Below are 71,604 nucleotides of genomic sequence, written 5' to 3'. Positions count from 1 at the left end.
CACTTAGCAGCAACGTTATGCATATAATAAATACTTAAAAAGAAAAACCATATATTTGAAAAGCATAATACTAATTGTATAGAATCGGGATTTCTTCCTAATTTGAGTTTCTATTGGTGATACATTATCATCAATGGACATGTGACACAAGATCTTTATAAGTTCATGAAAACTCATCATATTTCAAGTATACAATGATTTTTCATAAAAGGCAATGAATGAAAGAATTAACCTGCTATTTTTTTTTTCAAATAAAGAAAAAAAGGTACAGAGAAATTCGGATAAGATATTCTCGTTTTTAAAAAAGGAAATCTAGGAAATGTTAAGAAAATTGTTTAATAGGGGTTCTAAAAAAGATAAGTACAAAATCTGAGTAATCTGGAACTCGAAATTAATATACCATAAATTTTAAGATTCATAGTTATTTTTGAGATTAAGAACAAAACAAATTCGCTCACTTGAAATTTTGTATGGAATAGGTATTTTAATTTTAAAACTTGTGAGTATAAAATATTGTGACTTGAATCGTTGTTCATATCAAAGTTTTATATTTATAATGTTCACCAAAAAAAAAAAAATCATTTACGTATAAATAAAAAATGAAAATATTTGTACTTAACGTTAAAAACTTAAAATTCTGCAGTGAGTTGTATATAAATTCACTTGCTTTTACTCATCATATGTAGCCAAAAATGATTATCAATTTTCTGAAAACATTTTCAACATTTCTAATTTAAACTTAATATATTAAAAAAAAAAAAAAAAGAAAGTCTCACCTGCAGCTGTCGAAGCGATCAGCTAATAAAGTGAGAGTTATCTCAAAAGAAAATTTTATACTAATTTTTATAGTTATTTTCAGATTGAGAGCAAAACAAATTCGATTTCACACACTTGAAATATTATGTGGAATAGGTATTAATTTTAGAAACTCAGAAATGAGGATGGTATAAAAGATTGTGGTTTGAATCGTTGTTCATATCAAGTTTCAAAATGGTAATGTTCCCAAAAAAGAGTTCTTTTTTTTTTTTTTTTAATTTATGTATAAAAAAATGAAGATTTTTCGGCGTAACATCAAATTTCTGCCGTGAGTTGTGGATACAGATTCACTTGCTTTTACTCATCATATGTAGCAAAAAAGATTTTTCTGAAAACACTTTCAACATTTTTTAGTATGCCTTAATATATTGAAAAATACGATAAATAGAAAGTCTCACCTGGGGCTGTAGAATGATCAATGTCAAAGCAATCAGCCATTCTGGGGCTTCCCATATTGATGGCTTCTTCACCAACCTCATTGCATTGATTCCATGACTCAATTGCAACTCTAAGACCATCTCTTCTCATCCCTGGATCACCAACGGCTGATAAATAATTATCAGCATCAACAGCATTCACATGATCAAATCCTTCTATAATAGTAAAAGCAAGTAAAAATAATAAGCTACAAATTCTCCAAAACTCCATGGCTATGATGATAATATTTTGTTGATATAATAGATAAAGCATTTGTTGGATACTGAATATATTTATACTAGATACGAAAATTGTTAAATGACTTCACTCATATTCTCTTTGGATTAAAATTTTATTAACCTGTTCTACTTGTAGGGGATATTGGTTTATCCATTCTTTGAAAAATTAAAAAAATAAAATAATAAATTTGCATCTTCAAACAAATATTAAAGATATTTCCATCTTAAACAAATATTTTTCTCATAATCCGTTTAGAATAAAAAGTATATGGTTTTTAATCCACAACAAATTAGAAAAGAAATAGACAATTAATTAGTTGGGAATTTTATATACTAGGAAGAAAAGAATAGTTGTAATTTTGTAAAATCTTTTAGTTAAAATTGGTCACCACCACTACTACTCTTTCAATGATCTTCTTATCCAATTCATTTGAATAAAATTTCTGATATGCGCATGTCGATTTATAAAAAGTATTAGCCATCTCAAATGATAATTATATAATTAATTGACCAAGATAAATATTGATAATTAAAACTTAGAAGTTCAGTAAATTTGTTAACTTTTTTTTTTCTTTTTTCCCTTTCATATCTGGTCAAGCAATTAATTTTAAAAGAAAATGATCAAAATCACTTGTTTCAATAAACAAAAGTAATTTCTCTCCCTCATGCGAAAACTTCTCAAAAACTCCTCACCGTTTATTAACTTATAATTCTTTTATTGTGTATTTTAATATCTTGCCCTGACGTGGTAAAACCATTGATGATCAATAAAAAAATTTCTAGGGTTAAAATAGTTGAAGACACAACATAAAATGTTAAAAGTTAACTATCGTTGTAACAACAGCAAGTTTTGATGAGTTTTGAGACAATAAGGGGGAAATGATAGATTTATTTAAACACTAGGGTGGTTTTGATAATTTCCTCTAATAACTTAATTTGAATCAAAATTTGTGATGACTGCGAAACAATTAATCTGTTTGAGTTGTCATTTGCCAAGAAGCTTTGCATATCTATAATGGTTTCCTCTGATAAATTCAATTATATTCATCCCATAAATGACATTGAATATGATGGCACGCAAAATTAAAATGATTGAGATTTTCTTTTGATTTATTAGTATGTTTATAGCAGGAAATTTAAGTTATGTCCAAGTATATATAAATGGATTATTCAGTAATAACTTAATAAGGGAACCTCATCGGTCATGAATGCCAAGTTCATGCATAAGCTGATTAATGCTTCGACTGTTTTTTTTTTTTGGTTCCTTTGTTGACATCCGGATTGGATCGATTCATTAGATTACCATTTATTATTATTTTTTTCCTTCTGCGGATAAGTTCAAATTAGATTCCATCATTTTTCACGTATGATGAAAATTGTCAATGGCATTAAAAGAGTTACTTCCTGATCATTCTACATGGACATCTGATCTTCATTTATTTTGCTCTATTCCCCGTATTTAAAAAAGAAGAAGAAGAAGAAGATATTATTGCATAAAAAGCATTTAATATTTTTGTGATTGCTAATTGCCATTTAGTTGAATTGGTAAAATTTAATTTTTTGTCTTGAAAACAAGAGGTCTAGATTCGAATCTTACTCACCACTCACGGGAGTGGGGAGAGAATTAAGTTGCTGTTAAGCTAAATGATAAAAATTAATTATATAATGACCTTTTAAATCATTCTTGATTGAGGGCTTTAAATACAAATGATTTAATCTCTTTATTATTATTTTTTACTTAAGCATAACATACGGGTAATTAAAATCACTCAATTAAACGAGCGAGTTCATACCCCATATATCTTATTGATTTTACCGTTTAAAATTAGCACCCACAATTATATAATCTCTCCAATTTAATGATACATATTTTTATTATTTTTAACACAATTATTATTTAAAAATCTTATTTATTATATAGTATTAACTTTTTATTTTATAATTATAATATTTTTTATCACAACAACTGTAATTTAAAAGTTGTCACACCTTAATATCAAATAAAACCTAAACTTTATTATAGAATCTAATTTTTTTTCTTGTTAGTAATGTGTGATATATATTATAGTTTTGGTGGGCTTTAAACATACTGGGAAGATAGTTAATTCTGCCAAGTAGAGAGAGATTTTAGTCATTTTCAATTATTTTCTAGAGGGAGAAGAATTTACTATGAAAAGTGGATGTAGCCTGTAGAATGGGAATAATTTTGGCTTTTTTTTTAATCTTTTTCTTATTTTATTTTCTTAGTATTAATTTTGTATTTTACTTTAATTAAGGCTTGATTTTTTTACTCATTATTATTATTCTATAATAAAATTGAAAAAAGATTCTTAATACATTTTTCGTCAGTTTCTCTTAATAATAAAATACTCACTTTATATTTCCTATAATAAGTCATTTGGATTAGAGCTTCATTCAGTAACAAAAAAAAATCTTTTAATGTTAGACCAAATTACTTTATTTTGTACTTAGGGGCTTTCTCCAAGTGCTCTTTAAGCAGTTTTACTTGACTAACCACCCAATTTCAAAACTTGGAGAGGTAGAAGATTAAAAAATTAATACAAAAAAAAAATTACTTTTATTCCGTTTCTGCTAATTTGCTGCTTTGATAGTTAACTAAAAGTTAAAATTCATTGTCTTTAAATTGATTTATTCTCTTCACAAATTAAAAGCCTAACATATCCTACTGCTACTAAACTAGCAGTAACAACATTTCAACAATAATTGTTTATTAATTTTGGCATATTTTTTAACAAATTTTAAAACAAGAGAATAGTATAAAAACATAGCAAGTGTCTTGTAGTCTGATCATTATTATTGTCATCCAAAACAACAAAGCCTTTGTAGAAGCCAATGATCCTACTATGGCATTAGTACTCTTCAAAGTTTTGTACATTCTTCCTCTCCTGTTCATTTCTGGGCAAGCACTGTTCTTCCAAAATCCTTTCTTTCGATTTCCGGACCCTTTTTCCAAATTTCGAAATGGGCCAAAAGACAATGACAATGAGAGGTCTTCAGGATTTTTCCGAAAAAATGCTAGCACAAGAAAATATAATAGAGAATGGGAGCTTGTGTTAGAAAAAATAATCACAGTGAGTTAAATAAATAAAACCAGTAGGTAAATTAACTGCAGCAAAACAGCAACTGATTAAACAACAGCAAAAGAAAAACAACAACTGGAAACGAAATGAAATGAAGAAAATAAAACCTGAGGCCTGTAATACAGTGTCCTTAAAACAGATTTACCACCTATTGAAGTGCTTTAGGTTTGCTGGTAACTGTTTCTCAGGATACAATGGGCACGAATTTTCCGTCAGGCATAGACAGAAAATTTCGGCGAACCACAATAGCAGCAAACTCAATCACAAAACAAGACAAAAGAAAGAGGAAAGAAAAAATTGTAAGTGCTCTGTGTGCTAGTTTCAGTGTGTGTAAAAATAGAAGAGGAATGTGCCTTTTTATACTCATGTGGGTACGTAACAGCAGCGTAGAAAATTAAATTTTGGAATTCAATATATGCAAGTTAATTGCTGTAACAGCCATTGAATTTAAACAGTTCAATTCAAAAATTGAATTGCATAACAGCCCAAAAATAATTGCGAAGCTGTTACAAATCTTTTGAATTGAAAAGGTGTGAAACTGTTACAAAAAATTTATAAGGAAATTAAAAACGTGCCATGCAAGCTTGGGTGATTTTGCGCTGACATTCGCGCACGCAGGACGCGCTGGCGCATACGAGTTCAACCAAATCGATCATGGATTCGCACCCACCCTGTGCACGCGCGTGTGGAGAGAGCCTCTATCCTTAAAATTCTTGTTCATGCATGGTTAAGTGTTTATATATAAACACTAATCCCTTGGCTTCTTTTTCCCATGTGGGATAAGTCTCATTTCCTTTCAAATGTCCAACTTCAAGGGTGAACTTTGAGAGACAATTTCTCATTCACCCAAGCACTATTTTAAGAAAATGAAAATACGCTTTTGAAGTATTAACAGAGGAGAATCCGAACCTCACAAGATTTCCCACTTTCGCTAAGTAGGATTGATAACTCTAAGAAATGAGAGTTATTACAGCAATTCTAAACTTAAATCAAGATCACTTAGAGAATAAATGAGGTGTTTTAATTATATTTTGGTTATATTTTGCATAAACATTCATTTTAGTTGAGCCTTAATAAGTTTTGCTTGAATTAAAGTAATTTGTGCTGCATAATTGTAAGTTTTCAGAAGTTTATAATTCATGAAGGGATGCTGAGATATTAGACTAGTAAGAGGAGGAAAGAATATGGCCACAAAAGAAGTGAAGCACAACCGGGAACAGTGTAATGTTATAGCCGTTGTTAGAGCAATCATTGCTGTAACAATCCTAGAGCACTGAGGGAGAAAACTTAGCGCTGGTCAGCTACAGAATTGCAATCTGCAGTTTCCTAATTTAACTCATGCACGCTCGAGGCTTTTGTTTACCCTAGTTTTTAGTTATAAAAGGAGGTACGCACCACATAAAATGGCGGCAAGGAATTAATATTGGAAAAATCGAGAGGAAGAAAAGAAAACAATCGGAATTCAAGGAAACCAATTATGCATCAGTGAAGAATTCAGCAGAGTTATTTGGATTCAATCTTCATCGTTCTCTACTTGTTATTTTCCTTACTCGTTGATTGAACCGATGTATTTCATGACCAATATTTTGATGTTTGGTTTTCTCTTTTAGAATATGAACTAAATTTGCTTGTAGTTGAGTGACAAATAATCTAATGGGTTCTTGACTGTTCTTATGAGTTGCTATGTCATTGCTGTAACATTTTACTCTAGTAGCTATTATTATAACTGTTATTTCGGTTGACCACCCATTTAATAGTTCAAGTTAAGATAGAGCTGCAAAAGGGCACGTCTTAGCGGATATTATTAGAGTAATACTTCATCTTAATTTAAATTTCCTGGATTAAGTTTATCTTGAATCCCATAAGGGCTATACTTGAAGTTAAGATTTGTGACAAACTAGACATAGGTACTCACCTTGTAGGGTGGAGAGAATAAAGGTTCATAAGGCCATGCCGTAGGTAGAATAGCAATTGGTCATTGCTAATATACTTAAGGGTGTGAGAATTCCAACACGCGACAGCTGAGGATGCAAAATAATTCTGCCCAGTGCTATAGCAATTGCTGTAACAACTGGTGTTAACTTAAGAAAAAGCAGTCAGCCCATAAAGAGAGTTTGATCATTCAACTACCTTGTTCTCAATTGATTCTTCTACACATTTTATTTCATTACTGCATTGTTTCATTTTATTCTGTCACAATTATCAATTTCAATAGAACCAACTTTTACATTTGTTAGTTTCGGGATTAAGGTAGATTGCACTATTGTGATTGCTGTAACATTTCTAGTAACATCAATCTCTGTGGAGACGATCTTGAATATTCATCACTTTATTACTTGTTGTGTACACTTGCACATTGGCACTAATAGTATTAGTAGTTATACCCAACAAGGACCCACTCAAAATAGCATATTGATATGCTATTTTTTCAACAATCCCCCACATGAATGAAAATTGGCAGTAAAAATAAAAAAAACCACTAAATTTTGACATCAAAACCATTTTTGACCTTAATGATCGAGTTTATTGGATCGATACCTAGCTCATGATAGGTAGGTGTTATCCTTTGAACCTTCCCTTGTGATAGTATATTTACTTTATTGGTTGATCAGTAGACGCGATGTCTTTGAACTGTTCTGCCGTTAGTGTAAACGATTATATACTATACATAGGTATTTCTCCTAACACTGTTGAGTTCTCATGGTTATGTTCGTTTTGGCCTTGAGCATCTACCTGGTTCTGCAAGAGTTTCTAAGAGCTGAACCCCTAACATCTCCCTTTGAAGCGATCCTACTTCTCTCTCACATAGATGATATCTTAATTAAGAGTAACCCGCATTACTCCACTCAAATGTCCAACGCATAAGAATCATTAAGAGCCTAGCTCAACCTTATTCCCCACATGCATCATTGTTTTATTATAGGAATGGTCAATGAGGTAATCCTCTCAAGAGAATGACCCCCACAGTGATCCAACTTTAGTCTTTAACAATTAGGTTGTCCCATTGAACCTAGATCTTGGGATCTCCAGTCAACTAGGTTGGATTTTCCTTTGTTATTGACTAATCATTCTATGGGTTTTAATCTCATTCTCCTCGATGATTTTTCTACTAGCTCTCTATTTAATCCTTTGGTTAGCGGATCCGCAATGTTATCCTTTGACCTCACATAATCAATAGAAATAACTCTAGTAGAAATAAGTTGTCTAATGGTATTATGTTTACAACGTATGTGTCTAGACTTACCATTATACATATTGCTTTGTGCCCTACCAATAGCTGATTGACTATCGCAATGCATACAAATTGTAGGCACATGCTTTGGCCACTTTGGAATACCTTCTAAAAAATTATGTAGCCATTCTGCCTCTTACCACATTTATCTAATGTAATGAATTCAGATTCCATTGTAGATCTGGTAATTACTGTCTGTTTAGAAGATCTCCATGATACAGCTGCACCTGCTAGTGTAAACACATAGCCGTTAGTGAATTTTGAATCTTTTACATCAGATATCCAGTTAGCATCACTAAATCCTTTTAATACTTCTGGATACCTAGTATAGTGCAGTCCATAATTACGAGTGTATCGAAGATACCTAAGTACTCTTACGATAGCTTTCCAATGATCAGTTCCTGAATTACTCCTATATCTACTAAGTTTACTTACTGTATAGGTTAGATCTGGTTTGGTATAATTTGTTAAGTACATCAGACTGCCTATTATTCTAGCATATTCTAATTGAGAAATACCCTCTCCTCTGTTTTTCGATAGATGGATACTCATATCTAATGGAGTTTTAGACACAATATTATCATCTTTATTAAATTTCCCAAGAATTTTATCTACATAATGAGTTTGACTTAGAATAAGTCCATTAGAAGCCCTTGAGATTTTAATTCCCAAAATGACATCTGCAAGACCCATGTCTTTCATGTTAAACTTAGACTTCAACATATTCTTGGTAGATTTAATCATGTCATCATCACTCCCAACAATGAGCATGCCATCAACATATAAACATAAAATGACATAGCCATTTTCTGTTTATTTGACATAAACACATTTGTCACACTCGTTGATCTTAAAGCCACTTGTGATCATCGTATGATCAAATTTTTCATGCCACTGTTTTGGTGCTTATTTCAAGCCATATAATGACTTTACCAATTTACAAACTTTCTTTTCTTGTCCTAGAGCTATAAAACCTTCAGATTGGTCCATGCAGATTTCTTCATCTAAATCTCCATTTAGAAAAGTCGTATTTACATCCATTTGATGTATCTCGAGATTGCGCAAAACTGCAATTGCTATTATCATTCGAATGGAATTTATTCTTGTAACATGAGAATAAGTATCAAAGTAATCAAGGCCTTCTCGTTGCCTATAATCTTTAATTACAATCCTAGCCTTGTACTTATTGATTGATCCATCAGCTTTCATTTTCCTTTTGAAAATCCACTTATACCCCAAAGGTTTACATCCTGAAGGAAGATCTACTAGCTCTCAGATATGATTTTGTAAAATAGATTCAACTTCACTGTTAATGGCTTCTTTCTATAAAGCGCCTTCAGGTAAAGTTACAGCTTCTTTGAAGCTTTGAGGTTCACTTTCTAGCAAATATGTCAATAAGTCTGGACCAAAAGACTTTTCTGTTTTAGCTCTTTTGCTACGTCTGACCTCTACTTCTTGTTCTTCTTGTTCTTCTAAAGTTTCATCATTTTCTTCATTTTCAATTGTTGTTTCATGAAATTGTCGTAGTTCTCTCGATTCCACTCTAGAATTGCAAGAAAACACATGTTCGAAAAATAATACATTTCTTGATTCTATTATCGTATTTTTATGGACATTTGGAACTTTAGACTCATGCACCATAAATCAATAAGCACTACTGTTTTGTGCGTAACCAATGAAAATGTAGTCAACGGTTTTTTGTCCTATTTTCACTTTTTTATTTGAAGGAACCACTACTTTAGCAAGACACCCCCACACTCGTAAGAATTTATAAAAAGGTGCTCTACCTTTCCACAGCTCATACGAGGTTTTATCTTCTTGCTTTCGGGGTATCTTATTTAATAAATAATTAGCTGGCAAAACAACTTCTCCCCACATATTTTGGGGTAACCCAGAACTTATCAACATTGCATTCATCATGTCCTTTAAAGTTCGATTCTTTTGTTCTGCAATCCCATTAGATTGAGGTGAATATGGAGCCGTGACTTGATGTATGATTCCACTTTATTCACATAGTGACTCAAACGAAACAACATACTCACCACCACGGTCACTCCTTAATTCTTTGATTTTTCTATTAAGTTGATTCTCAACTTCATTTTTGTAGAGAATAAACTTTTCTAAAGCTTCATCTTTACTTTTCAACAAACATACATAGCAATATTTTGTGCAATCGTTAATAAAGGTAATAAAATATTTATTACCACCTCTTATTTAAATGGATTTAAAATCACAAATATCACTATGTATTAAATCAAGTGGTTCAATGTTTCTTTTAATTGTTTGGAAAGATGACCTAATTAGTTTTGCCTCAACACAAGTTTCACACTTATGTTTCAAATCAATTTGGAAATTGAGAATATGCTTCATGTTAATTAATTTACGCAATGAATTAAAATTAACATGTCCTAATCTACCATGCCAAAGATTAGAAGACTCAAGCAAATAAGCAGAAGAACTAGCTTCATTATTAATTTTTGGTTTCAGAGTCATTACATTGAGCTTAAATAGCCCATCATTAACATAACCCTTTCCCACATACATCCCATTCTTAGACAAAACTACCGTATTTGACTCAAACATCATTCGGAAACCATGTTTGTTCAACAATGATCCAGACACCAAGTTCTTCCGAATTTCTAGCACATAAAGCACATCGTTCAGAGTCTGCTCTTTTCTAGAAGTCATCTTCAAAATCACATTCCCTTGACCCTCAATCTCAGATGTAGTAGAATTCTCCATGAATAACTTCTCTCTATTGGTAACTGCTTCAAATGAAGCGAACAACCCTTTGTCCGAGCAAACATGTCTAGTTGCCCCTGTATCAATCCATTATTCTCTCGGATTAAAGCTAACCAGATTCACTTCTGAAACCACTGCAGAGAGGTTTATGTCTGAAACATGTTGAGTGATGTTTTCCACCACATTAGCCTCTCGCTTCTTTTTAGGCAATCTGCAATCCGAAGCCTTGTGACCCATCTTGTCACAGTTAAAGCACTTTCATTGAAACTTTATTTGCTTCTTGGAGATTCCCCCTTTTAGACCCAATTTTTTATTTTTCTTATTTTTAGGTCTGTGTTCAATAATATTTGCCTTTGCCACAGAAATAACCCCTCTTCTTTCTGCATTTCTGTTATCTTCCTTAATTCGGAGCTTAACAACCAGCCCTTCAATATTCATTTCCTTGCGTTTATGCTTCAAATAGCTCTTGAAATCTTTCCAAGCAGGAGGCAATTTTTCAATAATTGTAGTCATTTGAAAAGTTTCACTTAGCATCATCCCTTCTGTAAGGATTTTAAATAATATGATTTGAAGCTCTTGTACTTGACTTATTACAGTTTTAGAATCCACCATTTTATAGTATAGGAAGCTGCCAACAACAAACTTTTTGGTACCCGCATCCTCAGTTTTATATTTTTGATCTAAGGATTCTCATAGCTCCTTGGATGTTTTCTTTCCTATGTATACATTATACAAGGAATTACTAAGGCCATTCATTACATAATTTTTACATAAAAAATTAGAATGATGCCATGCATCAATTGCACTTGCAACTTGAACATCCGTTTCACCCTCTTTGGGTTTAGGAGCATCCTTCGTCACAAACATCGCAAGGTTTAACGTGGTAAGGTAAAAGAACATCTTTTGCTGCCAATGTTTAAAATTCTGACCATTGAACTTTTCTGGCCTTTCCGTATGATTCACAAGAATCGGCATAGCGGTTGGTTCTTTCACAATAGATGGTGCAACAGCAGAAGCTGAAACAAGGACAATCGGAACTGCATCATTGGTTTCAGTTGCCATCTCAACGTTAGAATTTGTTTTAAGATTGTTGGAAAAAATAATCACAGTGAGTTAAACAAATAAAACCAGTAGGTAAATTAACTGCAGCAAAACAGCAATTGAGTAAACAACAACAAAAGAAAAACAACAACTGGAAACGAAACGAAACGAAGAAAATAAAACCCGAGGCATGTAACACAGTGTTCTTAAAACAGATTTACCACCTACTGAAGTGATTTAGGTTTGCTGGTAATTGTTTCCCAGGATACAACGGGCACGAATTTTCTGTCAAGCACAGATAGAAAATTTTGGTGAACCACAACAACGGCAAACTCGATTAGAAAACAAGATGAAAAAAGGAGGAAAGAAAAACTTGTAAGTGCTCTGTGTGCTAGTTTCAATGTGTGTAAAAACAGAAGAGGAAGGTGTCTTTTTATACTCATGTGGGTACGTAACAGTAGCATAGAAAATTGAATTTCGGAATTCAATATATGCAATTTAATTGTTGTAACAGCCATTGAATTTAAATAATTGAATTCAAAAATTGAATTGCATAACAGCCCAAAAATAATTGTGAAGCTGTTACAAATCTGTTGAATTCAAAAGGTGTGAAACTGTTACAAAAAAATTAAAAGGAAATTAAAATGTGCCATGCAAGCTTGGGTGATTTTGGGCTGACATTCGCGTTTGCAGGAAGTGCAGGCGCACACGAGTTAAACCAAATCGGTCATGGATTCGCACCCCCCATGCGCACGCGCGTGTGGAGAGAGCCTCTATCCTTAAAATTCTTATTCATGCATGGTTAAGTGTTTATATATAAACACTAATCCCTTGGCTTCTTTTTTCCATGTGGGATAAGCCTCATTTCCTTTCAAATGTCCAACTTCAAGGGTGAACTTTGAGAGACAATTTCTCATTCACCCAAGCACCATTTTGAGAAAATTAAATACATTTTTAAAATATTAATGGAATAAAATCCGAACCTCACAAGATTTCTCACTTTCGCTAAGTGAGACCCACTCAAAATGTGCTCTCAAAATAACATATTAATATGCTATTTTTTCAACAGCTTGTTTCTGAAAATTCTGGTGTCTCAGTTGTGCATGCAATCCTGCTTCCAAGAATTAACAAGGTTTTAATGTATGGTGCCACAGTCTGGAGAATACCAAAGATTCCATTGCCACCGAACAAAATACATTGTCGTGTTGCTGACCGGTCAGTGAACTGGATGGTTGGTGCCATTCAGTTCTATTTGATATTAAAACATCAAACCTGAAGGAACTAAGGGTCCATATTCTATGTTACTTGCAATGAAAAAAAATTCAATTTCAATTTGAAACAGTTTAAGAAAATGAGAATTTATATTGATTTCTTGAAATTGACAGCTTGAAACCGACACAGGGTGCTCAGCCGGTGGCCTAACTGTGGACGGAAACTTGGTTAGCGCCGGAGGAACGGAGGAAATGGAGAAGAGCAAACACTGAGAGATATCTGTCAGCATTTGACACTTGTGACTTGTTAAGGAAGCTCTTTATGCTGAATTCACAAAGGATAAGAAGGAGAAGAAGCTCTAACTTCAGTCAGCTAAAACAAGTCAGCTGTGCCAGCATACCAAATTAGTTAAGAAAGTTGACGGATCAGCATAAGTTGTTAAGTTTATTGTTAGTTATTTAGGGTATGTTTTTTACATTGTTTTTTTTTGCTTTTGCTTTATTATAATAAATAAATATAAATTTTAATTGAATATAATATTATTTAATATTTTTATTTTTTTACATTATAATTATTAATATAAACTAATAAATAATAATTTATTATTCAATAATATTATATTATATTATTATTTTTACATTATAATTTTATAATAAATTTATAATTTATTATAACTATTAATAAATATTTAAATTGAATAAATTTGAATAATATTAATTTAAAATTAATAATAATATAAATAATATAAAATATTAATACAATTTAAATATATTTATATTAATATAAATAAAATACTAATATAAATATAATATTAATATAATATAATATTTAATTTAAATTAATAAAAAAATCAATACAATACAGTGTAGCATCAAACATTGTACAACACTGTTATAATATCGTGCTAATGCAATATAGCATAATATAATACACCAGCATTAAAATAATGCAATACAACATAATATAATATACCAGCATTAAAATAATACAATACAGTGTGCTAAATGCACCCTTAGTGTGTGTGTAGGAATGGCAAAAAAACCAGCCCCTATCCATTCCTACGGGCTTTAGCCCAGACCTTCTGCATGAGTACCTAGACAAAGGCTTAGGAAAAAGGCTCGAGCCAGGCCCAAGCTCTCTATTTTTTTTAAAAAAAATTATAAATTAGAATAATAAAAAAAAGCTTGAATCCCTAATTTATATATCAATAATAAATTACAATACTTAAAATTATGATACTAAACTCTCTTTTAAGTATTAATTAATCAAGAAAATCCGTGAATTAGAGAATACAATATTAAAAAACTAAATCTCTAAACTTTAATTTACTTCATTTTCTTTATTTATTATTTTATTTTAAATTATTTATTTTCTTTAATTTATAGTTGATCATAACAATTTGATTATTATTAACTCATTTGAAGTTTACAACAATTTAAAAAAATTTTGAAAAAATAAGTAAAAGCCCAAGCTTGGCCCAAGTCTAGCCTAGGCTCACAGTGGGCCCAACCTAAGCCCAATCCTTACACTTTACTCTAATGGGCTTGGGCCGGGCTTTGGGCTTAATTTGCCAAGCTCAGACCCAAGCTCAAGCCCTTAATTTGCTAACCCTATGTGTGTAACATAATGTAATTAGCTTAAAATGATTTATAATTGAAGTTAGTTATAATTGTTTTTATAATTTCGTGTATATAAAGATGTGCTAATTCAATTGTTGATTGAATGAGAAAAAAAATCTTGAAGCAATAAAATCATTCTTTCTCTAAAAATTTTCTCTCAAAACAGACAATCTTAATTTTCTTTTATGGTATAAGAGCCATCCATGGCCAGTTCCAATATAACAAATCAAAATCATTTAAAAGTTAATCAAATTCAATATTCACAAACTTCATTTCCTTTTGCTGCAACTATAAAGCTTGATTGATCTAATTTTCTCCTCTGACATAAACAAGTGCTAACTTTAATTAGAGGGAATCGACTTGAAGGATTAGTTTCAGAAGCTTAGAATATTCCAGATCAATATCTCTCTCACTCACGAGATGATGGATCTATGGAGAAGATAGAAAATCCAGCTTATGTTAATTAGAGAGCTCAAGATCAAACTCTGCTTAGCTGGCTTCTTTCAACGATTAGCAAAGGTATTTCAACCTCAGTTCTTAACTATGATACTTCCTTTGATGTACAGAGATCTATTGAAAAGCAATACAGAGTCCAATCTGAAGCAAAGGTAATGCAACTTCGATATGAATTAAATACTTTGAGAAAATAATCAATGTCTATTGAAGAGTATATTGTTAAAAAATGAAAGTACTTGCCAATAAACTTGCTTGTGCTGGTGATAATATAACTAAAACAGATCCGTCGATAAGAACTCTTAATGGATTAAGACTTGGTTATCTGGATTTAGCTTCAATAATCATAACTAATAAAATGAGCTATGATGATGCATATGCAGTATTGTAGACACATGAAGCTAGGTTGGAACAAAATTAAAACCCTTAGGCCATGTTTAATGCAAATTACAACATGATAAATGCAAACTATTCACATAAAAGAGGCACTCCTAGGAAAAACACTAATGTTAATGGATCTTATGGTTAAGTTGGAGGTAGAAGCCAAAATGTTGGTCGAGGCATATTCTTTGCTTCTTATCCTAGGGGTTTTCCAGCTAGTCATTTATGAATGTTGTTGGCAATAGCTAAACATAATTTAGATGGGAGTTTGGCCAAGTATAAAGCTAGGTTAGTAGCTAAGGGATTTCAACAGATTGCAGGGGTTAATTACTTTGAAACATTCAGTCCTGTGGTGAAATCAGCTACTGTCAGAGTAGTCATCAGTTTAGCTGTTATGAATCAATGGCAGATAAGGCAAATAGATGTAAATAATGCTTTTTTTAATGAAGAATTGACAAAAGAAGTCTTCATGGATTAGCCAACATGTTTTGTTGATAATCAGAAACCAAACTTTGTATGTAAACTTCATAAGTCACTCTATAGTCTCAAACAAGCTCCAATAGCCTAATATGAGAAGTTAAAGGTTGCTTATTACATTGGGATTTTATTAACTCAAGAGTATATTCATCCTTGTTTATAAAGAAAACTAGATCATTCATTATAATAGTATTAATATATGTGGATGATATCTTAATTGCAAGGCCAAATAGTGTTGAATTAGAATATTTTATTGTTGAGTTTAGCAAAGTCTTTGCATTGAAAGATTTTGGAAATTCTCTTATTTTCTGGGCATAGAAATTTTATATGGTGCAGGCTGCACTTATTTGTCTCAAAGAAAATATATAAGAGACTTGTTATTTAAAGTTTAGCTGCTTGAATGCAAAGGTATTGACACACCTATGAGCACAAGACTCAAGTTGCAGAAGGAAGCTCAAGGACATCTTGGTCAATATGTTGTTGATCCTACACACTACAGAAGTATTGTAGGAGGGATTTAATATCTAATCCTAACAAGACTAGAGATTGCTTTTTGTTGTGTAAATTTTATTGAACTCGCAAGTGCACGAATCTATTGTAGTATAGATCAATGGTGACGAGTGTCGATCCCACGAGGAGGTGAATTTTAATTGTGTGTAGAATTAATTTTGTAAATGGGTGATTAGATTTGTGGTGGAAATGATTTGGAATATGCTAAAACTTAAATTAAAATGGCGAGAATAAATTCTAAAATTGGAATTGAAATGACGAGAATAAATTGAAGAGAATTCTATTGAAATGACGTACTTGGGTATCTGGATCCGTATCAACATGCATCATGGGCTAAATAATCCTTATTAATGCCAATTAAATCATGAGGGGGGAATCCACACCTCATAAACCACGCTCTAATCAATATAGTGCTAAAGGCTTATCGTGCCAAATAATAATAACCTTGTATTAGGGGGCCGGTGAAACCAAGGCGGTACTAGACAAGATTAGTATTATTTGTCGACAAGAAGTCAAAACATCCACAAAAATTAGAGGGGAAGAGAAAGTAAATTTACCAAATAAATCCCATGACACATGTTGAGACTTCACCTTCAACCCAAGCTTGAAAGAAAATTAGCCACTCATAATTGAACTAGGGGCAAAATGAGAATTTATTAAAATACATAGAAAATACAAGATGGAGAAGGAATTATAGAAAATAAATCCTAAAAATGGATTCAGAGATATCAAATTAGGGGGGGGAGGCCCCCTTTTTATAGATACATTGAGTAAATCATGGCCATCGGATTAAAAATAGTTTGGACGCTCAGGATTGCGCCACGTCTCAGTCAACAGTACGCGGTTTGACCACGCGGATGAACAGTAACACGGTTTGACCTGGCTTTGAACAGTAACACGGTTTGGTTGAAAATAATCCTGTGTAATGCATGTACCGTACGCGCAAGTTTTGGTCCACTAATATGCTGCCACGTCACCATCAACAATTCATAAGAATTTTAGACCAACAGGATCATGACACCTCATCAGTCAATGCCACATCATCGGTCAATGCCACGTCATCGATCCGTCTATGTGAACAGTGTCGTGAACAGTAACGTAGACAATACCGTACATGTGAACAGTGCCATTTTTCTTTTTATGCTCCTCTTAAGGTTTTCGACAGTCCTGAGTTCAAAAGTGATGTCCGTTTTTCCGTTTGATCTCTCGTTTATTGTGAAATGACTATGATGCCCCTAAAATACACAAAATACTTAATTAAAATAAAACATACATAATTAAATTACAAGAACCTTAAATACATAAAAGTAAGGGTTGTTAGTAAGACTTGAAATGTAAAATGATGATTTTCTCCTTTATAAATATACATTTTCTAACACTCAACACTTTTGCTGTAAACAAGTTATATGTTTCCACTCCTATAATGCAACATCTTGTAACATGTAAGAGAGAGCTTATATACTTGAAGTCCACAAGATTATGGACTTAAATTTGTTCAACATGGAGAGATGAAGCTTACAGGGCTCACTGATGTAGATTGGGCCTGTGATTTAGATGATAGAAAATCTGTTGGTGCTTATTACATCTATTTGGGCAACAATCTGATATCATTGTCATCCAAGAAACAATCAGTAATTGTTAGATCAAGTTCAGAAGGTGAATATAGAGCCTTAACTTCAGCTAGTGCAGAGATAAACTGGTTACAATTTTTGTTTTCTGATATTAGAGTATGTTGTGCAGAGACACCTATTATTTGGCATTAAATTGGCTTATAATCCTATTTTTCATTCAAGGACAAACATATTGAGCTTTATATACATTTTATCAGAAACAAAGTGATTGCAGGGGAGCTAAACATTCAGTACATTCCTTGTGGAGAACAAATTGATGATATCATGACCAAACCTCTCGCATTTATTCATTTCAATTACCTACAGTCCAAACTCAATGTTCATCCATGCCTCTTAGGTTTAAGAGGGCTGTTAAGAAAGCTCATTGTGCTAAATTCACAAAGGATAAGAAGGAGAAGAAGCTCCAACCTCAGTCAGCTAAAACAAGTTAGCAGTGCCAGCTCACTAGAATTAGTTAAGAAAGTTGAAAAATTAGCATAAGTTGTTAAGTTTGTAGTTGGTCGTTTAATGTATGTGTAACAGAATGTAATTATCTTAAAATGATTTGTAATTGAAGTTAGTTATAATTATTTTTACAGTCTTGTGTATATAAAGATGTGTTGATTCAATTGTTGATTGAATGAGAAAAAAATCTTGAAGTAATAAAATCATTCTTTCTCTGAAAACTTTCTTTGAAAACTTTCTCTTAAAACAAACAATCTTAATTATCTTTCACTAGAGAGAAAGCCCAATAGCGTTGGCTAATCCCAGATGGTATCATCTTTATATACTCAACAATATCGTTTTCATTTTATAAGTATAGAGCGACTGGTAACTATACCTCCTTATTTCTATGAACTTGATTTGAGCCTCAGATCTTTTGTATCAGCAAAAAAATTTTACAAACTACTCAACAATGATCTTTTTTGTATCAGCACTCCTATTTCGTGAAAACATATTTTTGTAATCTAGAATGTGAAACTTGCATACTTGAAACTTTATACAAATTTCCTTTTTGGTTCAAGAAATTTACAGTGCCTTGTACCTTGACATTGAAGGTACTCAACACAGGTGACCTTATCCTGACGGGGGCCTCATCCTGGTCGGTGGCCGTGGCACTTTTAGCTACGAATATATTCCACCAGAAGGACAATCCAATAAGCAAGTCATCTTCTTACCCTTGCTAAAAAACACCAACGACTAACTTTTCGAAGTTGACGATTAGGCTTTTTTTAAATTGGAGAATAATTTACACCCTTTTGTCCACCTCTCTCCTAACGGAAACCTATTCATTTTCTCAAACAACCGCTCCATCTTGCTTGATCCTGAAATATAAGTGTGCAACCCAAGAGGGGGGGGTGAATTGATATTTTAAAAATTATCCTAACAAAGCCACACAATAATCCAATCTAACGCCTTAATAAATTCGAAAGCAATAAGTTCAATAAAAGCACAATAACAAATGAGTAAGGGAGAAGAGAAACAAACACACAAATTTTTACATGGTTTGACAATCCGCGCCTACGTCCACGCCTCCAAGCGATCCAAGCTTGAAGATTTCATTATCAAAGCATTTCCAAGGCTTCAAATGTTTACAATTGACTTCAAGGTGTCAATGAACCTTTACAATAAAGAAATTATCTCCTAATCTTTTCACTCAAGTGTCTCACACACTCAAACACTTACAATTAAGATGAAGAAATGAAAGTTACAACAAAACTCACTCAAAGAGTAGATATTCAAAATGAAGAACAAGAGATGATTCAATGTTTTATGATTTGCGAATTGAGAGCTCAAGATATCTCGTGTGCTTTTTGTTTATGCTTGCTAGAGAGCTTGAAAATGAATTGGATTTGAGTTTATATAGTTTGAGCCCAAAAACTAGCCATTATGTGTTTTCTGATGATAACCGGCTTGCCGCTTTCAGAATTCGGTTAGCCACTTTTATGTTACCGTTACAATAAAAATTTGAATTTCAGAACATCTGGGATGCTGCTTACAATATCCGAACAGCCGTTTATGCTCCAAAAGCTTATTGTTCAAAATCCAGATTGCCGCTTACCATATCCGATTAGCCGCTTGCTACATAACTGCTACAGTGAAATATTTTTTAAAATTACAGTTTGACCTCAAAACTTTATAAAACTATATTATGGCCCAAAACGTTATGAAAGCTTTCAAATATATCAAATTTCAGAATTTCTAAATAATACCTTGTCAATCCCAAAACTTTTTGAAATTATGATTTCACCCAAACTATGTGAAATTATAGAATGACCTAAAATATTTAAATAATTTCAAATATATCCAAATTCGAAATTTTAAAACAATATCAAAGGTTTTAAAATACTTTCATTTTAGTCCAAAACACTGTAATTCCATAACATCATTTTCTTATTATAAAAGCACAATTCATAAATCTTTGTTTAATCAACACATGTGGCTTGTTATCATCAAAATCAATATTTATAGCCATATAGGCTAACAGATCCTGCCTCTAACAAATTAGTCTGGAGTTTCCTGAACTTCCTGGTTTGTCCCGAAACTACCCGACTTCAGGAATGTCTGCTCTGTTTCTAATAGAAACTATATCCTGGAAACAAAAAAAGTAAAAAATGTTGAGGTATTGATTTGCGGAGGTGCAAAGCAGGATGCATTTTACTATGCCAAGATTCAGAAATGGTTCTTGCTGGCATTGCAAGACAGTAGAAGAATCAAAATCACATAATATAATCCAACCTAGAAGATTGAGAAAATGGCATCCCCTCGTGTAGTGGGGGACATGATGATTCTCTCAACTGGAGATGTTTTGATGCTTATGTTGGAGAAAAATCAATTTTTTAAATTTTAATAAAAACGATTAGGACTGATCTCATACAATATATAGGAATACATAATTTAGAAAATCACACCTTGACAATATAAGAAGATGAACAATTGAAATTAATTCAGGCTTCCCAGATTACGATCTATCACCACTACGCCTGTTAGATCACGATTCGTCACCACTACGCTGGTTAGATCACGATCTGTTGCCAAATAATCTTTCGGGTTATGACTTAGGTTTGTTTTGCACTTGACGTGTGAGCGCTTTTATCACTACTAAAAGCAACTAGCAAGAGAAAATATTTCTCTCAAAATTAGAGAGGAAAAATCTTTTTCTCTTGATCTGTATAATGTGGCTCTCACTCCTTTTTGGAGAAAACAAGCCCTTTTATACCTCTATTTAGTGGAAACCCTAGGTTCCATATTTTTATATTTTTTTAATTCTATTAAATCAAATTTGATTTTAATTAAAAAATAATACAATCAAAAGTAACGCTACTTCTTCTTGTAATAATGGCCCACCTTGTAAAATAACACAAGACTCCTTAGACACAAGCAAATTATATGGAGTCTCCCACTAAATAATATATTTAGGCTTTTAACCAAAATAACTAGTTATCTTGCTTATTAATCTAGTAGCGGCGCAGTCAATTAAATAAGCTAACCCGGGGATTATAAGGGTACATACAATAGTGGCTACAATAATTAACCCTATAACTAAACTATCTCAATTATTTAATTCCAAATCTACTCCACCAAAATATTGGAATTGACTTCCATAATTGCATGCTATCTAGGATAGTGTTCTTGAATAATAATTCGACCCATGCCACATTGATTTCTTTACTGCATAATCCTTTGTACCGCATCGTTAATTAAATCGATATCTCAAATGTCCAATCAATTTAATAGCATCTTGTTCCTTGATACTTACTGATTTTCTTTAATGATTATTTTCAACATACTAAATATGTTGACACACTCTGGTCAGAGAATTCTACGATCAAGTGCCGAAAACCCATCAAGAGATGTGTTGTACAAATTCTATATTGTTAATCTATGACTCGAATACTCATAATTGCTCCCACCAAGATACCGGATAATCTTGACTCCAAGTGTGTGTCGGCCCATTAGTAACTCAAATGGAAAATCATGAAATTATAACTAACTCAAGGTTAAGATTACAGTAAAATCAATGCCTATGAGATTTAATAAGTCTGACAGTCATTTTAAGGTTAATTAAATCTCATATGTGATTCAACTCAATGTAGTCAAACTATATCAGTAAATTCATACATGATTAAGACAAATTATTCAATGAATTTACTAAGGTCTAAACATAAATAGAGCGCTCAATTCTATTTATCAACTGCGAACTTAATTTATTTAATCATAAAATAACTTATATTTATGTCTTCTGTGAATCCATATGATGATCACATAAATACATATAATATGATTAAATGGACCTTATTCAATATATTTATGCAATTGAAGATATCTATGCAATTGAAGATATCTCAAATATTTTATTAATAAAAAAATAAATTATTATGCTTTTAAAAGAGCACATAATCCCAACAGCTTAACGGTGCAAAATCGGAACAGCAGCCTGGAACAATGAAGAGGACCCAAATTTCGTGCCAGTTTTAAACAGGCCTAACGCAGCAGAGCCGGAAAGGTTTGAGGAATTGGCTGCCACGACTATTCCAAAAATGTACCATTCATCATCTGTGCTGTTACCGAATAGAAATCTTGTTGCAGGCAGCAACAATAATGATGGTTACAAATATAATGTGAAGTACCCAATAGAGCCAGGGGTAGAGAAATTTTCGCCTACTTATTTCGATCCATTGTTGGCAGGGCTTAGGCAACAAATAATGGTTGAGTTTTCAGACAAGGTGATCAACTACAGTGAAAGGTTGTCAATGAAGGTTAGATCAAACGAGTTGAGATTAAATAAGGATGATCTTCAGGTCACAATGTACGCGCCAGCTTTTACGACGCATGGTATCTCAATGAATCAGAGGCTGGTTATGTTAAATTTAGTTGATGTAATTAACAACATATTGCCTGGATTTCACAGAATAACAGCTGACGCACCATCATCTGGTACATTTGGTCCTCCTGGATACTATCTTCTTTATGTTGTTTATAAAGAAGTGCGTGGCCATGTAGGTTCAGATAAGGTCCTGCTTTCAGTTCCAATTTGTGCTGCTGCTTCTGCTTGATTACTACTCGTGCTTGTGTGTAATCAGTGGCGGACCCAGAAATTAAAATGAGGGGGCTTAGTTCAAAAAATTTTATTTAACTTAGATTTTTTTAATGTTCACTTGAATATATTTTAAGTCTTATAAACTCAAATTTTATTACTTTTTTTTTTAAATTCTAAATAATAATAGTAATAAATGATGCTTTTTAAATGCGTGAAAATATCATTTTTCGAAGTAGTTTCCACAAAATATTTTTTTTAAAAAATAATGTAGCTAATGAGGTTTGAACCAAGGTTTTGAAATCATTAAATAACACTCTTACCATTGAATTACAAGTCTTTTAATATATGAAAAATATATCCAAATTATTTTATCTAACGTTTTCAGAAGAAACTTAGGGTACATTTAAAAGAAAACTTAATGGTCGCTGAAGCCCTTCCTACACCTTAATTGGGTCCGCGCATGTGTGTAATAATTCTTTCATGTAGAACCAAAGTTATATGATTGTGCTCGTTAAAACTTGAGACATGGTACCTTTATTTCACATAATCTGAGTTACATTAAAACATAATCAACACGATGACCATGGGATTACCAGTCTTCTTACTGTTTTTGTAGAACTTATTTCTTCTTTCTAATACTGACACGATCTTAAGAGCACCTGTCATTTGATGTTTTTTGACTAGATCTTTCACTCTTTCACAACTCAAATAAACTGGCCTTAGACCTGACTGTGTTCTATTCTCATGTAATCCAAAAGAGATTTTTCGTGAAGCTCACGAGAGAAGACGGCCTTGAGGAACTCTTCAGTTGTCACTCTTCTGAACAATGCTGGTGTTTTCTCAGTGATCAAACTGGGTGCTGGACCTACTTCACCATCATATTTCACCAAGTGAAAAGTGGCAATGGAGAGTCTTTCTTGCTCAGAGTTTACTACTGCACGATGCTCAATGCTAGGGTATACTCCATTCGTTATTACCTGCCATGCAAAATTCACAAAAGCCGTGTGACCTAGTTCTGATTTTTGATCTTCTACTCAAACGGAATCAATTCTATAGGAGGTTCAGATAGCATCAAGCCAATTAACATATGCAGCATCACATAATATTTCAAGGGCATTTCATATTTGAGACAGAAAATAATGGACGTGAAGCTTAAACATATTGGAGACAATCAAATCTGAGTCAGTAACTGACTGTCCCACACAAAGTAGTGATACTGTTCTTCTAGATAATGAGATTTAAGTGATTATTGAAGAAAAGTAAGCACTGGAACTAATCTGAAAATGGCCATTTTTAATGCTGAAACAGAGTCCTCAACCTGTAATTGATGACCATGCTGTTACTGCTATGTGGTTTCTACATCCTGAGGATGTTAACTCAATGAGAAAGTACCTGATCTACTGTTAAATAGCAAGTTAGGGAAGTTTATTCGAGCATTACCTCCAGCATGTCTCCAATGTTGACAATAAAAGCATTTGGCAGCGGCCGAACAGGAAACCACTTTCCATCCTTCTTAATCTGGAGACCTTCAGCTTCATTGATTTGTAGGAGAATGGTAAGTGCAACGCTATCAGAATGGGGTGTAAGGCCCATAACTTTCCCCGGTTGAGGACATGGAGGATAATAGTTCATCCTCATTGATTGCAATCCATTTTCGAAGAATTCTCTCACTTCCTCATCCTTGATATGTAAGACTTTTGCCATTCTCGATATTAAATTCATCGCTAGAGCATTTACTTCCGTTGAGTAAACTTCCAACGTATCCCTACATAGAAAAGGAAGGTGTGAACATACCAGTAGGCCAGTAGCAGCTGGATACTAAAATCAATGCGGAGCCTGCACTGGATTACACAATCACTTAACAGAACAGAACACACACACTCGAATTAGAGAGAGAAAGAGAACCTGAGAGAAGGAGGGAGCTTAGGAAACAAGTGGGGTTTCCTCAGATGGACAGGAAGAGTGGTCATGAAGAACAGGTCTCCCCAGTCAAGCCTTTGTTCCTCAGATACAACAAAGGCTTGTCCAAATCCTTCTACTTCTCCGGGATACTGCCAATATTTTTTCTTCTCTTCCATGCTGAGATTGAAGAATTCCTGTATCTCTTTCTTCACTTTGTCTACTAACGCCAAACTCACTCCATGATTGACCAACTGAAATAAATGCAGAAAAGAATAATTGCCAAGTGTTTAATGTAGTAGTAGTGTTACCTAGAATATCATTAAGTTTGGTCATACATTTGAATTAGCAAACCGTACAACAGCATGATAATCTCAGCATTACTTCAAACGTGTCTTCAAATTAGCGCGAACGTGCAGAGTAGACCAAAATTTGCCATGTTGTTTCTTTTATATATTTGGATTAAAGCATAATTTTTTCAAGGTACCAAACCAAATACAGAGTACGTAAAATCTTACAAGGGATTCCTTTGCATAAATACCTAACCAAACTCTGACTTAATTCCATGTGTGATTGTATGAAGCAATAAAACATCTCAAAGCTGCAAGTTTAACATGTCTCGTCTGTTACCTGGAAAAAACCCCATTCTCTGCAAGCGAAGTCAAGGTTGGCCAATTCAGAATCCACTGATTCTTCAGAAAGCAAGCTCTGCATGTCAATAACTGGAAACTTTGAGATCAAAGTATTGTCAGAAATGACAGGTGCATCTTGCTCAGGACGTATGTATCTGGGAGGAACAGCTACCATAGGATTCTCGGCTAATTCTTGAACAGAAGGAACAAGCAAAGAACCTCCGTACTTGGCCATTTTATTCTTCTTTTTTTGGTCACACCAATTTGCTCAACTACACTACAGCTCTTTTTATAAACATCGGATTGGGCTCAAGTAAATAACAGCTTTTACCATTTCCTTTGTTATACCAGCTTTTACCCACTGGTCAGCATCGTCTACCTAAACAGTTGAAAAAACAAAGCACGTGACTGACTTGGACAGTTGAAAAAACAAAGCACGTGACTGACTGGAACAGTTGAAAAAACAAAGCACGTGACTGATTTAAACAGTTGAAAAAAAAAAGCACGTCACTGACTTGGATAATAATTTTGCGAGAATCTTCCGATTCTTGAAAATAGAGAAAAGGATGAAATTATGATGCAACGGTTGTACCGTACCACTTAATTTTATCTTTTTCAATTAATTACATCTCAATACTTATATTTTATAAAAAATTGAATAAACATTACAAGTTACAAATTTTTATATATGACTCCTCTTTTGGGATAAAAATAGATTTAAAAAAAATTTAACTGTTACTATTATTAATATTTATTAATGTCATTATTATTATTATATTAATATTATTGTTATTATTATTAAAATTTATTATTTTGATTATTGTCATGTATTATTATTACTACCATAAATGTCATCATTATTAATATTGTTATTATCATTAAAATTTATTAATTTATTAATTTAATTATTATGTATTATTGTTGCTGTCATCAATTATTATTATTATTATTATTATTATGAAATTAATTAATTTTATTATTTTATTGTTACAATTACTTGAATTAAGTCATTATTAATTTATTATTATTTATTAATTTTTTTATTTTTATTACTATTATTAAAATATATTAACTTTATTATTTTAATCATTATTAATAATAATTATTATTTTATTAATAGTAATATTATTAAAATTATTAATTTTAATATTTTAATTATTATGTATTATTATTGCTTTCATTAATTATTATTATTATTATGAAACTAATTAATTTTATTATTTTAATTGTTACAATTACTTTAATTAAGTTATTATTATTATTTATTAATTTTATTACTATTATTAAAATATATTAACTTTATTCTTTTAATTAATAATAATAATTATTATTATTTTATTAATAGTAATATTATCAAATTTTATTAAATTTATTATTCTAATTATTATATTATTATTAATGTTATCAACATCATCATCATTAGCATTATTAAAGTTTATAGATTTTTTCATTTTAAGTAATACTATTGTCATTATTATTATTTTGCCTTAAGTAAATATTTAAAAACTTTAGTTTTTATGATTTTATAATAAACAGTAGTATGGAGTTAAGTGTTAATAATTAATTAAACACATCTCAGCCGTTGAACACTTTAGCCATTAGATCTATTGGCTAAATCAGAAAAAAACAAAATTTAGGTACCGTGCAACCTTTGCACAGTAGGCGGACCCGAAAAGAAAAATAAAAAATTGGCAATGCCGCGTGATAGTTGTCCAGCTGACATTATTTGAAAAAATTGGCACACTAGAATTTTATTTTAGGAGTTGGTTGAGTTACGGATCATACCCAGTGGCTGCCAGCTCCCATTGCTTGTATTTCAATGCCTTTTCTCTCTCCTGAGGACACATGGCTGCTAACCATTGGGTGTGTATAACCCGTAACATAGCAAGCTCCTTTATTTTAAGGTTCAGTGGCGATGAAATCTCATTAACTAAATGCCAGTCCATACCCTTTGTTGTTATTAAAAATTGCGACTTAGACAAATGGGTGACACCAAAACAGTCATTTTAGTTGTTTCAAATATTCAAAACCCAACAAGGGTCGCCAGCCAATAAAAATTCAGCCAGCCCCCATACTCTATATTATTTATAATGTATTGGTAATATTATTTTGGATTGTAAAATTTTGTTTAATCCCTTACACTTAATTTTATTTTATTAAAACCCTAGAATACGAATTCGCCCCTTATAATTTTAAATTTTTAAAATAACCTCCATTTAACTAATAACTATTATTTTATTATAATCATAAATATAATTATATTCTTTAAATAGATTATTATTTTTATTATTAATAACAAGAATAAAAAGTATTATAATTAATTAATCTATTAACAATAATTAATAATAATGTTTCATTAAATTGTTAATAATAATAATAATTAATGAAATTTATTATTAATAATTAATTTTTGAATAATAATAACAATAACAATAATTAAAATACAAAATAATAATTATGATAAAAATTAGTTAATAATTTTATAGCAATGTTACAATTTAACTCATTCTGATTTTGATTCTAAGACAAAATAAACAGATAAATAGTAACACAACTCATTCTAATTACGATTTCTGTAGTTTAAGTAAATAAATTATTCTAATTCTAATTTCTCATTTTGATTCTAGCTATTGTAATTGTAATTCATTATGTTTCCAGGTAAATTTGATTCATATTTAGTGAATGCACTATAAAATTCATAATACTTATGAATAAATTATAAATAATATAGAGTGGTCTAATTGAATAATTTATTTGCTTGAACTGCAAGAATCGTAATTAAAATGAACTTTATTACCATTTATGTATTTACTTTATCTTAGAATCAAAATCCGAATGAGTTAAATTATAACCAATTGCTATAAAATCATTCATTAATTTTAATCATAATTATTATTTTATATTTTTATTGTTATTATTATTCAAAAATTAATTATTAATAATAATTATCGTTAATTATTATTATTATTATTATTAACAATTTAACAAAAAATTATTATTAATTATTGTTAATAGATTAATTAATTATAACACTTTTTATTCTTGTTATTAATAATAACAATAATAATCTATTTAAAAAATATAATTATATTTATGATTATAATAGAATAATAGTTATAATTATAATTCATTTGATAATAATTATGTTTTTTAATTAAATAGAGGTTATTTTAGGAATTTAAAATTATAGGGGGCGAATTCATATTCTAGGGTTTCAATAAAATAAAATTGAGTATAAGGGGCTAAACAAAATTTTATAATCCAGAAAGTTTTATAATACTTATAAATAAATTGTAGGGCGGGATGAATTTTTACAGATTGACCGCAAGTTACATTAAATGTAACTTAGGCGGACCCTCAAAACAATGGTGTTTTGGTATAGATTTTGTCACCTGTCACCTCGGTCGCAAAATGCAATCAGGTTACCCACACATGACAGCTGTCCGTTCTACTAATCAGCAAATTCCTTGTACCAAAAGCAAGTCTGTTACTAGTGTCAAAAACGCTAGAGAAACATTTGAAGTAAACTTGCTCGCAGTTAGAAGACTAGAGCGTTCTGTTTTGTAATCGCAATTACCAAACTCCACAGAGATTCTTGATCAATTTGTAACAAACATAGATCAAGAACAGCAATTATACAAATGGAAGAACCCAAGATGAAGAACACAGAGGTTACGTGGTTCAGCTTACGCCTACAGGCGAAAGAGATTAGAGGGATTCTTACTAATCAAGGAATGGCGTATACAGTTACGGTGCAAAAATGCACAAAGAGAATGAGCCAGTAGTCAAACTCTATTTCTCTCTGTACTCCAGGAAAATGCAATCTCAAGTTGGCCTGTCACACAGCCTTGGCCTCTATATTTATACTTGGGAGGCACGCCGTTATTACTTAGCTCAAGCAGTCACGTAAGTAACCCATAACTAGAGTAGCAGACTCACGAGCAGTCTCACTTTCTTCACATGTTTATTTGCAACAATAAAGAGACATTTCCATCGGAAAGTCACTGTTCCAAACTATAAATTTCACTTTGCAAACATATAATCCCATCTTTATAACAGAATAGAACCGGAGCTAAACTCAAATATCAACAGAGTCCGAGTAACCAGTCTGAGTTGAATCAAGTCCAAACTGCTACTTGATATGGTTCGTGAATAGGTTGATTGCTTAACTCATTGAGCAACCACCACTTACCATAAATGAAGAAGTATAGTTGCCACAAAAAAAAAAAAAAAATTGAATGATAGTCAAGTACGCATCACTTGCAATCTCACAAAATCATGACTAGCATCCAAAAAACCTATTTCAAGAAAGATACTGATCCAATATAAGCACATATTATGAGCACGTTGTATACTCAGTTTTTGCGCCATACTCCATAATCCAAATAAACATACATTAGCCTTGACCATGTTGAATTCTCAAGACATCCAGATAAGATTTTCCCCTAAGCTCACGAGCAAACCTACCACTGAGGTATTCTTCTACTGTCAATCTTCTAAACAATGCCGGTGCTTTTTCAGAGATCAAACTGGATGCTGGGTATACTTCACCATCATATCTCGTGTAGTAAAATGTGCCAACAGAGAGTCTTTCTTGTACAGAATTTACAGTTGCACGATGCTCAATACTGCGGTATTTCCCATTGGTTATAATCTTCCATGTAAAATTCTCAAAGCACATTAGCTAAGTCATACTTGATCTTCAACTTTTATTAACAAAATAAATTCTAAAAGTTGATCATCAAATGGATCTGTTTTTTTCCAACATTTGCAGCATTTTCAGGGCATTTCATGAACAATCAATAAAGTAGAGCTCAAAAATGTTGAAGTTGTTCATTAGCTTCATAGTTTTACATGAGTTTCAGTTGAAATGTTCAGAAAGGTAACTAAAACAGTATTTCTTTCATTAACTGTGTAAGTTTGGTAAATTAATACTTTTAAGAAAAATGAGGAGTCAATACAAGTATCCTAAAGGGCCAGTTAAAGGCTGAAACAGAAATCCCAACCTGTATTCTGATGTTAATGCCAAGTTAAGCTAATTTACTATAATTATTACCTCCATAATGTCTCCAACGTTAACGAGGAAAGCATTTGGGAGGGGAGTAAGAGGAATCCACATTCCATCTTTCTTTATCTGGAGACCTTCTACTTCATTGATCTGTAGCAGAATGGTAAGACCACAGCCATCAGAGTGAGGCGTGAGACCCGCAACCTTCTCAGGCTGAGGACATGGAGGGTAATAGTTCATCCTCATTACTTGCAGTCCATTTTCAAAGAAGTTTTTCATTTCTTCCTCTTTTTGATGTTTAAAACTTTTCCCATTTTCAATATCAGATTCATGGTTAGAGATTTTAACTCCATTGAGTACGCTTCCAATGTGTCTCTACAATAAAAAAGAAGATAAAACATTAGACAGAAGGTTTAATTTGTTCTTCTCAATGTTTGCAAATAAAAATCAAGGACCTAAACTGGACTAAAACACACTAGCGTACGCACACAGATTTACCAGAAAGAGACAGAGAGAGAACCTGAGGGGAAGAGGGAGCTTAGGAAATAAGTGTGGTTTCCTCAGATTGACCGGAAGAGTGGTCATGATGAAACCATCGCCCCAAACAAACTTTTGTTCCTCAGATAAAACATATGCTTGCCCAAATCCTTCTAGATCTTCTGGACGCTGCCAATATTTTTTCTTTTCTTCCATTCTGAGGTTGAAGAATTCGTGAACCTCCTTCTTTACTTTCTCTAGAAATGCAGAGCTCACTCCATGATTTATCATCTGAAACAATTCATAAAAGAAAAATAGCAAAGATGACAACAGTCGGCAGTGCCTCTAAGTTCGTGCCGGTCAAGGTATTTTATTGAGACAGTGAAAATTATTTGGCTGATTTAGATATTAATAAAAGCATTTGTTACTTGTCACTAAATTAACTAAGAATATTGCAGTAGCATTAAAACACTATTATGGTTTACAAATTTGTTTATAAGTTTTCACTTCTTTGTAAGAAGCAAATTAGATGGTGCACAAGCCAACGGGGACGGTTACAATTAATATCACTCAATTCTAAAAGATGATCAAGAATCCCCAATTCAAAATTTTTATGCGGCTTACTTTGAAACCAAAGCATCGTCAGAAATGATGGTTGCTGCATCTTGGTCTGATCTTATGTATTTGGGAGGGACAACTAAAGTAGGTGTTGGTACAGGATTTCGGGTCTGCTCGTGCACGATCAGGATTCCTCTTCAACAGTTGAATTTATGGTTGGTTGGGGATGATTTCGTGCTGCTTCTTCTGGCTATATCAGACCAAAAGGTTTGCTGCTTTTCTTCTTTAAGCTCCTACGCACACAAAAACCTGTCAGAACACGTCGGGGATTTTCCCGGCGTAAACCCTTCGATGCTCAAGTCAGCAATTCGGGTTTACTGTAGAAAATCCTTGCCACTAATCTTGTGGCTCTATCACTATTTCTAAAGTATTGTAATTTGTTTGAATTCTCCCGAGGTTTCAATAAGAATTTTAGTTAATTTTTTAATGTTTTGATGTCCAACCTTTTTACCTTCTTTGTTTGCCCTTTTTATAACCTCCCTGAGAATTTGGCCTCCCATGACTCACGTTCGCCACTGTTAGAGTGCAATTTATGCACTAGTTTTGCATTGTTTACTTCCCTTAATATCGATGTTTTGCACTTAATAATAATGTTTTACTTGTGTTTTACTTTTGTAGGTGCAATTCTATTGATTGGTGATAAAATTGAGCTAAAAGATGATGTTTAAGGAGGATTGTTCTCTTGGAGAAATTATGAGCGTCAGAATAACTTTGTTGATAAGGCGTGGGCGCGTGCTGTCAACTGCGGACCTGCAGTTTTTAGTTTAACGTGTTTTGTATTTTTGGTTATTTTTATAATTATGAATTTAATATTTCAGATATTAGTATTTTATTTTAAATAGAATTCTAAAAGAGAAGAGAAAGAGAGTATTTAAGAGAGGAATCTATTGTGAAAAATGGGGATTTTTTGGATTGGAGAAAAAGAAAGAAACCCTAGATTTAATCTTTTCTCTTCGCTCTATGAATAACTAAACTTATTTTTCTGGTTGAAGGTTAATGAAACTTTGATTCATTACTACTGTGAGATATTTCTTGTGCTTTAATTGTTTTATTGCTTTTTAGGTATTTGTTTATTCTCTGAATTATTTTCATGATTATGTTTGTTAATTAGGTAATTGGCCACTATTTAATTATCAACTTAATCTATTGTCAATTAAAGGATTCATCGTATGAAGAATTTAATGTTTGTGACAAATAACATAGCAGAGAGTTGTGTTGTGAGAATAAACAATCTAATTTAAATGAATCATCATATGTGTTGATTAAGATTTGGGTCTCTCTGGTTTTTCAGGCTGTCAATTGATTAAATCCTATGATCGTATCTAAGGTTGTCTATTGATTAGGGAAATAACCAACGGTCGTACCTTGGTTATCGAATAGTTAAGGAGAGATTGGCTATTAGAGGGTCTCAGTAGCTATAACCGGTCTATTCATGAGTAATAATAATCTATATTTGAATCAATGATCAGTAGTCGAATCAAGCTGAGTTAATTCCTTCAACCAGAGCTTTCTCTAATTTGAATTACAACTTTAATTTGCATTCTTGTTATTTTAATTTGATTTTTATTATTGTCAACAATTCCCCCATTTTACGTTTTACGTTTCAAAAGGATTTAAATAATTACCGATCTCTGTGGACACGACCCTGCTCAATCACTATACACAATTTATTTAGAGTAGGAATTTATTTTTGTTGGCTTCGACAACCACCAAATTTTAGCGTCGTTGCCGGGGATTGGTGTCATTTATTTAATCCTTTTTACGTTTTACTTGGTGTATGGTTCGTTCTTCTCGTACAGGTACACTTTCGTTTGATCCTGAAATTGAGAAGACAACTCGCCAGCTGAGACAACAGACGAAGAGAGCTAAGCAACGATCCTCGTCGCCTTTGCTTTCTGAAACAGATATAGTGCCTGATTTAGTTGAATCATCTAGCGATTCAGAAGAACAAGTGATGGATAGACCTGCACTTGTAGAAAGAACTCTTAGAGAGTTAGCTGAACCAGACTTGAATCAACAACCACTCTGCATTCAATATTTAGACTTGGAGGTAAATTTTGAATTAAAATCTGGTCTTATTCATTTGTTACCCAAGTTTCATGGTTTTGCAGGTGAAGATCCTTATAAACATCTCAAGGAGTTTCATGTTGTGTGTTCAAGTATGAGACCACAAGGCGTGACTGAAGAGCAGATTAAGCTGCGTGCTTTTCCTTTCTCTTTAGATGGGTCAGCTAAAGATTGGTTGTACTACTTGCCTCCTGGATCGATTACAACGTGGAATGGTTTGAAGAAGCAGTTCCTCGAGAAGTATTTTCCTGCGTCAAGAGCTGCCAACATCAGAAAAGACATTTGTGGGATCAGACAACTTCCTGGGGAGACTTTGTATGAGTATTGGGAGCAATTTAAACAATTGTGTGCCAACTGTCCTCAACATCAGATTTCTGATCAACTTCTTATTCAATATTTTTACGAAGGACTGTCATTGATGGATAGGAGTATGATAGATGCTGCTAGTGGAGGCGTGTTGGTGAACAAGACCCCTACTCAAGCAAGGAAGTTGATATCAAATATGGCTGCCAACGCACAACAATTTGGCAGCAGGCAAGATCTCATTTCAAGGAAGGTGAATGAGGTAAATATTTCTTCTGTTGAACAACGTTTAGATAAACTTACTTCTCTTGTGAAAAAGTTTGTTGTAGGTAATGTGCAACAGGTGAAGACTTGTGGCATTTGTTACAATATGGGTTATTCAACCGATATGTGTCCTACACTTCAAGAAGAACCCGTTGAACAAGCCAATGCAGTTGGAGGATTTCCAGGCATGCCTCAAAGAAGGTATGATCCTTATGCACAAACATACAATCCGGGATGGAAGGATCATCCCAACTTCAGCTATGGAGTTAGGCAATCAGAATTCCCACAATAGTATCCACCAAGACAACCAGCACCTCCACAATCAACCTCCAAGTCAGGTATATCTCTTGAAGAAATTGTTAAATCGCTTGCGACTAACACTCAACAATTTCAGCAGGCAACTACAGCAAGCATTCAGAACTTGGAGAACCAAATGAGTCAATTGGCGACTATAGTGAGCCATCTGGAGTCTCAAGTATTAGGGAGATTGCCTTTACAATCTGAGGTGAATCCAAAGCAAAACGTTAATGCTGTCATCCTTAGAAGCGGGAAGGAGTTGCAAGAGCCTAGTAAGAAAGTGACAGAGCATGTAGAAGATGAGTTTGAAAAGAATGAATTGATGCCTAAATCTCAAGATGCGCAACCCACCAGAGCGAAACCTCTACCTATTCTGATACCTCCTCCTTTTCCAAGCCGGTTTGTAAAATCCAAGAAGGAGGAACAAGAGAAAGACATCCTTGAGACATTTCGCAAGGTTGAGGTAAATATTCCCTTATTAGATGCTATAAAACAAATACCTCGATATGCTAAATTTCTTAAGGAATTGTGCACCTCCAAGAGAAAATTAAGAGGAGATGAAAGAGTTCATATGGGGGAGAATGTTTCAGCAGTTCTCCAAAAGAAATTACCTCCCAAGTGCAAGGATCCAGGTATGTTTACTATCCCTTGCAAAATTGGTAGTGTTAGAGTTGAGAAGGCTATGTTAGATCTAGGAGCTTCTATTAATGTCATGCCTCGTTCTATTTATTCGTCTTTGAATATTGGTGCATTAAAAGAAACTGGCGTGATAATTCAACTAGCTGATAGGTCTAATGCATATCCTGATGGGGTATTAGAAGATGTCTTAGTACAAGTTAATGAGTTGGTTTTTCCTGCTGATTTTTATGTACTTGATATGAAAGATGATAACTCCTCTAATTCTGTCTCAATTTTGCTAGGAAGACCTTTTCTTAAGACTGCTAGAACTAAAATGGATGTACATAAAGGGACTCTTACTATGGAGTTTGATGGAGAGGTTATAGAGTTCAATATGTATGATGCCATGAAATATCCCAGTGAGGAACATTCGGTATTTTCTATGGATGTTATTAACCCTATAGTGCAGGAAGTTTTTTATTTGGATGTTGAAGATTCATGGGTAGCTGCTTTAAATAACAGTTTGGGCCTCAAAGGATTGCAAAATGATGAAAATGAGTTTGTTTTAAATTCTGTATTGCAAGAGACAATTTATGAATTAAATTCGTTGAGAACTTTAACTCATCATATGTCTAATAATGAATTACCTTCATCTAATGCAAAACTTCTTCCATCTATTTTGCAGGCACCAAAAATAGAGCTTAAACCATTGCCTAGTCATCTAAAGTACATGTTTTTAGGAGATGATGAGACACTTCCGGTGATCATCTCTTCAAAGCTTAGTACTTTAGAGGAAGAGAAACTTATTAGAGTGCTACGGGATTACAAAAAGGCTATTGGGTGGACGATTGCAGGTATTAAAGGGATAAGTCCGTCCACGTGCATGCATAGAATACTGTTGGAGGAAGATGCCAAACCTTCAATTCAAGCTCAACGTCGTTTGAATCCACTCATGATGGAATTAGTGAAGAAAGAAATTCTAAAACTTCTTGATGCATGTATAATCTATCCAATTTCGGATAACAAATGGGTAAGTCCGGTACAAGTGGTACCGAAGAAAACTGGTATAACAATTGTTGAGAATTCTTATGGTGAGCTAGTTCCTACCCGAGTTCAGAATGGGTGGAGGATTTGTATTGATTTTAGAAAGCTTAATTCACTCACTAGGAAGGATCATTTTCCTATTCCTTTTATTGATCAGATACTTGAAAGGTTGGCAAGAAAATCTCACTTTTGTTGTCTTGGTGGCTATTCAAGTTTTCATCATATACCAGTTGCACCTGAGGATCAGGAGAAGACTACCTTCACATGTCCTTTTGGAACCTTTGCATACCGACGTATGCCATTTGGTCTTTGTAACGCTCCCGCCACTTTTCAGAGGTGCATGGTCAGTATTTTTTCAGACTATGTAGAAAACACTATAGAGGTATTTATGGACGATTTTACGGTCTATGCTGATTCTTTCGATGATTGCCTCTATAATCTGAAGAAAGTGCTTGAAAGATGCATTGAAACAAACCTTGTCTTGAATTATGAAAAATGTCATTTTATGGTAGATCAAGGCATTATTTTGGGTCATGTAGTCTCTGCTAGAGGAATTGAGGTAGATAAAGCTAAAATAAATGTTATTAAATCTTTACCTTATCCCACATGTGTGCGGGAAGTTCGTTCTTTCCTTGGTCATGCAGGTTTCTATAGGCAATTTATCAAGGATTTTTCGAAGATAGCTCAGCCTTTATGCAAGCTTCTTCAGAAAGATGTGACGTTTGATTTTAATGAAGCATGCAAGGTAGCATTTGATAAACTTAAGGAGTTATTGACTTCAGCTCCAATTATACAGCCACCAGACTGGAGCCTCCCTTTCGAGATAATGTGCGACGCCAATAATTATGCTGTTGGTGCTGTTCTCGGACAAAGGGTTGGAAGAGCTGCTCATGTGATATATTATGCATCAAGAACACTTGATAGTGCTAAGTGCAATTACTCAACAACGGAAAAAAAACTTTTAGCTATTGTTTTTGCTTTAGAAAAATTCCGTTCATATTTATTGGGTACTAAAGTGATTGTTTTTTCTGACCATGCAGCTCTCAGATATTTGCTCGCCAAGAAGGAAGCGAAACCGAGACTTATCCGCTGGATCCTATTGCTTCAAGAATTCAACTTGGAGATCCGTGACAAGAAAGGAACATAAAACTTAGTTGCAGACCACCTTAGTAGATTGACCACGAGTGAAGAAGCAGCACCTTTGAAAGATGATTTTCCAGAAGAGCATCTCTTTGTAACTCAAGGTATGGTTCCTTGGTACGCTGACATTGTCAATTACTTAGTTACAGGAACACTACCTAGTGATCTGACGAGGGCTCAAAAAGATAAAATTAAGAGCGATGCTAAATACTATGTTTGGGATGACCTTTACTTGTGGAAACATTGCTCTGACCAAATCATCAGAAGGTGCGTATCTGAGTTTGAAATTCCTTCTGTTCTTCAATTTTGTCACTCATATGCGTGTGGTGGTCATTTTGGTCCCAAAAGGACAGCATCCAAGGTGTTAGAATGTGGTTTATTTTGGCCTACTTTATTTCGTGATTCATATATGTTTTGTAAGTCGTGTGAGAATTGTCAAAAGACTGGTGATTTAAGTCATAGAAATCAAATGCCATTTACCCCTATTCTTGTATGTGAAATATTTGATGTGTGGGGCATTGATTTTATGGGACCTTTTCCCTCATCTTTTGGCAATGCTTACATTCGTTTAGCAGTGGATTACATTTCTAAGTGGGTAGAGGCTAAGGCCACCTGGACTGACAATGCTAAAGTTGTTGTAGATTTTGTCAAGTCTAATATTTTTACCAGGTTTGGTGTACCGAGAGCGATGATAAGTGATAGAGGCACTCATTTCTGTAATCGAGTGGTGGAAGCTTTGTTCAAAAGATATCACGTTACCCACCGAGTGTCTACCGCCTATCATCCACAGACAAGTGGACAAGCTGAGATATCAAACAGAGAAATCAAGTCTATTCTTGAAAAGACAGTTAGTCCAAATCGAAAATATTGGAGTTTGCGATTAGATGATGCATTATGGGCATATCGCACCGCTTACAAAACTCCCATAGGTATGTCTCCTTATCATTTAGTATTTGGTAAGCCTTGCCATTTACCTGTAGAACTTGAGCACAGAGCATACTGGGCGGTTAAGCAATGCAATATGCGGATGGATGAAGCGGAAAAGCAGAGGAAGTTGCAGCTGCAAGAGTTGGAGGAGATTAGAAATGAATCCTACAAGAGTTCGCGATTTTACAAGGAAAAGACGAAGACATTTCATGACAGAATGATTTTGAAAAAGGAGTTCTCTGTTGGTCAAAAAGTTCTTCTTTTTCATTTTAAACTTAAACTTTTTCCTGGTAAATTACGTTCTCGTTGGGTAGGACCTTTTATTATTGCTAATGTTTTTCCTCATGGTGCAGTTGAGATTCGGAGTCCAACCTCTGATAAAGCCTTTAAGGTTAATGGTCATCGTTTAAAACCTTTTTATGAAGGTTTTTCGGTGAATATTGTAGAGGAAATGGCTCTCGAGAGTCCTATTTATGGAAATTGATGCATAAATGTGTCTAGCCAAAGACATAAAACAAAGGCGCTTTTTGGGAGGCAACCCAAATGATTTGTTTATTTTGGTTTTTGTTTTATCTTCTTTTAGCTTTGATTCAGATTTTTTTTTAAAAAAAAAAAATTAATGTGTTTGCTTATCATGGTCAGAAGAAAATTTTTGATAAGACGTGCCCACGTTTTAACTAATAAGTACTTCTGAAATTTTTAAAGTAAAATAGTTTTAAGGCGTGCCCACGTACTTATTAGAAAAGTACTTCTGAAATTTTTAGTGTCTCAAAGTGATTAAAAAAAAAAAATTTAATGTGTTTGCTCATTTTGGTCAGAAGAAAATTTTTGATAAGGCGTGCCCACATACTTATTAGAAAAGTACTTCTGAAATTTTTTGTGTCTCACAGTGATTCATCACTAAAAAAAAAAAAAAACAATTCCGTTTTTTCTTTCTTATATATATATATATATATATATATATATATATATATATATATATATATATATTTAAAAAAAACCAAAAATCAAAAATCACTGTTCACAAATCCCTAATTCAAAAAAATTCACTGTTGATTATCGTTTTCCCGCAGCAACCCTTAGCTCCAGCGCGTAGAACCAGCTGCAGCCGCATCAGTCCCACCTGCAACGCAAACCAGCCCACTTGAACTAGCAAGCATCTCCCGCAGCAACCACCACCCCGCGCGCGCAGCAACAGCATCGAGCACTATCCCGCGTCTTGCAGTTCAGCAGCGCGCAAAGCAAGCCCCGCGTACGCAGCACCAGCATCGACCACCATTCCGCACGCACAACGCAGACGAGCAGCACGCAACAGACCCGCAACACAAGCCCCAGCAACAGAGATTCTCAGCTCCAGCCGCGCGCAACGCAGCATCGCCAGCCTACGCGCGCAGCGCGAATCAGCCCCAGCCGCCGCGCGCAGCATCGCGCACCGCAACCAGCAGCAGCGCGAATCAGCCTCAGCGTAGCACAGCAACGCAGCACGAACCTGCTCTCGCGCGCAGCACAGTAGTGCGTAGATCCAGCAGCAGCCGCGCGCAACGCAATTATTGCAATTATTGTAACAATGCCGAAGAGGAAAGCATCTACTTCCAAGTCATTGAAAAAGAAACCTGTCGCAAAGAAATCTAAGATTGCCGCTCCCACTACGGTTCCATGGAACACAATTTCAGATTCACGCCAAGCCGTGAGACAAAGATCGAAGCATGGAAAAGGCATGAGTGTTTTGCCACTTGCGGAATCCAATTTCGGAGGGTGCCTCGCGTTCGTGACTCAACAAGAGAAAGAGAGGTACAAAGATATTTCCACGCGCAAAATACTTCCAGCTAAGTATATTCATTACCCGACTCTTGAAAATTTGAATGTTAAGGATAATTTTGATTCTTTGATAGATAAGATTGGGTTGCGTAAATTTGTTGATGTTGATTGTTTGGGTTATGTTGAGTTGATTAGGGAGTTTTATGCTACTTTTCAATTTACTATGCTGAATGATTTTACTTTGCATACCCCGGATGTCATTAAGTTTAGGTTAATGAGACGAAATTTTTCACACTCTATCACGGATTTTAACCTAGCTTTAAGATTCATTGATGATGATTATTCTTCTAGTGATGCATATTTAGGAACAACTTGTGACTTTAGCAAAAATTTTGAGCCTTATGGTCTTTGGCGTAATTTATCTGTTGATCACAATGCCTATGACCTGAGTAAATCAAAGAGTTCTTTCTTACATGATCCTGCTTTGAAATTTGTGCATCGATTCTTAGCATATAATTTTTTAGGCAAGAAAGATCACTCAGGAATTTTCTCTAAAACTGAATTTTATTTTATCTGGTGCATGTTAAATGATGTGAGGCCTAATTTAGGTTTTTGGTTAGCGGATCAATTTCAAAGTGTGCTTAAACGGTATAGGACTTTATTTCTTGGTCCATACATTACTTTGTTAGCTATAAACCTATGTGTGCTTGATCCCGACAATAATGATTTGCATCCTGCTTGCAAAAAGGAATTTTTGGATATGTCTGTGTTTGAAAGAACAGGTGTGGTCGAATTCAAGGAGGGGAGATTTCAGTTTACTGAACCAGGGCCCACTCAACTTCCGAAGAAGCTTTATGCTAGGAGTGGTGCTACCTCTGATGACGAGTTTGACGACGACACTGCTGCCCCGCCAACTATTCCTTCTACATCCGCACCACCTTTGAGTATTCAGTTAGAGAAAATGGAGCACAAGCTGAACAAGATGGAGCAGAATTTGGCTGCATACTTCAAGAGTGTGGGATTTACCCCACCATTTCCGCCAAGCCCATAGACGTTATGTGGATCAAAGCTCACAATTCAGGGAAGTTTCTTTTTGCCCTTAATCTTTTATCCTTACGCTTTAATTTTTATGTGAGTTTTGATTATCTTACATTGGGGACAATGTAAGTTTTTGGTGTGGGGGAGGGATTTTTGCATTATTGATGTCTGGAATTATTATTTTCACTCTACTTATCTTTTTTTTCACTCTACTCATCCTTAAATGATTTTTGAGTTAATATGCTTTATATATTATTATTTTTTTTCTTTTATTTTATTTCTGACTACTTTTTTTTTCCCATCTATCTCAAATTATTTACATCTATTTTTATTCTATCATACTCTTTCATCACTCACATTTTATCTTTCACTTTTCATCTTTCTCACTTCTTATCATTTTTACCTTTCCTTTTATATATCACTCATACCTTCTTCTCATTCTACACCACTATTGATGATTGATTCATTTGAAGAGTGTACATGATTTGATGGCAAATTTACCAACTTTGTGAGGATTTGAGCCTATGAGCAACCACTTTGCTCTAATATTTTTGTTATGTGAATATTAATCTTAGTTTGTTTATTCTAGAACTTGCTTTGTTATGCATGTTGAAGCCGCATTACGGGATTTTATGCATTAAAATGATAAGGGCAAATCCTTTTCCATTTTTCTATTCTCGCATTTTTTTTCCTTTACCCGAAGATCTTTATTTGCTATCTTTGTTTGAGCCTTAACCATTACCCATCTAATTCTCTCCGTCTACTTAACCATTTTTCTTCTTTTTGAGCCTCAATTTAAGGAGATTTTTTGACTCATTGTGTGGATATATTTTGTTGCTTTTTCTACCTTGTATTAAAATTTCTCAATTAGATCAACAAGCATTATGCTTGAATTAAATTGTGCAAGGTTCGTTTCTTTTATTTGATTCATCAAAAAAAAAGGAAAAAGAAAAAAAAAGAGAAAAAGAAAAGGAAAAAAAATTGAAAAAAAATGTTTACATTCTTGGTGACTTGAGTAGAAATAAGCATTTTGATATCATAAGTTCATTCAATGAGTTCATTCTTCTCATTTTGATCTCTTTTTCTTTCATAGACCTTTCTTTTTCATTTAACCTATTTAACCCCATTACAACCCTTTTAAGACCCTTAGATTTTTGCATTTTATTCATGTTTTGTGGATTGAGATGTGATATATGAGCAAGCTTATGGTAATAGCATTCTTTGATTTGATTTGAGTGCATAAATGATACCCTAAACACTTTGAGTGCATGGAGTGAAGTCATTGAGAGAGCTATTAAATCTTGTTGCACTTGAATTTTGAATGGATCTTCTTGGTGGTTGAATGTTCTTATTCTATCTTATGAGATTCTATGCTTTAAAAATCCTTGTCTCTCGAATGTTGATCGACTTAATTTCTTGAGTTATGCTTGCTTAAAATTATTTTTGGATGAGTTGAGATGAGAATTGAGTAGAGATTTGGGATTAATCTTGAGTTATATGCTTGAGGACAAGCATCATCTTGGTGTGGGGAAATTTGTTAGAGTGCAATTTATGCACTAGTTTTGCATTGTTTACTTCCCTTAATATCGATGTTTTGCACTTAATAATAATAATGTTTTACTTGTGTTTTACTTTTGTAGGTGCAATTCTATTGATTGGTGATAAAATTGAGCTAAAAGATGATGTTTAAGGAGGATTGTTCTCTTGGAGAAATTATGAGCGTCAGAAGAACTTTGTTGATAAGGCGTTGGCGCGTGCTGTCAACTGCGGACCTGCAGTTTTTAGTTTAATATGTTTTGTATTTTTGGTTATTTTTGTAATTACGAATTTAATATTTCAGATATTAGTATTTTATTTTAAATAGAATTCTAAAAGAGAAGAGAGAGAGAGTATTTAAGGGAGGAATCTATTGTGAAAAATGGGGATTTTTTGGATTAGAGAAAAAGAAAGAAACCCTAGATTTAATCTTTTCTCTTCTCTCTATGAAGAACTAAACTTATTTTTCTGGTTGAAGGTTAATAAAGCTTTGATTCATTACTACTGTGAGATCTTTCTTGTGCTTTAATTGTTTTATTACTTTTTGGGTATTTGTTTATTCTCTGAATTATTTTCATGATTATGTTTGTTAATTAGGTAATTAGCCACTATTTAATTATCAACTTAATCTATTGTCAATTAAAGGATTCATCGTATGAAGAATTTAATGTTTGTGACAAATAACATAGCAGAGAGTTGTGTTGTGAGAATAAACAATCTAATTTAAATGAATCATCATATGTGTTTATTAGGATTTGGGTCTCTTTGGTTTTTCAGGCTGTCAATTGATTAAATCCTATGATCGTATCTAGGGTTGTCTATTGATTAGGGAAATAACCAACGGTCGTACCTTGGTTATCGACTAGTTAAGGAGAGATTAGCTATTAGAGGGTCTCAGTAGCTATAACCAGTCTATTCATGAGTAATAATAATCTATATTTGAATCAATGATCAGTAGTCGAATCAAGCTGAGTTAATTCCTTCAACCAGAGCTTTCTCTAATTTGAATTACAACTTTAATTTGCATTCTTGTTATTTTAATTTGATTTTTATTATTGTCAACAATTCCCCCATTTTACGTTTTACGTTTCAAAAGGATTTAAATAATTACCGATCTCTGTGGACACGACCCTGCTCAATCACTATACATAATTTATTTAGAGTAGGAATTTATTTTTGTTGGCTTCGACAACCACCAAATTCGGGTTTACTGTAGAAAATCCTTGCCACTAATCTTGTGGCTCTATCACTATTTCTAAAGTATTGTAATTTGTTTGAATTCTCCCGAGGTTTCAATAAGAATTTTAGTTAATTTTTTAATGTTTTGATGTCCAACCTTTTTACCTTCTTTGTTTGCCCTTTTTATAACCTCCCTGAGAATTTGGCCTCCCATGACTCACGTTCGCCACTTCACACGAGTCCTCGGAAGTGAATGCTTGAATGTTGTGGTTGCGGCTGAGTGGGTTTCGGCTTGGATTCTCGGATTGTAGCGCATGTTCTGTTAATTGTTGTAGACTGGGTTTGTTGATTTTGGCCCCTAGCAGGAAATGTTCTTGGCGCCTAACAAGGAACCTGCTCGCATTGCGTACCTAGCAAAGGGTCTCCTCATAGACGAGCAGAAGACTCCTGCTCTCGGATGTCCTGCTCTCGGGCATCACATTGCTCCTCGCTTATGAGAAGGACAAATCCTTGTTTGGGTATGGCAGGTCACGTCGCAATATACCCCTAAACACCGGTCCCCCAATTTCTAGTATTGGTAAAGCAATGAATCAATACTGGAAACTCAATAGTCCTGGCTTGCTCAAGTAACTTACGACTTCTTGATGTTGGGAGAAGGAACTGCTCACTTTCTATATTCACTCTCTTTTTTAGTTGCTAATCATCGTTTCCCTAAAGAGTCGCGTCGTAATTAAATGCGGGTGATGTGATAGGAATCCATCCATTTGTTCAAATTTCAACCGACGATTATGAAACCCTCGGAGTGCATGCCGTTAAATGCCAATAAACCAAAGGTTTCCGTGTCACTTGAGAACCCTAGCCCTCAAAAGAAATTTTCCTCTTTTAGTCTTCTTTTCATCCTCCTGTGACCAAGAGATCTTCCTCCATTGAAGTTGAAGTCATTTTTCTTGCCTCTGTTCTGGCGTGCCATTGCCTTAGGTATTATTTCCTCTTTTTCAGTCTTGGATAATTATCATTTTTTTTTGTTGAGTGGCGTTTGGTTGTATTGTTCTGGATATAGTTTAGGAGATGTCAAAAGACAAAGAAAAGGTAATTGAGATTGATGATGATGAACTAGATTTCTTGCCTAATCTGCTCGCAGAGTCGCTTTCAACCCCAAGATTCCCTTAGAGCTGGTAAGACCCTCTAGCATTAGGAGTAGTGCTAGGAGGATGTCTTTTGAAGGAACCACCTCGCCTAGCAACAGTAACAATGAGGGATCTTCTGGTTCAAAGGAAACCATAAGTGAGAACCCAGGTGAGGAGTCTAGTGAAGCATCCTCACTAGAAATAGCACGACTAGAGAAAAAGAGAATTAAGTAATAGAACTATGATCGAACATTACACCATTGACCTTATGACCTGTATAACCACAGTAGATAACCTCGAAGAGTTTCGAAATGTTTACAACATTCCTGATGGTATAGACCTTAGAATTCTAGGGAAAAAATACACTCTCAGTCGACCTCTTAAGGGGTACGTTACTTTGTTTTTATAAAGTTCTAAATTCAGCATGAGGCTTCCCTTGCAGCCTTATTTCGTCCAAATGCTTGGTGGGTTACATTTAGCTTCTGGTTAACTTTAATCCTAATAGATGAAGGGTGCTTTCTGGTCTATTCATTCTGTGGGACAAATGTGGTCAAAGCGAGCCTATAGTTGATAAGGTCAAACACTAGTATCAGCTAAAAAACAACCCTAAAAATGTCGGTTGGTATTATTTCATGTCCAGTACCAAGACCAGAAAACCTATAACTGATCTTCCAACATGTGGCGGTAGGAATTGGAAGAAGAAATTTTTTTTCGCTGGGGGTTCCTAGGGTCAAGTGGCACAGACTGATGGAGGGAACATTCACATCCCCTCCTATTTCATAGTTCCAGGTTGTCTACTCACTTTAGATGTATTGCACCCCAGTTGTCTTAGTGACATAATTATTTCTAATATAGTCTCTGCTCATGCTGTAGGTTCTTGGGGTGTATATTATGACTTTAAGCCTAAATTACTCAAGTGGGTCGAGACTGCGTTGGCAAATTCTTGCTCGTGTAGAGACCCACTGTCTACTTGCAACTTGGTTGAGTCTCACCCGTTATCTGACGCTTGTGCTATGGAGGATGCTATGATTGGGGTTTTGAACCGAAAACGTCCTCGCCCTAATGTTGCTAAGGGAGGTCACGACAAAGAGGCTCTCATTGGAAAGCAAGTCAATATTGTAGAGAAAGTCTCCCCTTTGAAGACATTGCCACATCATCCTAATGCCGGTGAAACTAGTGGAACTGCAAGCGGCATTGGTCCCACTGCTTCCCCTCCACCAGTAAGACTAAAACATCGATTGCCCAAAGACTGACCAGAGTATTGACCCCTTACCTCAACGAATTTGCTAAGCTCGTTAACAAAAAGAATTTTGAGGACTTTAACGACAGTATTCTCGGCGAGCTGGTTGGGGCTATATAATTCAATGCTTTTCATTTGGGTTGCATGGCTACCTATTATAAGGCGAAGGTCGACTGTTATGACTGTAAGATGAAAGAAGACATTCAGTCAGCTAAAAGCAAAGCTGACGCTGCAGAGAAGAAAACTAGAGACCTCAACCTCGAGAACTTAAAATTGATAAAGCAAGCCTCTCTTGCGCAGGCGAAGGCTATCATTCTCGAGGAGGAGTTGAGCAAGGTTAAGGAGGATTTAGAGACACAAAAGGTTTTCTATGAGACTCAATTGGTGTCACTCCGTACCTCGCATCATGGCTGTTCTCGAAAAGCAGCACCCTGATTTGAAGATGGATGAACTTGCTGTTGGCGTGATTGAATACTTGAAAAAAGAGGCGGGCAAAGAAGGTGGGGAGGAGCCGGAGCCAAACACAACCAATGAGGCGATTTCCCCTCCTCGTCTTACTCCTATTGATGCTCCTGAGGCAAGCACCCACCCGGGCACAACTAGTGAGACCCTTCCTGCTCCCCAAGCTAACCACTCAGCAAAAGCAGCTCTGCTTATTGACTCTATATCCTCTTGAATTTGTCATAAGTTTCTTTTAGGGACATTGTATGTCAAGTTTGTTAACTGTTTACTATTGCTGCTAAATTATTAATAATATTTCTTAGTTTATTTGCTTCGTCCCTATTTTTTATTATTTATTACTATTGGAGGGCTCCAACCTGATGTCCTGCATCGAGTAGGCTTTGTCTTCTCGTCCCATCTTTTAGTAGGGTTTGGGATTTTGAAGCTTTCATTTGCCTTGGAAAATGTTTTGGAATATTTTATTGCCTGCTCGTCATTGCTTGGTCGAGCAGAACCACACAAATTATGACTTTTGGTCTCGCCATCGAGCATGTTCGAGACTTTGAAGCCCTTGGAAACTCTTTTTTTTTAAACTATCAATTTTCTACTCGCCTTCACGTGGTCAAGTAGATTCTGGCAAGTGTGACTTTCTATCTCGCCATCGAGCTGGCTTTGAGACTTTGAAGCCTTTACTTGCCTTAGAAACTTTTTTAAACTTTTAATTGTCTGCTCACCTTCACGTGGTCGAGTAGATTCTGGCAAGTTTGGCTTTCTATCTCGCCATCGAGCTGGCTTTGAGACTTTGATCCTTTACTTTCCTTAGTGACTTTTTTGAATTTTTGATTGTCTGCTCACCTTTACGTGGTCAAGCAGATTCTGCCAAGTTTGGCTTTTTGTCTCGCCATCGAGCTGGCTTTGAGACTTTGAAGCTTTTACTTGCCTTTGAAACTTTTCTTCTCTTTTCTCTCTTTTTTTTTTTACATTAGTGCTAACTGAATGAAATTCCTCTAAATTTCATTGATCACTAAGCTCGTCTTACATCAAATTGATTGAACATAAAGAATAAACGGCAACAAAAATAAACAAAAATAACACTAACTCACTACGACTAAGTCTTACTGAAAATATGTTTTGAGATGTGCTACATTCCATGGTCGCTTCACCTCGCGTCCATCCGCGCGAACGAGCTTGTAGGCTCCGGGTCCGATCACCCACAAGACTCTATATGGCCTTTCTCAGTTAGGCCCGAGCACTCCTTGGGTCGAATCCTTGGTACTATTTCACAGTTAGGCCCGAGCACTCATTGGGTCGAATCCTTGGTACTATGATTCACCTTCCTAAGTACCCAATCGCCTGCCTCAATTGCCTTACTTGCAGTTTTCGATTGTAATAGCGAGCCACCCTCTGCTGATAGGCGGCTGGCCTCTTCGATGCTAGCAAGTCCAAGTTCAAGCATATCTGGTTGTGGTTCTCATTCTCCTCAAAGTGCTCAGTTTGGTGTGTGGTTGCCTCTATCTCCGCAGGCACGACGACTTTATGTCCAAAAGCCAGAGCGAATGAGGTTTCTTCGGTGGCTGTTTTATGAGACTCATGTATGCCCACAATACTCCTGGTAGCTAATCAACTCATGCGCCCTTCTTCTCACTTAGTCTGGTCTTTAATAGCTTCTTTATGACTTTGTTGGCTGCTTCCACTTGTCCATTTGATTGTGGGTGAGCAAGGGAGCAGAATTTTAACTTTATTTCTAGGTTCTGACAAAACTCCCTGAAGTTATGATTGTTGAATTGTTTACCATTGTCTTCTATTAAGGCGTATGGGACCCATATCGACAGACTATGTTCCTCCACATGAAGTCAGTTATCTTCTTCTCTATGATCCTACTAAGTGTTTCCACTTCGATCCATTTAGTGAAATAGTCTACTGCCACCACAACATGTGTAGCTGCTTCTCGTCCTTTTGGTAAAAGCCCAATCAAGTCGATTCCTCATTGAGCAAATAGCCACGATGAGGCCACAATAGTAAGCTTTACTTGTAGTTGTACGGGGAAATTAGCAAAGCTCTAATAGCTTTTGCAACTCCTGGGCATTCTAGTGCATCGTCAGTTAGAAATATCCTTGCCTAAGAGTCTTATGGGCAAGAGATTTAGCTCCGGAGTGATTCCCACAAACCCCTTCGTGCACTTCTCTTAGTACATAATATGTGTCGTCCTCGTCTAGACATCGTAAGAATGGCAAAGTGTACCCTCGTTGATATAACACCCCATCAATTATCGTGTACCTTGACGCTTGGCATCTGATTTTTCGTGCTCACAACGTATCTGTTGGCAACTTCCTATCCTGCATGTATGAGATTATTGGATCCATCTATGATCATTTCTGTTCTATTTGCATCATCGCCATACTCTGCTCGATGCTGGGGAAGGACTTGACCTCCATAGGGGCTGACTTTGGAATTTTTGGGTCTGCTATAGCAGCCATTCTGGCCAAAATATCTACTTGGCGGTTCTCACTCCTTGGAATTTGTACTATAGCCACCGACTTAAACTTCCTGATCATTTGTCTGACCTTTAGTAAATATTGCTCCATCTTATCATTTCTGGGCTGGAACCTTTCACTTATATGGTTGGCAACTAGTTGTGAATCTGTCCGGACTTTCCCCTTATTCGCCCTCACCGCCTGGGCTAACTCTAACCCTACAATTAGAGCTTTCTATTCGACTTGGTTGTTTGTGGCCTTAAACTCCAATCTGAAGGCGTAGGAGACCTCTTTCCCATCTGGGCTATCTAGAATAACCCCTGCTCCGGCACCCTGCTCACCCGAGGATCCATCCACCGACAACTGCCAAACTTGACCCCTGTTATTGCTTGCAGCAGCATCCGTATGGTTGGGGTCAACTTCGGGTTTTATGAATTCTGCAACGAAGTTTGCCATCGCTTGAGCTTTGATCGCTGCTCGGGGTTGGTAGCTTATATCGAACTCGCTCAGCTCTATGACCCACTTCACTAGCCGACCAAATGTTTATGGTTTATGTAAAGTCTGTCGCAATAGCTGGTCCGTCATTACTACCACTAGAAACGCCTAGAAGTATGGTCTCATTTTCCGAGCAGCCACAATTAGGGCAAACGTTGATAACTCTCTGGAGTGAGGGTTATTACTGCAATCTTAGACTTAAATCAGGGCCACTTAGAGAATAAATGATGTGTTTTTTAATGATATTTTGGTTATATTTTGCATAAACATCCATTTTAGTAAGTTTTAATAAGTTTTGCTTGAATTAAAGTAACTTGTGCTCAAAACATGTGCTTAATTGTAGGTTTTTAGAAGTTTATGATTCATAAAGGGATGCTGAGATAGTAGACTAGCAAGAGGAGGAAAGAATATGGCCACAAGGGAAGTGAAGCATAAATACGAACAACGTAGTGTCATAACCGCTGCTGGAGCAACCATTGCTGTAGCAAGCCTGGAACACCGAGAGAGAAAACTTAGCGCGGGTAGCTGCAGAATTGCGATCCACAGTTTTCTAATTTAACTCATGCACGCTCGAGGCTTGTGTTTACCCTACTTTTCAGTATGAAAAGAGGCGCGCATCACATAATATGGCGGTTAGGAATTATCATTAGAAAACTTGGAGAAGGAAAGAAGAGAAATATCAAAATTCAAAGGAACGGCTGCAGTGTTATTGAAGAATCCAGTAGAGTTATTTGGATTCACTTTTACCGTTCTCGATTATAATCTCTCTTCTCTCTCTAACTGATCCAATGTATTTCATGACTATTATGTTACTGTTTGTTTTTCTCTTTAAGAATATGAACTAAAATTGTTTGTAGTTGAGTGACAAACAATCTAATGGGTTATTGACTGTTCTTATGGGTTGCTATGTCATTATTACTGCATTTTACTCTAGTAGCTATTATTATAACTGCTATTTCGGTTGACCACCCATTTAATGATTTAAGTTAAGATAGGGCCGCAAAAGGGCAAGTCTTAGTGGATATTATTAGAGTGATACTTGATCTTAATTTAAGTTTCCTAGATTAAGTTTATCTAGAATCCCATAAGGGCCATACTTTAAATTACAAGAAAAACTTGTAAGCAAAACAAAAACTTAGACAAATAACAAAGAACTTGTAAATGGACATTAAGTATGAAATGAAATAAAAAATGTGTAAACTACACATAAAACTAGTAAATTAATGGAAAAATGGGTAAATTAATGTTGCAGTTGTAAATTAGTAAATTGATGGAAAATTGGTAAATTAATGTTGGAGTTGTAAAATTGCATAAAGAACTTGTAAACAAAACAAAAACTTGTAATTGTTGCATAAAACTAGTAAATTAACATTAACTTGCAAATGTTGCATAAAACTTGTAAATCACACATAAGATTAATAAATGTAACTTGTAACTTGAATAAAAAAAAGTAATTACCTACTACTTAGGTAACATGTTACCTATTTATTTAGAATTAATGATAGAGATTTTTTATTCAAATTTAACGGTTCACGTCAATTACAGTATCAATGCCGTAAATTTAGTTACGACATTATAGAACGACCCTATTATTTGTTGTTATGTTATGGGATTCACAGCTTTCTCAATTAGAATTGGACACATGGTAAACCTATTAATAAAAAAAATGTAAATTCTTTTAAAATCTTGTAATTAATTAATTAATAAGTTAGTTAAAATATTATTTACATATTAAATAAAGAAAAAAAGAGTTATAATGAATGAAAATATCTTTCATATTGAATTCATAAATATCTCTATTTAACGAACATGTGCAAATTATTGCACGAAAATTAAATTTTTTATAATGTTTGAGTTTCAGATCTTCATGTTCCACAATGTAGATTACAAAAATCTCTTCATCTTATCTATTAATCCACGGTTGAGTTTTCAGACAAGGTGATCAACTACAGCAAAAGTTTGTCAATGAAGGTTAGATCCAACGAGTTGAGATTAAATAAGGATGATCTTCAGGTTAAAATGTACCAGCTTTTACGACACACGGTATCTCAATGAATCAGAGGCTGGTTATGTGAAATTTAGTTGATGTAATTAACAACATATTGCCTGGATTTCACAGAATAACAGCTGACGCACCATCATCTGGTGCAGTTGCTCCTCCTGGATATTATCTTCTTCATGTTGTTTATAAAGAAGTTCCAAGCGTGGCCGTGTGGGTTCAGATAAGGTAGATCCTGCTTTCAGTTCCAATTTTTGCTGCTTCTGCTTGACTACTGCTCGTGCTTGTGTGTAATAATTCTTTCATGTAGAACCAAAGTTATATGATTGTGCTCGTTAAAACTTGAGACGTGGTACCTTTATTTCACATAATCTGATTTAAATTAAAACATAATCAACACGATGACCATGGGATTACCAGTCTTCTTACTGTTTTTGTAGAACTTATTTCCTCTTTCTAAATATTCACACGATCTTAAGAGCACCTGTCATTTGATGTTTTTTAACTAGATCTGTCGCTCTTTCACAACTCAAATAAACTGACCTTAGCCCTGACTGTGTTGTATTCTCATGTAATCCAGATGAGATTTTTCGTGAAGCTCACGAGAGAAGAGGGCCTTGAGGAACTCTTCAGTTGTCACTCTTCTGAACAATGCTGGTGTTTTCTCAGTGATCAAACTGGGTGCTGGACCCACTTCACCATCATAATTCACCGTGTGAAATGTGGCAATGGAGAGTCTTTCTTGCTCAGAGTTTACTACAGCACGATGCTCAATGCTAGGGTATACTCCATTGGTTATTACCTGCCATGCAAAATTCACAAAAGCTGTGTGACCTAGTTCTGCTTTTTGATCTTCCACTCAAACAGAATCAATTCTATAGGAGGTTCAGATAGCATCAAGCCAATTAACATATGCAGCATCATATAATATTTCAAGGGCATTTCATATTTGAGACATAAAACAATGGACGTGAAGCTTAAACAAATTAGAGACAATCACATCTGAGTCAGTAACTGACTGTCCCTCACAAAGTAGTGATATTGTTCTTCTACATAATGACGTTTAAGTGATTGTTGAATAAAAGTAAGCACTGGAACTAATCTGAAAATGGCCATTTTTAATTCTGAAACAGAGTCCTCAACCTGTAATTGATGACCATGCTGTTACTGTTATGTGGTTTCTACATCCTCATGGATGTTAACTCAATGAGAGAGCACCTGATCTACTGTAAATAGCAAATTAGGGAAGTTTACTCGAGCATTACCTCCAGCACGTCTCCAATGTTGACAATAAAAGCATTTGGCAGCGGCCTAATAGGAAACCACTTTCCATCCTTCTTAATCTGGAGACCTTCAGCTTCATTGATTTGTAGGAGAATGGTAAGTGCAACGGCATCAGAATGGGGCGTAAGGCCCGTAACTTTCTCCGGTTGAGGACATGGAGGATAATAGTTCATCCTCATTGATTGCAATCCATTTTCGAAGAATTCTCTCACTTCCTCGTCCTTGATATGTAAGACTTTTGCCATTCCCGATATTAAATTCATCGCTAGAGCATTTACTTCCATTGAGTAAACTTCCAACGTATCCCTACATAGAAAAGGAAGGTGTGAACATACCAGTAGGCCAGTAGCAGCTGGATACTAAAATCAATGCGCAGCCTGCACTGGATTACACAATCACTTAACAGAACACACACACTCGAATTAGAGAGAGAAAGAGAACCTGAGAGAAGGATGGAGCTTAGGAAACAAGTGGGGTTTCCTCAGATGGACGGGAAGAGTGGTCATGAAGAACAGGTCTCCCCAGTCAAGCTTTTGTTCCTCAGATACAACAAAGGCTTGTCCAAATCCTTCTACTTCTCCAGGATACTGCCAATATTTTTTCTTCTCTTCCATGCTGAGATTGAAGAATTCCTGTATCTCTTTCTTCACTTTGTCTACTAACGCCAAGCTCACTCCATGATTGACCAACTGAAATAATGCAGAAAATAATAATTGCCAAGTGTTAAATGTAGTAGTAGTGTTACCTAGAATATCATTAAGTTTGGTCATACATTTGAATTAGCAAACCGTACAACAGCATGATAATCTCAGCATTACTTCAAACGTGTCTTCAAATTAGCGCGAACGTGCAGACCAAAATTTGCTATGTCGTTTCTTTTATATATTTGGATTAAAGCATATTTTTTTCAAGGTACCAAACCAAATAAAGAGTAGGTAAAATCTTACAAGGGATTCCTTTGCATAAATACCTAACCAAACTCTGACCTAATTCCATGTGTGATTTTATGAAGCCAAAAAAAAAAAAAAAAAGTCAACTACAGAGTTCTTTTGGTCTTGTAATTGTTAATTTGAACAAATAAATCATAAACAAGAACAACCATCTTGACATTTCAAAGCTGTAATTTTAACATGTCTCGTCTGTTACCTGGAAAAAACCCCATTCTCTGCAAGCAAAGTCAAGCTTGGCCAATTCAGAATCCATTGATCCTTCGGAAAGCAAGCTCTCCATGTCAATAACGGGGAACTTTGAGATCAAAGTATTATCAGAAATGACAGGTGCATCGTGCTTAGGACGTATGTATCTGGGAGGAACAGCCACCATAGGATTCTCGGCTAATTCTTTAACAGAAGGGACAAGCAAAGAACCTCCGTACTCGGCCATTTTTGTTTTCTTTTTTTGGTCACACAAATTTGCTCAACTACACTACAGTTCTTTTGTAAACTACGGATTGGGCTTAAGTAAACAACACGACTACACACTCTTCCATTTCCTTTGTTACACTAGCGTTTACCCACCGGTCGGCATCGTCTACCTAACCATATGAAAAAATAAAGCAGATGACTGAATTGGATAATCATTTTGCGTGAATCTTCCAATTCTTGAAAAAAAAAAAAAGAGAGAAAAAATTGGCAATGTCGTGTGATAGTTGACTTGTCTAGCTGACATTCACCGTTTAAAACAGTAGAATTTTATTTTAGGAGTTGGCTAAGTGACGGATCATAACCAGTGGCTGCCAGCTCCCATTGCTTGTATTTCAATGTTTTTGCTCTCTCCTGAGGACACATGGCTGCCAACCATTGGGTGTGTATAATCCGTAACATAGCAAGCTCCTTTATTTTGAAGGTTCAGAGGCGATGAAATCTCATTCACTAAATGCCGGTCCATACCCTTTGTTATCATTAAAAATTGCTACTTAGACAAAAGGGTGACACCAAAACAAAGTCATTTTAATTGTTTCAAATATTCAAAACATTGGTGTTTTGGTATAGATTTTGTCACCTGTCACCTCGGTCGCAAAATGCATTCAGGTCACCCACACATGACAGCTGTCCGTTCTACTAATCAGCAAATTCCTTAGACCAAAAGCAAGTCTGTTGCTAGTGTCAAAAACACTAGAGAAACATTTGATGAAAACTTCCTCGCAGTTAGAAGACTAGTGTTCTGTTTTGTAATTGCTATTACCAAACACAGTAGAGATTCTTGATCAATTTGTAACAAACATAGATCAAGAACAGCAATTACACAAATGGAAGAACCCAAGAAATGATCCAAAAAAACATAAACCATAACCTAAACAAAGATTAAAGATGAACACAAAGGTTACGTGGTTCAGCTTACACCTACAGGTGAAAGAGATTAGAGGGATTCTTACTAATCAAGGAATGGCGTATACAGTTACAGTACAAAAATCCACAAAGAGAATGAGCCGGTAGTCAAACTCTATTTCTCTCTGTACTCCAGGAAAATGCAATCTCAAGTTGGCCTGTCACACAGCCTTGGCCTCTATATTTATACTTGGGAGGCACGCCGTTATTACTTAGCTCAAGCAGTCACGTAAGTAACCCATAACTAGAGTAGCAGACTCACGAGCAGTCTCACTTTCTTCACATGTTTATTTGCAACAATAAAGAGACATTTCCATCGGAAAGTCACAGTACCAAACTATAAATTTCACTTTGCAAACATATCATCCCATCTTTAGAACAGAATAGAACCGGAGCTAAACTCAAATATCAACAGAGTCCAAGTAACCAGTCTGACTTGAATCAAGTCCAAACTGCTACTTGATATGGTTCGTGAATAGGTTGATTGCTTAACTCATTAAGCATCCAACACTTATCATAAATGAAGAAGTAAAGTTGCCCAAAAAAAAAAATCGAATGATATTCAAGTACTCATCACTTGCAATCTCACAAAATCATGACTAGCATCCAAAAAACCTATTTCAAGAAAGATACTGATCCAATATAAGCACATATTATGAGCACGTTGTATACTCAGTTTTTGCGCCATACTCCATAATCCAACTAAACATACATTAGCCTTGACCATGTTGAATTCTCAAGACATCCAGATAAGATTTTCCCCTAAGCTCACGAGCAAACCTACCACTGAGGTATTCTTCTACTGTCAATCTTCTAAACAATGCAGGTGCTTTTTCTGAGATCAAACTGGATGCTGGGTAGACTTCACCATCATATCTCATGTAGTAAAATGTGCCAACAGAGAGTCTTTCTTGTACAGAATTTACAGTTGCACGATGCTCAATACTACGGTATTTCCCATTGGTTATAATCTGCCACGTAAAATTCTCAAGGCACATTAGCTAAGTCATACTTGATCTTCAACTTTTATTAACAAAATAAATTCTAAAAGTTGATCTTCAAATGGATCTGTTTTTTCCAACATTTGCAGCATTTTTCGGGGCATTTCATGAACAATCAAAAAGCAGAGCTCAAAAATGTTGAAGTTGTTCAGTAGCTTCTATAGTTTTACATGAGTTTCAGTTGATATGTTCCAAAAGGTTACTAAAGCAATATTTCTTCATTAACTGTATAAGCTTGGTAAATAAATAATCTAAGAAAAATGAGGAGTCAATACTAGTCTCCTAGAGGGCCAGTTAAAGGCTGAAACAGAAATCCAACCTGTATTCTGATGTTAATGCCAAGTTAAGCTAATTTACAATAATTATTACCTCCATAATGTCTCCAATGTTAACGATGAAAGCATTTGGGAGGGGAGTAACAGGAATCCACACTCCATCTTTCTTTATCTGGAGACCTTCTACTTCATTGATCTGTAGCAGAATGGTAAGAGCAGGGCCATCAGAATGAGGCGTGAGACCCACAACCTTCTCAGGCTGAGGACATGGAGGGTAATAGTTCATCCTCATTACTTGCAGTCCATTTTCAAAGAAGTTTTTCATTTCTTCGTCTTTGATGTTTAAAACTTTTCCCATTTTCAATATCAGATTCATGGCTAGAGATTTTAACTCCATCGAGTAAACTTCCAAGGTGTCTCTACAACAAAAAGGAAGTTAGACAGAAGGTTTAATTTGTTCTTCGCAGTGTTTGCAAATAAAAATCAAGGACCTAGACTGGACTAAAACACACTAGCATACGCGCACAGATTTACCAGAGAGAGAGAGACAGACAGAACCTGAGGGGAAGAGGGAGCTTAGGAAACAAGTGGGGTTTCCTCAGATGGACAGGAAGAGTGGTCATGAAGAACAGGTCTCCCCAGTCAAGCTTTTGTTCCTCAGATACAACAAAGGCTTGTCCAAATCCTTCTAGATCTTCTGGACTCTGCCAATATTTTTTCTTTTCTTCCATGCTGAGGTTGAAGAATTCGTGAACCTCCTTCTTTACTTTCTCTAGAAATGCAGAGCTCACTCCATGATTTACCATCTGAAACAATTCATAAAAGAAAAATAGCAAAGATGACAATAGTCGGCAGTGCCTCTAAGTTCGTACTGGGCAAGGTATTTTATTGAGACACAGTGCAAGTTATTTGGCTGATTTAGATACTAATAAAAGCATTTGTTACTTTTCATTAAATTAACTAAGAATATTGCAGTTGCATTAAAACACCATTATGGTTTATAAATTTGTTTATAAGTCTTCACATCTTTATCAGAAGCAAGTTAGATGGTGTACAAACCCACGGGGACAGTTACAATTAATATCACTCAATTCTAAAAGATGATTACGAATCCCCAATTCAAAATTTTTATGCGGCTTTTCTTATGGCAACTTAAAATGTAAGAAGACCAGAAGAACAAATATAAGAAATAAGTATATTTCCCATAAGTCCCCAAACCTATTGCTGCAGAGTAGGTCACAAGCGGAAGTCTAATCTTGATTCTTGATCAATGGAAAAGCATGTACTTTGGTAAAGGAATTTACCTGGAAAAATCCCCATTCTTTGCAAGCAGAGTCGAGCTTGGCTAACTCAGAATCCATAGATTCTTCAGAAAGCAAGCTCTGCATATCGATAACTGGCAACTTTGAAACCAAAGCATCATCAGAAATGATGGTTGTTGCATCTTGGTCTGGTCTTATGTACCTGGGAGGGACAACTAAAGTAGGATTCTTGGCCAATTCTTGAACACAAGGCACAGAAAGAGAGCCTCGAAATTTGGCCATCTTCTTTTTTTTTTTTTCCCCCCACAAATTCTCTCAAGATTAATGTTGCAGCGGTTTTGTATTGGTGTTAGAACAAGATTGCAGATGCAGAGACTATTATTGACCTTGAATGAGTTTAAAAAAAATATCTCTTGCGACACAAGCCAAATGGGCTTTCAGCTGTCACGTGTCAAGGCAATTTTTGCCTTCTCCATAATCTTCTTTAGGCAAATGTTACGATACAATTAATGTAACATACACACTCAATAATAACCACACAAATTATGTAGGCCCATCATTTGTGTGGTTGTTGTTGAGTGTGTATGTTACATTAATTGTAACATAGGGGCTCCCTCTTCTTTAATGTTTTAATTGGAAACATCTGCCTTGGAGTTTGGGCGACAGGTAATTATAGTGGACTAATAGATAAGATGAAGAGATTTTTGTAATCTACATTATGAAACCTGTAGGGTCTGAAACTTAATTTTTTATAAAATTTCATTTTCATGCAATAATTGCATATGTTAATTAAACAGACATCCTTTTGAATTCAATATGAAAGGGAGAGAATTTCATTCATTATAACTCTCCCAGTGAAAATGATTTAAGCTGTGGATCCCATTACATAGCTCTCCCAATGAAAACTGGACATGTGGACTGTTACTGACAATAAGGTGGGTGATTTGGCTTACTAAATCAATTCTCTTTTATTAATATAAATATTTTACATTATAAATTAAAATCTGATTGTGTGAATTAGTTACATTATTGATGCTATAAAAAATAAAGGTAAGGCATCATAGGATGACTAATAAAACGTGATACTCATTGAGAAGAAATGCTATTTTGTACAAAAAGATTTCTACAGATGGCAAAGTGTAGGCACTGCTCGGGCTAAACAGTTTGAATTTTATGTTTTATAAAATTTAATATATATATATATATGTGTGTGTGTGTGTGTGTTTTAAAATTTTTCAAAGTATTTTCTCCAGCTTTCAAGTCAAGCTTGGGCCTCTTGAAGGAAGTCCAAACTTGACTTGAGTGTTAAGAAAATACAAGCAAGTTGGGCTAAGACCGGCTCAAATCACTTGGGCCTGTCACCCCCAGAGATTTCATTTCACGCAACAATTGCATCCACGTAATTGAAGGCAAATCTCCAGCTTTTTCATTTGGTTCAAAAATTTACAGTCTTGTCCCTTGTCATAGAAAAACTTATTAATAAAATAATAATTTACTATGTTAGCAAATAATAAATTTTAAATAAAAAGATTAAAATATTTTTATATGATGAAGTACAATAATTAAAATGATTTAAATTATTAATAAAAGTACCATATATATATATATATATATATCAAATTGATATTATTTAGATTTATTAATATTTTATCTTTTAATTTCAATTTATTTTTTAAGTTTTATTGTCTAGGTCATAATAAATTTTTAAATAATAAATGTGAAATGATTAAAATAATTATATATATATAATAAAAGTAAAATAAAATTAATTCACGTTATTATTATCTATTAATTTAATGTAAAATGTATGTATAAAATTCTTAATAATAAAACTTAACTTTTTAGCCTTAAAACTATGCAATACAACCTAAACCCAACCCTATGGGTTTATTTATTATACCTCTTACTGTATTAACAATTTTTTTAATGCAGTGCAATGCAATCAAAAATTACAAAACATGAGTTAGCATAATTTTAATATAGAATAATACTTTAATGCAATGTAGTACAATGTAATGCAAGCTATCAAATACATTCTAAAAAGTGTCTTCATATGAGGAGTTATCTAATTTGAGGCAGGGATACATAAACGCTACTCTGTAATTCACGAATATGTTGATTGCTCAACTCAATAAGTATCAAGCACTAGTCATCAATGAAGTGGTTAAATTCCCAAAAAGCATTTGAATAACATTGTCAAGTACATGTGTATCACTTGCAATCTCATGATAAGCATACAAGAATTCAATTTCAAGAAAGACAGATACTGATCCGGTATAAGCACATATCATGAGCATGTTGTATTCTCAGTTTCTGTGCCACACTCCTTAATCCAAAATAAACTTATAATACTAGCCTCGACCGTGTTGAATTCTCAAGACATCCAGATAAGATTTTCCACTAAGCTCACGAGCAAGCCGGCGCCGGAGGTACTCTTCAACTGTCAATCTTCTAAACAATGAAGGTGTATTTTCAGAGATCAAACTGGATGCTGGGTATACTTCACCATCGTATCTCGCGTAGTAAAATGCGGCAATGGAGTGTCTTTCATGTACAGAGTTTACAGTTGCACGATGCTCAATACTACGGTATTTTCCATTGGTTATAATCTGCCATGTAAAATTCTCAAAGCACATGAGCCAGCTCATAATTGATCTTCAATTTTTAGTAACTAAATAAATTCTCAAAGTTGAGCTTTAAACAGACCGTTATTTTCATGAACAATCAATAAAATGGAGCTCAAAAATTCTAAAGCTGTTCAATAGCTTCAGTTGTTTTGCATGCGTTTCAGTTGATATGTTCCGAATGGTTACTATAGCAAATTTCTATTCTAATTTAAGGCTGAAACAGAATCCCCAACTTGCATTGTGATGCTAATGCCAAGCTAAACTAATTTACTATAATTATTACCTCCATAATGTCTCCAACGTTGACGACGAAGGCATTTGGGAGGGGAGTAAGAGGAATCCACATTCTATCTTTCTTTATCTGCAGACCTTCTACTTCATTGATCTGTAGCAGAATGGTAAGACCACAGCCATCAGAATGAGGCGTGAGACCCACAACCTTCTCCGGCTGAGGGCATGGAGGGTAATAGTTCATCCTCATTACTTGCATTCCATTTTCAAAGAAGTTTCTCATTTCTTGATCTTTGATATTTAAAACTTTTCCCATTTTCAATATCAGATTCATGGCTAGAGATTTTAACTGCATTGAGTAAACTTCCAAGGTGTCTCTACAATAGAAAGAAGTTGCGATATTAGAAGGTTTAACTTGATCTTCTCATTGTTTGCCAAATAAATAAATAATTTACAACCCAAAGTGCAATAAGATACCCTTTGGTTCAACAACCAAGTAGATATTATCTGTTTTGGGCACATGGGTGGACCCAACTAAGGCTCATGAGTACATGGGTGGACCCAACTAAGGCTCATGAGTACATGGGTGGACCCAACTAAGGCTCATGAGGGATTTCAACCTCTTTTATCTATTAATTTTCTTTTAAATGTACCTCAAGTCCCTTATGAAAGTGTTAAATAAAAAAAATATGAAATATATTTTATATAATAAAAGATTTGTAGTTTAATAATAAGAATGTTATTTGATGATTTTAAAGTTTTAGTTTAAATTTCAGTAGTCACATTATTTTGTTTTTGAATATTTTGTGAAAACTACTTAGAAAAAGGATACTTTCATATATTTAAAATAAATAATTTATTATTATTATTATTATTTAGAATTTAAAATAAAGTAATGGAATTTAAGTTTATAAGACTTAAAATGTATTCAAGTAAACAATTAAAAAAAAAAGCAACCCAAATTAAATCAAAGTTTTTGAACTAAGCCTCTCCAATTTAAGTGTTTGGTCCACAACTGTTTGAGCACACAGTTGTTATTAAGTTTTGTAATCCAAAATATGTCTATTTAATAAGTAGAAGAACCAATGACTTATAACTTAGTTCAGAGAATAATTCGCTAGCGATGTTGGATGTTACATAAACTGGATTAAAACACACTAGCCTACGCGTACAGATTTACCAAGAGAAAGACATAGACAGAACCTGAGGGGAAGAGGGAGCTTAGGAAATAAGTGTGGTTTCCTCAAATTTTCTGGAAGAGAGATCATGATGAAAGTATCACTCCAATCAAGTTTTTGTTCCTCAGATACAACATTGGATTGTCCAAATCCTTCTACATCTCCTGGACGCTGCCAATACTTTTTCTTTTCTTCCATGCTGAGATTGAAGAATTCCTGAACCTCTTTCTTTACTTTCTCTAGAAATGCAGAGCTCACTCCGTGATTTACCATCTGAAACAATTCATAAAGGAAAATTACGTATTCCAGAAGAACAAAAGGAAGCAATAAGTATATTTCTCAAAAGTTACCAAACCTATTGATGCAGAGTTGGTCACAAGATGAAGTCTAATCTTGATTCTTGATCAATGGAAAAGCATGTAATTTGGCAAAGGAATTTACCTGGAAAAATCCCCATTCTTTGCAAGCGGAGTCGAGCTTGGCTAACTCAGAATCCATAAGTTCTTCAGAAAGCAAGCTCTGCATATCGATAACTGGCAACTTTGAAACCAAAGCATCATCAGAAATGATGGTTGTTGCATCTTGGTCTGCTCTTATGTACCTGGGAGGGACAACTAACGTGGCATTCTTGGCCAATTCTTGGACACAAGGCACAGACAGAGAACCTCCAACCTTGGCCATCTTTTTTTTTTTTTTTTCACCCACAAATTCTCTGTAGATTAATGTTGCAGCGGTTTTGTATTGATCTTAGAACAAGATTGCAGGCGCAGAGACTATCAGTGATGGAGGTTTAAAAATTTATTTCTTCCTACACAAGCCAACGGGGCGTTCTGCTGCGTTGCGTTTCTTTAATCATTTAACTGGAAACATTGCCTTGGAGTTTGTGCAACGAATGATGATGGTGGACTAATAGATAAGATCAAGGATTTTGTAATCTGAAATGTGATACATGTAGATCTGAAACTCTATAAAAAATGAGTAGTATAAAAAATTTCGTTTTCATCTAACAACTGCATCTATTGATAAAATGATTCAAGAAATGATTTCATTTTTTTTTTCAAATTAATGTAGATTTTCAAACCTGGAAGTTTCAAATCATTCTAGATTACAAGTTTTTTATTTTTTATTTTTTATTTTTATCTTATAGGTGCATAAGATAAAGAGATTTTTGTAAGCTAGAATGAATTTTTGTAATAATTTTTTATTGTTTGAATAATGATAGTGGACTGTGGAGTCCCCGATAAGATATAGAGATCTTTGTAATTTAGAATGTGAAATATGCAGATCTGAAACTCTATTTTATACAAAAAGCTTTCTAGCTGGCAAAATGTTGGTTTTCTGCTGAACTTGTAAAGTCCAGACCGGCCCTACTAGCGTGGATGTTTTTGGTGCCAGACCGAAAAGCCCAAATTTTATACTTCATTTTTTTTAATTATGTTTTAAAAATTTATAATTTATAAATTTTTATTTGTACTAGATTAGACTTTAAAAACTAAGCTTAAAGATTGAAAAATATTATGGATGGGTTCAGGGACGGATTCAGGATTTAATATTACTCCGGGCTAAATTTTAAATTTTATATTTTGAAGCGAACATAAAAATTTATAAGTAGAAATAAGTATATTAAATAAGGAGGAATACCAAGAACTTTATCTCTCTAAATATGTACTATAAACAAAAATAATTATAAAAAAAGAGTAGAAAATAAAAAAAAAAACTCAAATATGAAATTATTTTTTAATTATAGAATTTGACATTGCAACCTATAATAAATTATAATTATATAAGGATTAAAAAATCAATTAAGAAATTTAAATTAACATAGATCAATACATGTATTTAACCCCTTACTTTTTTAATTAAAAATGTTTAAGAAATTTTCTAGCCCACGTGCAGGTCCGCCACTGGATGGGTTAAATATATATTAAAAGGTGTATTTTAATTAAAAAAAATTCTTAAACATTTCTTGAGGTTTCGAATGGAGTTAAAGCTTTTTAGGTGAAGTTTGAGCCTGAACCAAGTGTCTAGAAAACATGCTTGGAATGATCTAGATTTCCTGTCATCCCTAAAGATTTCACTTTCAAGCAGCAATTCCATCCATATAATTAAAGGCAAATCTCCATGGTTTTCAATTGGTTCAAGAAAATTATGTAGTCTTGTGCCTTGCCATAAAAATTAAAAATTATTTATAAAATAGTACTTATTATTTTAGTAAATAATAAATTTTAGGTAATAAGATTAAAATATTTTTATATAATGAAGTATAGTAACTAATATGATTTTGACTAAAACAGAAATATCATCTACTTACATCAAATTGATGTTATTAGATTTATTAATATTTTATCTGTAATATTATTTTAGTTTTTTGTTTAAGTTTTATTATGTAGGTCATAATACATTTTTAAATAATAAAAGCAAATGATTAAAATATTTATATATAAAATAAAAGTAAAATAAATTTAATTTATATAATTATAATTATCTATTATTTTATATTATTTTGAAGTAAATTTAATATCTAAATTTATTAATAAAATAATAAATTAAACTTTTTAGTTTTAAAACATAAACTACGCCATGCAGCCTAAACCCAAACTATAACACCCGCACGTAATTTGTTTCCTTTTTTTATTTTATAATATTTATTTTATAGAATATGGTATTGTAGGTTAATGATATTTAAGTGTGTTTTTAATTTTTAACTTCAAATGTCTTATTGACACAACTCAAAAGTGTATTACTCCCAAATATAAGAGTGTGTGATTATAATATAACTCGGTGAGTCTGAGGTCAGACCACAGGAAATTAAAAATCTAATTGTCAATTTGTTTAAACAAAGAAATTTAATTGCGAGAAAAGAAATCACTAAAAATCAATTTAAAGACATGCTAAGGTTACAAGATCCACTCTCAGTATTCAAACTATAATTTTACTATTCTTTCATTTTTATATTTTTATCTCACTTTTACCAATTAATTATTATATCATTTAATTTTCAACTACCTATGTGTGTGGATAAATATGGAATAAATAGGAATAAAGTACATATTGTACCACAACTATTTTAATGTGTCGACATTATGTCAAAATACCATACAGATCCAAGAAAATTTATAAATTAACATGACATAAAAATAACTAGAAAAGAATAAAATAAACTTAAAAATCATTTGAGAAAATAATAGATTTAATAGTTTAAAACATTGAGCTTCACCTTTTACCTCAACTTAATAAAATTAGCCACTCATATTAAAAGAAAACGCAACACTCTTTTTATTTGATAAACTTTTGAAATATGTTACAAGGAAAATTGATACAAAAGGAAACAAGAAAAGAAAAGAAAGACATAAATTCTTCAATTCCCTCTTGGCGACACATCTCTCTCTCGGCTTAAGCTTCTTTGCTTCTCGCTTCGTCGGCTTTTATAGGCAACAATTGCCTCCTCTTCATTCTTTTTATTCTTATTTAATTTATTATTACTTTATTATTTTATAAATTAAATGAATGTTGAGAAGTGTGATGGCCAGGAGGCGTGATGGCCTCCTGATCATCACGAGCAACCAAAGCATGGTTGCCTTTTGCTCTTTTGTTCTTTTTTTTTAATTTTTTTTTATTATTACGTCTCCTCAATTGTGCTCCAGTAGTTCTTCTTTATTCCCGCTTTCAATTCTAGTTCCATCTTTATTTCTGAAAAATATTTACAAGATAAAAATTAACATTTTATGAATTAATTTAATATAAAAATATATTTGGGGATTATTAAGATAATTTAGAAATGATGAGCACATTAATCGACACAATAAGTACAAAACTAATAATTTTATCCTTATTAAATGTACACTTTTTAGTGTCAATCACTTAGATCAGGCTACGGTGCAACTGTGGTACCGTGCCACAGTTGCATCCAGCCGTTTCATGCACTTAGATTGGTGGAGTCCACTTGCATTTAACGGCTGAATGCAACTGTGGCACGGTACCACAGTTGCAACACAAGTTTCGCCCAATCACTTATCTTTTTTTATATCTTATTTACCTCTTAATTACACTTTTATTAAAAGTAAATAAATCACTTAACGAGTACGGACGGAGCCAGCATGGGACCAACTGGGGCACAGGCCCTGGCTGACTTTTAAATTTTTTTGATGATTATATTAAAAAGTTTTATTTTATTTGTTATTTATAAAAAAAATGCCCCAGCTGAATTGTAAAATTTAAAAGTGACTAGTAATTTTAAAATATTTCATATTATCCCTAGTTTAAATGTCTAATTCTAAATAATTTAATTAGCTATTAACATTTCATGAAATTCAATTAAAGACACGAGAACAAATATTAAAATAAAAAAAAATTCATAACAAACTGTTAGTAAAATGGTTAATGGACTAGTCTTTAATTTTTTTTTTGTTTTCTATTCGAGCAAAATCAATTGTTTGGTCTTTCAACAATGACCTATAAGTTGTAAGTTTACGTAATTCTAATTTTTAATTTTCTGATTAATCTTTTGTCTAGTTTTTAAATCTATAATTTTATCATGCATTCATGTTTGCTCTGTGTGTTGCAATATATGAATATTTTTGTTATTATTAAAAGATTTTAAAAGTAAATTAAGTAATAACCTAGTCTATATTGAAAAATATATTTTTTCTTATATTGATAATTAAACTATCATACATTATTGTCAACTCATAAAATTTCATTGAGGAGTTTTCAACGAGAACAATCATAATAAGTAAATTTATTATCAATGATTATTATAGTTGTAAAGTTTTATATTGTTATCTAAATTTTTAGAAGTGTATTATACTTTAAATAGGGTCTCAATTAGATGCATGCGGACACACTCTATAAGCACAATTGTGCATGTGACAAGCTCCCATTTGGAGTTTGTAGGGCCCACAACACAGTTTTCCAAATGAGAACTTACCACACACATAGTCGCGCATTCAAGTCATGTTTGATTTTAAATGTGCTCCAGCTCGATCAAAATCCTGGCTACATCCCTGTTAAAGAGTGATGATATTAAAAGGCTTGATTTTATAAAAACTCCTCATATGTTAATTATTATTTTTTTTTGGGGAAAATTCTAGAAGCTGATAAAGAAAAGAATGTAGCATATACAAAAGAATAAACACATTTAGGTTTTCAGAAAGGAAGAAAGAAGAGTTTAATGGTGTTTTTATTTTCTATTAAAGGAGTTCTTGAGTTTTGATTTAGTTTTGAAGGAAGAAGGTTAAAACCAACGGTTCAAAAGTGAGCTCATGTGATTGAAGTTATTTATTTGGTTGCTTTGGAATATATATACACACGAAAAGAATATTGTTTATATTATGAATTGACATTTTATGGTTTTATTAATATGATATATTTTGTGAAATTTGATGTATATTAGTTAAAGTATATTTTAATCAAATGAACTTCTTTTAAAATTATACTTTTTCAAAACCATTTTCCAAGTGACTTTGAAAAATACTTGATCTTCTATAAAGTGTTTTACTTAAAAACTATTTTAAAAGCGCTTTACGAATTAAATGTCTTACCAGAGCGTTTATTGATTGATTATTGAATGACTGATATTGAAAGACTGAAAAATGTATTTAAAGTTTTGGCTTATTGTCTATAGTTACTGTTATTGATATGTGTGAACAACTAGCTGTATTGTGCGTACCTATGGATGATTATTGTTGAGTGTTAGAAAATGCATATTTATAAAGGAGAAAACCATCATTTTACATTTCAAGTCTTACTAACAACCCTTACTTTTATGTATTTAACCTTCTTGTGATTTAATTACATGTGTTTTATTTTAATTAAGTATTTTATGTATTTTAGGGGCATCATAGTCATTTCACAATAAACGAGAAATCAGATGGCAAAACGGACATCACTTTTGAACATAGGACGGTCGAAAACCTTAGGAGGAGCATAAAAGGAAAAATGACACTGTTCACTTGTACGGTACTATTCACGTGTACGGTACTGTATACGTTACTGTTCACGACACTGTTCACATAGACGGACCGATGACGTGGCATTGACTGATGAGGTGTCACGATCCTGTTGGACTAAAATTCTTATATACTGTTGATAGTGACGTGGCAGCATATCAGTGGACGAAAAATCTCGCATACGGTGCATGCATCACACAGGATTATTTTCAACCAAACCGCGTTACTGTTCATCCGGGTCAAACCGCGTTACTGTTCAAAGTCGGGTCAAACCGTGTTACTGTTCATCCGCGTGGTCAAACCGTGGATTGTTGACTGATGACGTGGTGCAATCCTGAGCATCCAAACTGTTTTTAATCCGATGGCCATGATTTACTCCATGTATCTATAAAAAGGGGGCCTCTCCCCCCTAATTTGATATCTCTGAATCCATTTTTGGGATCCATTTTCTGTAATTCCCTCTCCATCTTGTATTTTCTTCGTATTTTAATAAATTCCCATTTTGCCCCTAGTTCAACTATGAGTGGCTAATTTTCTTTCAAACTTGGGTTGAAGGTGAAGTCTCAACATGTGTCATGGGCTTAATTTGGTAAATTTATTTTCTCTTCCCCTCTAATTTTTGTGGATGTTTTGACTTCTCGTCGACAAATAATAATAGTCTTGTCTAGATACTGCCTTGGTTACACCGGCTCTCTAGTATAAGGTTATTATTATTTGGCACGATAAACCCTTAGCACCATATTGATTAGAGCGTGGTTCATGAGGTGTGGATTCCCCCCTCATGATTTAATTGGCATTAATACGGATTATTTAGCCCATGATGCATGTTGATACGGATCCAGATACCCAAGTACGTCAATTTAATAGATTTTCTCTTCAATTTATTCTCTCTATTGCAATTTCAATTTTAGAATTTATTCTCGCCATTTTAATTTAAGTCTTAGCATATTCCAAATCGTTTCCACCATAAATCCAACCACTCATTTACAAAATTAATTCTACATATAATTAAAATCCACCTCCTCGTGGGATCGACACTCGTCACCATTAGTCTATACTACAATAGATTCGTGCGCTTACGAGTACATTAAAATTTGCACAACAAGTTTTTGGCGCCGTTGCCGGGGAGGTAAGTAATTTTAATTCATAGAATTAATTTTTTTTGAATAATTTCTTTTATTTGTTTTCTTGTATTTTTTTATTAAATTAAAAAAAAAGAAAAAAAAAGTGAATCTACATTTAAAGGTTAGTATTTCTTTTCTTTTTCTCTTCTTTAAAATTCTGTAATTTAATTTTCCATTTATTTTTCTTTGTAATTTTTTTTTGTTTATCTTATTAATTTAATTTTTAGTTAATTTCTTTCACGTATTTATTTTTGTGTATTTTTATAGAAAGGTTGTAATAGCGCAATAAGGTTAGTATCGTAATTTCTCCCTCTTCTTTATTTTTATTTGTTTTGTTCCCATCTTTATTTTTTATTTTATTTGTTTTGCATGCATGGTGGTAGGTCATTATTACCTAATCTTGAACCTATCGACCTTGAATTAGAAAAAACCCTTCGCACACAAAAGCACATTAAAAATAAATTTGAAATGGATTTGCAACCACAAGAGAGGCCATTTAAGGACTACTTCAGTCCCTTAGCTAATTTGAGTACATCATGCATAAGATACCCAAATGTAGCTGCTAGGAGTTTCGAATTAAAACCTAGTGTGCTAAATTGTCTCCCCACATTTTATGGCCTAGAAAATGAGGATCCATATAATCATCTGAATGATTTTCATGCCATTTGTCAAACTTTTAAATATGAAAATTTTTCAGACGATGATGTTAAACTTAGACTATTCCCATTTTCTTTAAAGGATAGAGCTCGTTCATGGCTTAATACATTGCCTACTAATAGCATTGCATCATGGGAACAAATGGTTACAAAATTTTTGAATAAATATTTCCCAGTGCATAAAACCAATGCTATTCGCAGGGAAATCTCGGAGTTTACCCAGAAAGATGACGAGCAATTTTTCGAAACATGGGAGCGATTCAATGGGCTACTCTTGAAGTGTCCACATCATGGGTACGAGAAATGGCATCAATGCCAATACTTTTTGGAGGGATTATTGCCAAATGTGCAAGAATGGCTAATGGCAACAAGTGGAGGAGAGCTAATGTCAAAAAGTGCATCAGAAATTTGGGAATTCTTCCAGCGACAAGCGGATAATTCCCAACAACGGAGTCGATCACTCAGGAATACTAGAAGAATTAAAGGAGTAAATGAGGTTCAAATTGGCGAGTCAACTTCGGGAATCAAAGAAGTCAAGGAGATGGTTGAAGGTCTTGCTCGACAAATAGCATCGTTATCGACTGCTAAATCAACAGAACCACATGACCATGACTCATACTCAGATCAAGCCAATGCTATAGGTGTAATGAGAAAGCCATCAAATTACAACCCATACTCCAACACATATAATCCTGGATGGAGAGACCACCCCAATTTTTCATGGTCTCAAGGATTCCAACAGAATGGACCAGCAGCTCCAGCTCCACCAATGCAACAAATTCCTCAAGTTCCTCAAGCCTCTCAGCCACCATTTAGACCATACAATCAGAATCAGAATTTCTCTCAACCCAGACCATGGGAGGATTCATTACAGAATCTCAAGAATCTTACTCACTCCACGATTGAGCAACAAAACCGCACCATTGATGGACTACGAAATGAGTTGAGAGCAGGTTTCAACTCACAAGCTCAATCAGTTTCAAGCCTCGAGAAGATGGTGGGACAACTTGCTTCTTCAGTTCAGACCTTGGCAATGACCGTTGAGAAAGGTAAGTTTCCAAGTCAACCAGTGCCTAACCCTAAAGGAGTGCATGAAGCAAGTACCAGTTCACCACAGCAGCATGGAGAGGTCAAAGCAGTAATGACCTTACGAAAAGGAAAGGAAGTCGACAACAAAGTGGAGATGCCGGTGACAAAAGAAAATCAAATTGTACCTGTGAATGTTGAGGACTCACCAGCGGAGGAAAAAGAAGAAACCAACCCACGAGAATATGTTCCTAAAGCTCCATTTCCTCAGAGGTTAGCGAAAGGAAAGAAGGGAAAATCCACAGGTGAGATTCTTGAAATCTTCAAACAGGTAAGTGTTAACATCCCTTTGCTAGATGCTATTAAATAAGTTCTATCTTATGCCAAGTTTCTTAAAGACCTTTGTACTAAAAAGAGAAATATGCATGTTCAAAAGAAGGCATTTTTAACAGAAAACATTAGTTTTATACTCCAACATAAAATTCCTTTAAAATGCAAAGACCCAGGCTCCCCTACTATTTCATGTAGCATAGGGAACCACACAATTGAGAATGCTTTGTTGGATTTAGGAGCTAGTGTAAATCTGTTACCTTATTCAGTGTTTGTGAAACTTGGACTTGGAGAATTACACTCAACTCCAGTGGTGTTACAGCTTGCAGATCGGTCCATGAAAATACCTCGTGGTATTGTGGAGGACGTGCTTATCCAGGTAGACAAGTTTTATTTTCCTGTTGATTTCATTGTAATTGACACTTAACCAATACAGGATTCAAGGAAGCACATCCCCATTATTCTAGGCCGACCTTTCTTGGCAACTGCGGATACTCACATTCAATGCAGGACTGGAAATATGCAGTTGTCTTTCGGCAATATGACTATGGAGCTAAACATTTTCAACATTGCCAAACAACCTCACGGTGCAGATGATGGAATTGTTGATGTGGATTTAATTGAAGCATTAGTTGATGATACTTTTGTTTCAAACCTTAGTGATGATCCTTTACAAACATGTTTAACTCACTTTGGTTTTGATTTTGATATTGACAGATCGGTTGATGAGGTCAACGCCCTGCTTGACTCAGCACCATCTATGGACACTAATAAATGGAAGTCAAGAGTTGAACAACTAGCACCATCAGAGAAGCAACGCATTCCATCATCAGAATCACCACCGAAACTCGAGCTCAAACCAT

At 34.2% G+C, this 71,604-nt stretch overlaps 6 protein-coding genes, 2 non-coding genes and 1 pseudogene across 9 annotated transcripts in view; 1 reads left to right on the top strand and 8 right to left on the bottom strand.

The window, feature by feature from the left end:
* The window catches only part of LOC102616497 (uncharacterized), a 3,043-nt gene extending 1,520 nt beyond the window's left edge, over window positions 1-1,523 (bottom strand). The window contains exon 1 of the mRNA XM_052438590.1: window positions 1,215-1,523. Coding sequence (XP_052294550.1) covers window positions 1,215-1,506 — 292 coding nt within the window. The 5' untranslated portion in view covers window positions 1,507-1,523. The remainder of the gene's footprint in view (window positions 1-1,214) is intronic.
* Window positions 1,524-23,393: 21,870 nt separating this feature from the next.
* Window positions 23,394-54,722, bottom strand: LOC102615418 (protein SRG1-like). Of its 2 annotated transcripts, XR_008052904.1 has the most exons (5): window positions 53,903-54,722; window positions 53,198-53,445; window positions 52,738-53,062; window positions 51,829-52,274; window positions 23,394-23,423 (listed from the first exon to the last, which is right to left on the bottom strand). XR_008052904.1 is itself a non-coding variant. In XM_006477741.4 (4 exons), exons 1-4 carry the CDS (start codon window positions 54,137-54,139, stop codon window positions 52,017-52,019), a joined length of 1,068 nt encoding a protein of 355 aa, XP_006477804.2. In that variant the 5' UTR covers window positions 54,140-54,722; the 3' UTR covers window positions 51,799-52,016. The 2 variants fall into 2 exon arrangements, 1 of the variants encoding a protein (XP_006477804.2); XM_006477741.4 differs by lacking the exon at window positions 23,394-23,423 and having other exon boundaries at window positions 51,799-52,274.
* LOC127900981 (protein SRG1-like) lies at window positions 23,410-25,699 on the bottom strand. The gene is made up of 4 exons (XM_052436587.1): window positions 25,421-25,699; window positions 24,797-25,044; window positions 24,332-24,656; window positions 23,410-23,868 (listed from the first exon to the last, which is right to left on the bottom strand). Exons 1-4 carry the CDS (start codon window positions 25,655-25,657, stop codon window positions 23,611-23,613), a joined length of 1,068 nt encoding a protein of 355 aa, XP_052292547.1. The 5' UTR covers window positions 25,658-25,699; the 3' UTR covers window positions 23,410-23,610.
* Window positions 28,996-32,025, bottom strand: LOC127900591 (protein SRG1-like; annotated as a pseudogene).
* LOC127901683 (small nucleolar RNA R71) lies at window positions 33,858-33,964 on the bottom strand. Its single transcript, XR_008053927.1, has one exon. It is a non-coding gene; the product is annotated as a small nucleolar RNA R71 (small nucleolar RNA).
* LOC127900590 (uncharacterized) lies at window positions 44,908-46,498 on the top strand. The gene is made up of 3 exons (XM_052435746.1): window positions 44,908-44,992; window positions 45,697-46,043; window positions 46,226-46,498. The coding sequence occupies exons 1-3, from the start codon at window positions 44,908-44,910 to the stop codon at window positions 46,496-46,498; spliced, it is 705 nt and encodes a 234-aa protein (XP_052291706.1).
* A 381-nt stretch (window positions 54,723-55,103) lies between the features above and the next one.
* On the bottom strand, window positions 55,104-58,024 carry LOC102615722 (protein SRG1-like). Its single transcript, XM_006477742.4, has 4 exons — window positions 57,664-58,024; window positions 56,918-57,165; window positions 56,454-56,778; window positions 55,104-56,054 (listed from the first exon to the last, which is right to left on the bottom strand). The coding sequence occupies exons 1-4, from the start codon at window positions 57,901-57,903 to the stop codon at window positions 55,797-55,799; spliced, it is 1,071 nt and encodes a 356-aa protein (XP_006477805.3). The 5' UTR covers window positions 57,904-58,024; the 3' UTR covers window positions 55,104-55,796.
* A 1,749-nt stretch (window positions 58,025-59,773) lies between these two features.
* Window positions 59,774-62,736, bottom strand: LOC102616787 (protein SRG1-like). Its single transcript, XM_006477828.4, has 4 exons — window positions 62,099-62,736; window positions 61,683-61,930; window positions 60,532-60,856; window positions 59,774-60,230 (listed from the first exon to the last, which is right to left on the bottom strand). The coding sequence occupies exons 1-4, from the start codon at window positions 62,336-62,338 to the stop codon at window positions 59,973-59,975; spliced, it is 1,071 nt and encodes a 356-aa protein (XP_006477891.2). The 5' UTR covers window positions 62,339-62,736; the 3' UTR covers window positions 59,774-59,972.
* A 6,842-nt stretch (window positions 62,737-69,578) lies between these two features.
* On the bottom strand, window positions 69,579-69,682 carry LOC127901553 (small nucleolar RNA R71). The gene has a single exon (XR_008053793.1). It is a non-coding gene; the product is annotated as a small nucleolar RNA R71 (small nucleolar RNA).
* Between the last annotated feature and the right edge of the window lie 1,922 nt (window positions 69,683-71,604).

Source organism: Citrus sinensis, chromosome 3 (assembly GCF_022201045.2).
Source record: "Citrus sinensis cultivar Valencia sweet orange chromosome 3, DVS_A1.0, whole genome shotgun sequence".
NCBI classification, from domain to species: domain Eukaryota; kingdom Viridiplantae; phylum Streptophyta; class Magnoliopsida; order Sapindales; family Rutaceae; genus Citrus; species Citrus sinensis.
This window is presented reverse-complemented; position numbering and strand designations above follow the sequence as displayed.

Excerpts from the sequence above, each read along its gene's own strand:
- LOC127900981 (XM_052436587.1), bottom strand. The coding sequence starts at position 25,657 with ATGGCCAAGTACGGAGGTTCTTTGCTTGTTCCTTCTGTTCAAGAATTA. Across the intron at positions 24,657-24,796 it reads AAGCTCCCTCCTTCTCTCAG|GGATACGTTGGAAGTTTACT; the intron begins GTTCTCTTTCTC and ends TTTTCTATGTAG. Across the intron at positions 23,869-24,331 it reads ACATTGGAGACATGCTGGAG|GTAATAACGAATGGAGTATA; the intron begins GTAATGCTCGAA and ends TTTGCATGGCAG.
- LOC127900590 (XM_052435746.1), top strand. The coding sequence starts at position 44,908 with ATGTCTTTTGAAGGAACCACCTCGCCTAGCAACAGTAACAATGAGGGA. Across the intron at positions 44,993-45,696 it reads AACCATAAGTGAGAACCCAG|GTTCTTGGGGTGTATATTAT; the intron begins GTGAGGAGTCTA and ends CTCATGCTGTAG. Across the intron at positions 46,044-46,225 it reads CCACTGCTTCCCCTCCACCA|GCGAAGGTCGACTGTTATGA; the intron begins GTAAGACTAAAA and ends ACCTATTATAAG.
- LOC102615418 (XM_006477741.4), bottom strand. The coding sequence starts at position 54,139 with ATGGCCGAGTACGGAGGTTCTTTGCTTGTCCCTTCTGTTAAAGAATTA. Across the intron at positions 53,446-53,902 it reads GAGAATGGGGTTTTTTCCAG|TTGGTCAATCATGGAGTGAG; the intron begins GTAACAGACGAG and ends GCATTATTTCAG. Across the intron at positions 52,275-52,737 it reads ACATTGGAGACGTGCTGGAG|GTAATAACCAATGGAGTATA; the intron begins GTAATGCTCGAG and ends TTTGCATGGCAG.
- LOC102615722 (XM_006477742.4), bottom strand. The coding sequence starts at position 57,903 with ATGGCCAAATTTCGAGGCTCTCTTTCTGTGCCTTGTGTTCAAGAATTG. Across the intron at positions 56,779-56,917 it reads AAGCTCCCTCTTCCCCTCAG|AGACACCTTGGAAGTTTACT; the intron begins GTTCTGTCTGTC and ends TTTTTGTTGTAG. Across the intron at positions 56,055-56,453 it reads ACATTGGAGACATTATGGAG|ATTATAACCAATGGGAAATA; the intron begins GTAATAATTATT and ends TTTACGTGGCAG.
- LOC102616787 (XM_006477828.4), bottom strand. The coding sequence starts at position 62,338 with ATGGCCAAGGTTGGAGGTTCTCTGTCTGTGCCTTGTGTCCAAGAATTG. Across the intron at positions 61,931-62,098 it reads AAGAATGGGGATTTTTCCAG|ATGGTAAATCACGGAGTGAG; the intron begins GTAAATTCCTTT and ends GAATTGTTTCAG. Across the intron at positions 60,857-61,682 it reads AAGCTCCCTCTTCCCCTCAG|AGACACCTTGGAAGTTTACT; the intron begins GTTCTGTCTATG and ends TTTCTATTGTAG.